Source organism: Nicotiana tabacum, chromosome 8, assembly GCF_000715075.1.
Source record: "Nicotiana tabacum cultivar K326 chromosome 8, ASM71507v2, whole genome shotgun sequence".
NCBI classification, from domain to species: Eukaryota; Viridiplantae; Streptophyta; class Magnoliopsida; order Solanales; family Solanaceae; genus Nicotiana; species Nicotiana tabacum.
The window spans coordinates 32,405,112-32,477,200 of record NC_134087.1 but is presented as its reverse complement, the minus strand read 5'-3'; the positions used below and the strand labels follow the sequence as shown (position 1 = coordinate 32,477,200).

General features: G+C 36.9%; 3 protein-coding genes and 2 long non-coding RNA genes across 6 annotated transcripts; 4 read left to right on the top strand and 1 right to left on the bottom strand.

Annotated features, from left to right (window-relative positions):
* Positions 1–5,653: 5,653 nt before the first annotated feature.
* Positions 5,654–7,363, top strand: LOC142163554 (uncharacterized). The gene is made up of 3 exons (XR_012694501.1): positions 5,654–5,705; positions 6,038–6,104; positions 7,129–7,363. It is a non-coding gene; the product is annotated as an uncharacterized LOC142163554 (long non-coding RNA).
* A 5,503-nt stretch (positions 7,364–12,866) lies between these two features.
* Positions 12,867–14,743, top strand: LOC142163553 (uncharacterized). Its single transcript, XR_012694500.1, has 3 exons — positions 12,867–13,060; positions 13,393–13,459; positions 14,484–14,743. It is a non-coding gene; the product is annotated as an uncharacterized LOC142163553 (long non-coding RNA).
* A 28,257-nt stretch (positions 14,744–43,000) lies between these two features.
* On the bottom strand, positions 43,001–43,450 carry LOC142163032 (uncharacterized). The gene has a single exon (XM_075220282.1). The coding sequence runs from the start codon at positions 43,448–43,450 to the stop codon at positions 43,001–43,003; it is 450 nt and encodes a 149-aa protein (XP_075076383.1).
* Positions 43,451–45,119: 1,669 nt separating this feature from the next.
* On the top strand, positions 45,120–52,243 carry LOC107801322 (cullin-1). The gene is made up of 20 exons (XM_016624631.2): positions 45,120–45,343; positions 46,021–46,182; positions 46,307–46,406; positions 46,804–46,989; positions 47,125–47,172; positions 47,262–47,465; positions 47,557–47,634; positions 47,998–48,087; positions 48,193–48,273; positions 48,387–48,446; positions 48,894–48,923; positions 49,003–49,089; positions 49,182–49,331; positions 49,424–49,479; positions 49,578–49,698; positions 49,782–49,943; positions 50,052–50,195; positions 50,278–50,496; positions 50,596–50,763; positions 51,802–52,243. Exons 2-20 carry the CDS (start codon positions 46,046–46,048, stop codon positions 51,901–51,903), a joined length of 2,223 nt encoding a protein of 740 aa, XP_016480117.1. The 5' UTR covers positions 45,120–45,343; positions 46,021–46,045; the 3' UTR covers positions 51,904–52,243.
* Positions 52,244–55,568: 3,325 nt separating this feature from the next.
* LOC107801321 (BTB/POZ domain-containing protein At1g03010-like) lies at positions 55,569–59,799 on the top strand. 2 transcript variants are annotated; one of them, XM_016624630.2, is made up of 5 exons: positions 55,569–56,048; positions 56,145–56,275; positions 57,249–57,315; positions 57,740–58,936; positions 59,143–59,799. In XM_016624630.2, the coding sequence occupies exons 4-5, from the start codon at positions 57,803–57,805 to the stop codon at positions 59,680–59,682; spliced, it is 1,674 nt and encodes a 557-aa protein (XP_016480116.1). In that variant the 5' UTR covers positions 55,569–56,048; positions 56,145–56,275; positions 57,249–57,315; positions 57,740–57,802; the 3' UTR covers positions 59,683–59,799. The 2 variants fall into 2 exon arrangements, with proteins under 2 accessions (XP_016480116.1, XP_075075270.1); XM_075219169.1 differs by lacking the exon at positions 56,145–56,275.
* Positions 59,800–72,089: the final 12,290 nt, after the last annotated feature.

The following is a 72,089-nucleotide window of genomic DNA, read 5'->3' as shown; positions in this document are numbered from 1 at the left end:
TAAAAATAGTGACGGATGATTTCGCTGTACAATTTTTCGATTTTTTTTTCCGTGACATGTGTTATTAGTCATTTGTGGGTCTGTCCATTTTGCATCTAGTCATTATCAAACAAAAATACAAAAATATGTGTCAGTAAAAGAAAATTCAAAAAATATATATATATATATATATATATATATATATGTGTGTGTGTGCATCGTTCGTTCTAGGCTTTTAGTTAACTTACTTGAATATTTGGTGATAATTGTGTTAAAATGTTCCACTGTTGTTTAGTTTTAATTTCATTATTTTATTGTCTATTATTTTATTTTTTTTGTTTTAAAAGAAAAATGAAACTAGAAAAACAAAAAGGGAAGAAAATCGGTTGGGCCCAAAATAAATGGAACAAAAACAGGCCCAAACCAGCACTCAAACCCAGTCCAGACCAGGCCTGCCCAGGCACCTCCTGAAACGACGTCGTTTCAGGCAAATCAATCTGAGCCGTCCGTCCCAGCCGATCTAACGGTTCAGGACCTCTTTCAGCGACCCATGTTCAAACCCGACCCAAATAACCAGCCTGACCCAACCCCTCACTTAAACCAAACGACCCCGTTTAACTACCAAACGACCCCGTCTCATGTCTCATCCTCAGATCCAAGCCGTTGAGATCATCTGATCTAACGGCTCAGATCCAATCAGACTCCCCATATATAAACTCAACCCTTCACCCCACGCCCCCTATCCGAACCCCACCCCTCACTCGTCTCCTTCCCCAAGCTGAAACCCCAAACCCTAGCAAGCCGCCCTAGCTTCCCCTCCACCAAAACCCGGCGGCACGAACGCCGGTGACCACCCCCTTCACACCCCTAAAGCATCCAACCACCCTGAACACGAATCCACTAACCACGAACCTCGAATCACCTCCTATCGTCTAAAATCTGGATTTGAAGATTCGAGACAAAACTCGATTTATGCCAAACCACCCCATCTTCATACCAGACACTCCCCTGACCTTCCTCGTGACCAAACCAAGCTTGGTTTGGTCCTAATCTACCCACAACTCCTAAAAATCCAGATCTGAAAATCCAGAACTTGAAACACATGCACCTGGGGAATCCGGCCGGTCTTGACAAGGGTTTGAGGTCTAATAGACCTTAATCAAGGTGTTCTCACGTGAGAACACCCTGATTAAAGTTTGTTCGGCCTCAAGAGTTCGAAGTTGAGTCTGATTTGGGTCCGTTTTGATTTCAAACTTTTTCGGTAAGTTTTCCTTTTTTTTGTTTTAGTTCTAATTAAGTTGTCAGCATATTTCTTTGTGTTTGTTTGTTATTTTGTTATTTTTCATTCGGATTTCTTCCATATCTGTTAAAGGCCTTTTTATTTGGTCAATTGTCTTCTGTTTGTGTTCTGAATATACCCTGTGATATACGTGTTCATCAATTAGATTAGTCGTCAAACGAGTTTAATTCATATAAGTTCCCAGTGTTTGAACAAATTTGTCTGAAGTCATTCGGGACTCTATACGTGTTGTTTATATGAACGATTGATTGTTATGTGTTACGATTAATATAGTCGAGTCGATATATGTCGTCAATTAGTTTCAATCGTTAATGGTAACAACTTGATTCGTATTGCTTATTTCTGCTGTGATCGTATTTGAGTCCCATTAGGAACTGAATTGTATTGCCTATTGATTTTGTTCAAATCGAATTAAAAAACATCTAGGGGAAAGGTTATAATGGCAGATTCAGACTTTGATTTTAAAACACGATGCCATTTGGTTTAGACCGTGGGCAGCATGTGTATGGTTAGCTTTAAGGAATTAAAATAATTGGACAGCATGTGCTGTCAGATTATATTCCTACGCCCATACTTTGGTTAAATAAACAAGTGATCAGTACATTTTAACAACAAAAGAGAGAGGGGCTGTCAGGGATTTGTTGGGAGTTTTGTTTATTTAAAAGAAGTGAGTGGAAAAACAACGAAGGGGGGCAATTTTGAGTTGTAAAACAGACTGTAAAGTGTTAAGGTTAGGCTATAAAAGAGGCAGACCTTCCATTAGAAAGGGAGTTCATTTTTTTTTTGGAGTCTTGAGAGATTCTGTGAGCAAGAAAACTAAAAAAGGAAAAACAGAAATAAATTTCAGAACATTGTGAATGAGTATTGTCTAGAAGAAACTGTGGAAGAGTCCAGTTTGATCAGGTTGTCTTTGTGGTTTTGCTTTTCTGTCGTTTGCCAAGCTTTCTTATGGTCATTGGATTTCTATTGCTGTTACATTCAACATTCTGGGCTGTTATTTCCTACTCTGTTTTTCTGGGATTGTTTATTTGTTGCTCGACTCCTTGCTGAGCTTCATCATTGTTGGCTGGTTGTTGTTGCTGTGTTGTTGCTGTGAATCTGCTGTTGTTGTTGTTTGTTGTGTACTACTCAGCTGATCCTTTTCCTTCTTCTTTTGTTCCTCTATACCAGGTACACAACTAATACTGCCCATGTAATTTGAAAGTCGAGCATGAATACAAAAGGGAAGATTTGAAGACATCTATGTCCACATGTAGTTGCTATATAGATGATTATGTAGTGTGTAATGGTTTACAATCTTGTTTGGGTATTGGAGTTGGTCCTTTCATATAGTGAATACAAAAATGTAGTAGGATTTAATATCACATGTTGGTTAGGTTAACAGACAAAAGGATTGGTAGTATACTGGACTATGTCTTGGAAATTAGTTGTGTTTTGTAATTAGCATTCTCTTTTAATGCATGTCAAAGAATAAAACTATCCGCCTTAGTTAATTTTCATTCTCTTTTGATAAACTGCCTCGTTATAATTATCAAGCCACAACCTTATAACAATTAGCACAAGTTCGTGCCCCTCAACCTTATGAAGGTCGAGCCCAGGTCAAAACAGACCAAACAGACCCGCCTCGGATAAACAGTGGCCTAGGTCTGGCCCATTCCGCATGAGCTGGATTTGGGCCCATAATGTTCGATCAGCTGTCCGTATGCATGGTCATGTTTCCTTATTCTGTAAAAGCATTTCGGATCCTGCTGTAAATAATCTGCAAGCATGTAAATAATTAAGAGGTTTTCTTTTATTTTAGAGACGAACTTAATAGGAAATATAGTCATTATAGGTTTATCCTTTAAAATAAAAATGAGACGAGCCTCGACAAACAAAAATATAGAAGCTGCGGGGCCATCTAAATGTATATATTAAATACTTAGATTCCGGGACGGGCCGTTTAGCAAATTTCACGGCCCTTCCCAAAATAATAACACGATAGTCTCTTTAGGTGCGTGTTTAATAATCTACTTTCTTAAAACTTGGGGTGTGCATTTCATGCGACCCAGATCCAAATCCCAAAACATCAAATAAAATATGTTCCAGATTGTGGGTGCATTTCATGTGACGCAGTCCAAAGACATGTTTTAAGCGATGTTCACATCCTTTTGAAATAATAACAATTAAGCGGTAAAAAGTTAAAATTGGCACATTGGTTCATAATGGTATTTAAAATCAGATAAAATAAGCCGAATATGACAGTTGAGCGACCGTGCTAGAACCACGGAACTCGGGAATGCCTAACACCTTCTCCCGGGTTAACTGAATTCCTTATCCGGATTTCTGGTGCGCAGACTGTAATACGGAGTCATTCTTTTCCTCGATTCAGGATTAAAATTGGTGACTTGGGACACCCTAAATTTCCCAAGTGGCGACTCTGAAATTAATAAACCAATCCCATTTTGATTGTCCTTTAATTGGAAAAACTCCCTTGCACCCTCTCTGGTGCGGAAAAAGGAGGTGTGACAGTAAGATGTATCAGGATGGTCTTTTCATTTCAGGTAACCTGTCCTAGACAGACCCAACCCCTCTGTTGAGTCTCCGAAGTCAAATGCACATGATGCAGACAAAAGTTCCTACTAGGGATCCGACATGAAGCTGAGTTATTCTAAGTGTAAAACCTGGGGTATTGTAACGACCCGACCGGTCGTTTCGAGCTCTGGCGCGTCATTCAGCAGTTTTAGGCCATGAGAGGCTTCATCTCAGGTATATTGACTTGTGTGTATGGTCAGAATTAAAATTCAGGAAGTTTGGAGTCAAATCTAAATGGAAATTCTCATTTTGAAAGCTTAAAATTGAAGAAATGAACTAGGATTGGAATTTTAAGTAAACGACCTCGGAATTGGGATCAGAAGGTTCCATCAGGTTCGTATGATGATTTCGGACTTGGGCGTATGCCCGGATAGGGTTTTGGATAACCCGGGAGTGTTTTGGCGCCTATTGTGGAAGATAGCATTTTAGAAGACATTGCATCAGTTTGGTTTAAAATGCATTTCAGTGTTATTGATGTCCGTTTGGGATTTCGAGACTGGGAGTAGCTCCGTATGGTGATTCTGGATTTGGGAGCGCGATCGGAAGTGAATTCGGAGGTCCGTACGTCATTTTGGAGCCGTTCGGCTAAAGAGGGAAAATTGAAGGTTTTTGAGAAAATTTGGCCGGAAGTGGAAATTTTGATATCGGATTCGAAATGTGAATTTTATGGTTTGGATAGCTTCATTAGGTTATTTGAGACTTAGGAGTGTGTCCGGAATATTTTTGTGTTGAAATATATGAATTATGTGAAAAATTTGAAGAATTTTGATATTTAATAATGTTAAAGTTGACTTTGGTCAACATTTTTGGTAAGCGGACCCGGACCCGTAATTTTTCGGTCTTGAAAGGTCCATATAAAAATATGGGAATTGAACGTGTTTCCGGAATCGAATTCCGAGGTCCCAGGCCCGAGAAATGAATTTTTTCGTGAAATTGTTTTCTGAAAATGTTTAAGGAAAATGAAAATGAAATTTGATCAGAAAGTAATGGCATCGGGCTCGTATTTTGGTTCCGACGCCCGGTACAGGTCATATATGTTGGTTAAGTGCTTCCTGTAAAGTTTGGTTACAAACGGACGTTGTTTGACGGGTTTCGGCCTTAAATTGGAAAATTTGAATGTTTATGAAATTTGAAAGAATTCTTGGATTTAAGGCTCAAATCATTGATTTTGATGTTATTTTGGCGATTTGATCGCTCGAGTAAGTTTGTGTGATGTTTTAGAGTCAGTGTTCATATTTGGTTTGGAGCCCCGAGGGCTCGGGAGTGTTTCGGAGGTGTCTCGGAGTGATTTCGGACTTAGGAAAAATTGCAGAAAATTGCAGAAATTCTGTTGCGAGTAGTCCAGTTTGGAAGCTCATATCTTGTAATCTATAAGATATCAGAAAAAGTGCAAAACATAAAAGTTGTAGCCCATACATTCTTGTTTTCGGAAAGTTAAACTATTCGTGATTTGGATATCATCTCAGAAAGTTACGATGGATCGAAAAGGGCTGCTGGAGCAATTTCGGCAGAATTTACGATGCACTTTAGAAGCTCATATCTTGGGATATATAAATAGTTATGTGGTTTACAACCTATCAAATTAAATATCTTTGAGTCTAGTTTCTAAATCTTCAAACCGTTTGTCATTTGGATATTAATACAAGACATTATGGGTGTTTAAACAGAAGGTGTCCGACAAGGAACAATTTTAATAGGATGTACAACTTGTATAGCACAAGTGCAAGGTACAACTCGACGAAGCACAGGCAGATTCTTTTATACACGGATTTAGCTCACTTTTCTTCATTTCTTCAAAGTATGGAAGATTTTTGGGGAGCTTCAAGAGGGGATTTTCATCATCAATGTGAAGGTAAGTTATCCCCACCTATTTTAAGTTAAGTACATCAATTATGAATGGATTTAAGCATGAAAATTGTAGAAAAATTGAGGATTTAGGCCTAGGGATTTGAAAATAAGATTTGGTGATTTGAGGGGTCAAATGAACTCCGATTTTGGTAAATTTTATACGTAAAGACTCATGGCGAGACGAGGAATCCGGTAATGTAACTTTCGTAAATTTTCGAGAAGTGGGCCCGGGGCTCGGGTTTTGCTAATTTCGGGATTTTTGATATTTTTCGAGTCTTTTCAATTGGGTTATATTCCCTTAGCCTATTGTGACATATTCATTGTGGTTTTGACTAGATTCGATGCGCGAAGAGGTCGATTCAAGAGGAAAGGGCATTGCGGACTAGTCTACGGCCGGTTAGAGGTGAGTAATAGATGTAAATGCTGTTCTGAGGGTTTGAAACCCTGGACTTTCACATCGTAACGCTATATTGAGGCGTGACACGCACTCCATGGCGAGTGCGGGGTCGGATACTATTGGGGATTGTGACTTGGTCCAACCCGTGTGATGTTTATACTATACTGGTGATTGATACACATACTTCATTGATATTACGGGGCTTGATGCCATGTTTGGGGCCTTGTGCCGATTTGTAAAATCCTTCGAGGATTGATATTACTGCTTAGCATGATTTGCATATCATTTAATTTCAGTCCAAGGTTTTAAATGTTGTTTTGCAAACTCAGCCATAATTCTAAGTGTTGAAAACTTAAATGATATTTTTAAATGTATTCCGGGCTGGGAACTTCTGTTTTGTAAATGCCCAAGGGGCTTATTATATTATTTTCTGGACTGATTATAAAGTGACTTGAAACAGTGGTAACAATGACACTGTGTGATATACTTGAAATAGTGGTAACAATGACACTGTGTGATATACTTGAAACAGTGGTAACAATGACACTGTATGATATATTTTAAACAGTGGTAACAATGACACTGTGTGATATACTTGAAATAGTGGTAACAATGACACTGGATGATATACTTGAACAGTGGCAACAATGGCACTGTATGATATAAATTGGTCAGGTAACAATGGCTGACCAGTCAGGTAACAATGACTGACCAAGATATTGCGCTTGGGCTGTAGGAGCCCCTCCGGAGTCTGTACACACCCCCAGTGAGCGCCGTCGACGATAAATAAATATGGATGGCTCGGGCTGCAAGCCGCAGTGGGTACTGGAATGTACCATCATATGCATTGCATTGCATTCATGGATTTCTATTTATACTGTTGTTTAGCTGCTCAGTTCCATATGTTGCTGTATATTTGGATTTTAGCTTACTTTGTGTATTTACTGGATTTTCTTATCTTCGGACTGTAGTTACTTTTATTACTCACTGGGTCGGAGTACTCACTTTACTCCATGCACCTTGTGTGCAGATCCAAGGCAGTCTCAGGCTCAGTAGATCCAGTTGATCAGCAGATCCAGCTTCTGGGAGTATCGAGGTAGCTGCACGGCGTTCGCAGCCATTGATCTTCTCCCTCCTATCCTATCTCTTTATTTCCGCATTATCAGACTTTGGATATACCATGTATTATGATGATATTCTGTATTCTAGAGGCTCAAATTCGTGACACCGGGTCCTAGTGAGATTATATTGTGTATTTTGTTAAATTCTTCAGTACTTTAATCTTGCTTAATTGATATTTCTTTCCGCTATTTTTGATAAATTGGGTTAAGTGTTGAACAATGGTCGGGCTTGCCTAGTATTGTGCTGGGCGCCATCACGACTGGGATTTGGGTCGTGACAAGTTGGTATCAGAGCCTAGGTTACTTGGTCTCGCGAGTCATGAGCCGGTTTAGTAGAGTCTCGCGGATCGGTACGGAGACGTCTATACTTATCCTCGAGAGGTTGCCTAACCTTTAGGAAAACTTCACATTCTTGAATTCTTATCGTGCGTCCTTGATTTAGCTTGAAAAGAAACTTTTGAAATTCCTTCCGTGTGATCGTATGCACCAACGGGCGCTCAATATCAGATGTGTCTCGATGGCTTTGGTTCCCCGATCGAGGGGCGAGGTGTAATCTCTATGAGTTTGAAGTTAGACCAGTCTGGAGGACTTGAGGCCAAATCTTTGCCAATGGCTTGAGCACCGAGGTGCTGATTCTGTGAGCAAGTGTTTTGAACTCATATGTTCATTATTGTCCTTGTTAGCCGGAATGGCGGTTGGATATCCACGTGATGAGTATGTTAATGTTGCGAGGTGTATTTGTACGACTTGGTAGTGGCGAAGAAGCCTACTGGATAGTAGATGAACTGTTAAGTGATTCGTTTCTTATTGTGATCTGTTGAGTAGCCTGAGTTATGGGCGCGTGAAGAATATTTTTTCGTGTCTCCTAGTTAGATAAGTTTGGGAGCTGAGATCGCTTCCGTAAATGTATTATGACAAAATCGTTGAGTCAAGGAGACCACCTTGAAGGTCGAAAATATTAAAGAAAGAATATGTTCCTACTTGGTTGAATAGCCCAATAATAGAGGGTTGAAGGGTATTTTCTATGTGTTATGATTCAAATAGGTGCAACGCATGTCCATGTATCAATTTAGATTTATGTAATTGATATGCATTGTGATGCTTTGTCAAGTTGTGGATGTGTTGTTAGGATGGTTTTGGTGATTCTCTGGCAGGTGGATAGGACCAATTACAAAGGAGGCTCTGCCGAAATTTTTGAAAAATTTAGGACTTAAAAAAAAATTGGTCGCCTAGAGAGTGGGCTTAACTGTTGTGTGAGTAAATGCAAGAATTGCAGAAGAGTTAAAATTCCAGATGATTCGTGTTTCCACGAGCTTATGATGGAGTGAGTTTAATCTCACCATGATATTACGACAGCAATAGAGTATATGTGTTGTGATCTATGGCTTCGAGCCAAGTTGGGGAGCTTGCTGTTGATTAGCTGATTGCACGGTTTATTACCTGCGTGAATTCTGGTTATTGGCGTATTGGTGGGTTATTGCAGCTATGGAAAAGGACCATGAGTGGTAATTTGAGTAAATGAATTGTTGGATGCATGCTATGGTTAGCCTTATTGGCTCATATTTAGACTTGAGGGAAGATTCATGATTTATGCCTCGTATAGGTGCAGGCTTCGAGGAAAATGATTCCGTTGGGTGCTTTATCGAGATGGTATTCATATGTTATAAAATTCAGTATAGTTGGTTGCATTCGGGGCCAAGTCAGAGTTGGGTGGCTCTCAATAGCGGTCCTAGTGAATTCAAGAGGCAAAGTGTGGTACCTGATGGTTCTGAGTCTATAAGTATAGTTAAGAGTCAAGCTTTTGAAGCAGCTTATGAAGAAAGACACAGAATGTTCTATGATGTTTTGACTTGCGGTGTAGCATTGAGAGACATGAAATGGTCATGGTTTTTGAGACAGCATGGTCTCATGATTTAAGGTCACTCGGGGTGAGTGCGTTGGAATAAGTTAGGTGTTGAAGGGAGATATTATTATTTCTAAGGAAATCAAGGATAAACTGGAAGGAAGTAGATTTATTAGCCATAGTTGAGTTGGCATATTGGTGTCAGTGATCGGTTCGTTCAGCGTGATCGAGTTATGCATGTGATTTGTGGCGGTGCGTGTGAGGCTTGTCGGCCGTAGTGATTGATGTTATTCTGAATCATTCTTCTGTTAGGGCCTGTTATGAGTAGGAGGATCCCGGAAAGGGTTATGGCGGCTTGGACCACTACTTAGAGATTGGCATATTCGACGGTTATGAGAATTCGCTTGTATGTTGCTATAGTTCTCCTGAAGTGAGTTAAATGGAAGGTCTTATGTGATGAAGTATTAGCCTATCGGCGGTTCAAGAGTTGTGATGGAAATCGCGTCTATCGTATATTGGCACATGAGGTGCAGTGAGTGGTATGGAATTTGAAGTAAGGACCAAGGTTGCAGTTTGGTCAATGACTGTAATGTCACGATCTCGGATGAGCAGTATATAAGTTTCAGTGTTTCGAGTAAGATGGGTATTGACGTCAGTATCACCTGAGGTCGGTGTTCTGTGAGAAAGGCTTTGCATCCTGATTAGGGATTCTTGATCGCTTTTCAGCGTTAGTGCAGCCGGTGGTTTGGATGTGCAGACCCGTTAATTATTTCGGAAGATGGTGGGAGCTTGTCCCACAGGAATATTGTATAAGTGTGACATGTAGTCACTTGATTAATTAGAAATTTAAACCAAGTATGAGGATTTTGGTAATATCATCCATTTGAGAATTTATGCCTAGAGGGCACTCTGTTTATTGGGTTATGGACCTGTGAAAGATTATTGGCCTAGCTTGGCACGATCAGAGTTGACTTGAGGTCGGTGGATAGATTTAAATGTGGAAGTGAGCCTTACGTCAGGCCAGTTGTGTTTATTTCTGCAATGCGCTCTTTATGAAAGGATAGTCACAGTCTTATTTCGTGGTCAGCTAATTTATGTAAAGATATATTGTGCCGTATGAGTTGTGAGATGGCTTGGTAAATTCCTTTTGTGTTGAGGTTCCGCTCAGCGGTGATATAATATGAGCAGGATGGCTCTTGAGACTTAGATCATGTATCGCACCTCAGTTGTGCTTGAGTTTGTAGCCTATAGAGCTATATGTTTCCTTGGGAATGGTATTATGCACCTTAGTGTGTTTATGACCGATATCCGGTGTTTTGATGTGATGAGCTTTTCAGCTCAACATATATCTCCTTATGTGAGTTCTATATGTGGATCGGGTGGCACACCGCCATGGGTATGTTGTTTGGATCGGGTTGCACGCCGCAACAATGCGATGTTCAGTTCAGTGCCCATATTTGCTTTTGTGTGTTCTGTTTCCCTATTTTCTGAGGAAGTCTATGTTAGTGTGCGAGTTGAGTAGTTCCTTCTAGAGTTCGCCTTCCTTTTGTATCGCGTTCGAATTGATAGCATACTGGCACATTGTGGCGTCTTGTGGGATTTTTGATTATGTCTGAGGTAGCTTATTGCCTGATCAGTTCGTACTGGGTGAGACGAGGTTACTAGATTTGGGGTCAGTGCAAACTGATTATATGAAGTATATTATAGAGCAAAGATCATTCTTTGGTTTGGGACAAGGTAATGGAACTTGTCAGGAGTGTAGATCCAATGAATTGTTGATTCAGCAGTTGGTTGTGAATTTCGGCACATCTCTTCAGTCGTATCGGTGTTGAAAAAAAAACTAGAGCAAGACCTGTGTAGATCATGAGATGCAATGGGAGCATCAGATTCGTGGAATTCCGACTATTATGTTTAAAGAATGTTATTGTGGTTCTATGAGTAAAGTGATGTAAAGTGTGAATTCAGCAAAGTTATGCAGTCATGTTTGGCTACAGCGTGTGGAGATTGATATGGTGGTCGTATGATGGAAACAGGCTTAGGAGGGAAATTCAGGATGTTGGAATTGGGCTTAATGGCTTATTTGCTTGAATAAATAAGTATATCTACAGAATTATCGAGCTAATGTGCTCAACGGAGTAGTGGTAGCATGGGAAGGTGCATGATATGTTAAACAAGTTATTACAGACTACTTCAGTGTAGTTCTCAGCACGTTCGAGGACGAACGTATGTTTAAGTGGGGGAGATTGTAACGACCAGACCGGTCATTTTGAGCTCTGGCGCGTCATTCAGTAGTTTGAGGCCATGAGTGGCTTCATCTCAAGTATATTGACTTGTGTGTATGGTCAGAATTAAAATTCAGGAAGTTTGGAGTCAAATCTAAATGGAAATTCTCATTTTGAAAGCTTAAAATTGAAGAAATGAACTAGGATTGGAATTTTGAGTAAACGACCTTGGAATTGGGATCCGAAGGTTCCAGCAGGTTCGTATTATGATTTCGGACTTGGGCGTATGCCCGGATCAGGTTTTGGATAACCCGGGAGCGTTTTGGCGCCTATTGTGGAAGATAGCATTTTAGAAGAAATTGCATCAGTTTGGTTTAAAATGCATTTCAGTGTTATTGATGTCCATTTGGGATTCCGAGACTGGGAGTAGCTCCGTATGGTGATTCTGGATTTGGGAGCGCGATCGGAAGTGAATTCGGAGGTCCGTACGTCATTTTGGAGTCGTTCGGCTAAAGAGGGAAAATTGAAAGTTTTTGAGAAAATTTGGCCGGAAGTGGAAATTTTGATATCGGATTCGAAATGCGAATTTTATGGTTTGGATAGCTTCGTTAGGTTATTTGGGACTTAGGAGTGTGTCCGAAATATTTTTGTGTTGAAATATATGAATTATGTGAAATATTTGAAGAATTTTGATATTTAATATTGTTAAAGTTGACTTTGGTCAACTTTTTTGGTAAACGGACCCGGACCCGTAATTTTTCGGTCTTGAAAGGTCCATATAAAAATATGGGAGTTGAACGTGTTTCCGGAATCGAATTCCGAGGTCCCAGGCCCGAGAAATGAATTTTTTCGTGAAATTATTTTCTGAAAATGTTTAAGGAAAATGAAAATGAAATTTGATCAGAAAGTAATGGTATCGGGCTCGTATTTTGGTTCCGATGCCCGGTACAGGTCATATATGTTGGTTAAGAGCTTCCTGTAAAGTTTGGTTACAAACGGACGTTGTTTGACGGGTTTCGGCCTTAAATTGGAAAATTTGAAAGTTTATGAAATTTGAAAGAATTCTTGGATTTAAGGCTCAAATCATTGATTTTGATGTTATTTTGGCGATTTGATCGCTCGAGCAAGTTTGTGTGATGTTTTAGAGTCAGTGTTCATATTTGGTTTGGAGCCCCGAGGGCTCGGGAGTGTTTCGGAGGTGTCTCGGAGTGATTTCAGACTTAGGAAAAATTGCAGAAAATTGCAGAAATTCTGCTGCGAGTAGTCCAGTTTGGAAGCTCATATCTTGTAATCTATAAGAAATCAGAAAAAGTGCAAAACACAAAAGTTGTAGCCCATACATTCTTGTTTTCGGAAAGTTAAACCATTCGCGATTTGGATATCATCTCAGAAAGTTACGATGGATCGAAAAGGGCTGCTGGAGCAATTTCGGCAGAATTTACGATGCACTTTAGAAGCTCATATCTCGGGATATATAAAGAGTTATGTGGTGTACAACCTATCAAATTAAATATCTTTGAGTCTAGTTTTTAAATCTTCAAACCGTTTGTCATTTGGATATTTATACAAGACGTTATGGGTGTTTAAACAGAAGGTGTCCGACAAGGAACAATTTTAATAGGATGTACAACTTGTATAGCACAAGTGCAAGGTACAACTCGACGAAGCACAGGCAGATTCTTTTATACACGGATTTAGCTCACTTTTCTTCATTTCTTCAAAGTATGGACGATTTTTGGGGAGCTTCAAGAGGGGATTTTCATCATCAATGCGAAGGTAAGTTATCCCCACCTATTTTGAGTTAAGTACATCAATTATGTATGGATTTGAGCATGAAAATTGTAGAAAAATTAAGGATTTAGGCATAGGGATTTGAAAATAAGATTTGGTGATTTGAGGGGTCAAATGAACTCCGATTTTGGTAAATTTTATATGTACGAACTCGTGGCGAGACGAGAAATCCGGTGATGTGACTTTCGTAATTTTTCGAGAAGTGGGCCCGGGGCTTGGGTTTTGCTAATTTCGGGATTTTCGATATTTTTCGAGTCTTTTTGATTGGGTTATATTCCCTTAGCCTATTGTGACGTATTCGTTGTGGTTTTGACTAGATTCGACGCGCGAAGAGGTCGATTCAAGAGGAAAGGGCATTGTGGACTAGTCTACGGCCGGTTAGAGGTGAGTAATAGATGTAAATGTTGTTCTGAGGGTTTGAAACCCCGGACTTTCACATCGTAACGCTATATTGAGGCGTGACACGCACTCCATGGCGAGTGCGGGGTCGGATACTATTGGGGATTGTGACTTGGTCCATCCCGTGTGATGTTTATACTATACTGGTGATTGATACACATACTTCATTGATATTACGGGGCTTGATGCTATGTTTGGGGCCTTGTGCCGATTTGTAAAATCCTTCGAGGATTGATATTACTGCTTAGCATGATTTGCATATCATTTAATTTCAGTCTAAGGTTTTAAATGTTGTTTTGCAAACTCAGCCATAATTCTAAGTGTTGAAAACTTAAATGATATTTTTAAATGTATTCCGGGCTGGGAACTTCTGTTTTGTAAATGCCCAAGGGGCTTATTATATTATTTTCTGGACTGATTATAAAGTGACTTGAAACAGTGGTAACAATGACACTGTGTGATATACTTGAAATAGTGGTAACAATGACACTGTGTGATATACTTGAAATAGTGGTAACAATGACACTGTGTGATATACTTGAAACAGTGGTAACAATGACACTGTGTGATATACTTGAAATAGTGGTAACAATGACACTGGATGATATACTTGAACAGTGGCAACAATGGCACTGTATGATATAAATTGGTCAGGTAACAATGGCTGACCGGTCAGGTAACAATGACTGACCAAGATATTGCGCTTAGGTTGTAGGAGCCCCTCCGGAGTCTGTACAGACCCCCAGTGAGCGCCGTCGACGATAAATAAATATGGATGGCTCGGGCTGCACGCCGCAGTGGGTACTGGAATGTACCATCATATGCATTGCATTGCATTCATGGATTTCTATTTATATTGTTGTTTAGCTGCTCAGTTTCATATGTTGCTGTATATTTGGATTTTAGCTTACTTTGTGTATTTACTGGATTTTCTTATCTTCGGACTGTAGTTACTTTTATTACTCACTGGGTCGGAGTACTCACTTTACTCCCTGCACCTTGTGTGCAGATCCAAGGCAGTCTCAGGCTCAGTAGATCCAGTTGATCAGCAGATCCAGCTTCTGGGAGTATCGAGGTAGCTACACGGCGTTCGCAGCCATTGATCTTCTCCCTCCTATCCTATATCTTTATTTCCGCATTATCAGACTTTGGATATACCATGTATTAGGATGATATTCTGTATTCTAGAGGCTCAAATTCGTGACACCGGGTCCTAGTGAGATTATATTGTGTATTTTGTTAAATTCTTCAGTACTTTAATCTTGCTTAATTGATATTTCTTTCCGCTATTTTTGATAAATTGGGTTAAGTGTTGAATAATGGTCGGGCTTGCCTAGTAGTGTGCTGGGCGCCATCACGATCGGGATTTGGGTCGTGACAGGTATACTGTTCTAGACCTGGCTTACCCAAGCGGACAGCTTGAGCTGAAGTGGGGGCAACGTACCGGGAGCACAAAAATCTACCCGTCCTAGTTACGTGGCCCAACTTCGTTCTATTTGGTATGACTTCTAACAGAAAGGTGGGCCACGCGCACGTGTGTACCATAAATTCAGAAGACTTAGAAAGAAGAAGGGTTTAGTAACATTTTATATATACAATTCATATAATACCAAAATGGTAAAAAGCAACATTTAGCACATTAGGCACAAACATGTAAAAATCAGATAATAAATAAAGCCAAATATAACAATTATTCTAAGCTCGAATTCTTGAACCCTGAACCAGAGATTCTGGGTTCGTTCCCCAGCAGAGTCGCCAGAGCTGTCACACCTCCTTTTTACACCCGGAAGGTATATAAGGGAGTTTTTCCAATTAAAGTGACATTATTCGAAATGGGATTATTTAATTATTTCAGAGTCGCCACCTAGGATAATTTATGGTGTCCCAAGTCACCGGTTAAAATCCCGAATCGAGGAAGTTGACTCTTATTTAATGGTCTACGAACACAGAAATCCGGGTAAGAAATTCTGTTAACCCGAGAGAAGGTGTTAGGCATTCCCGAGTTCCGTGGTTCTAGCACGGTCGCTTAGTGATTTATACTCGGCTAAAATTTCCTAATTACTTATTTTAAAACCTATGTGCATTTACCTTTTACCGCTTTTAATCACTTGATTTGTTTGTAATTAAAGAATTGAGTTACGCGTATGTATACTCTTTTCTTTTAGCGCGTCAAAAAATCATGTCACGCAAACGTGTCCACAATTAATAATACTTGGCTTATTTATATTAAGAAAGGTTTAGTTGAAGTTGCGCGAACGCATCCCTCGAGTTACTTTTTGGAATTAAAATCGCAATTGTGTTACAGGAACGTATACATAATCACAATACTAGTCTAAATTGAGCCTAAAGCAAACTACGATGTTCTTGAATTATTAGTATTCCTAAATTAGATAACCACATGGACAAATCAACCAACGATATTCATGACTAATCAACCATCTATTGCGTTAATCTTCTTTTTCTTATTTTGAATTACAAGCAGCAGTAGTAGTGGTATCAATTAGGTAAGTAATTAAGTATGACTATTTTCCTTTTCTTTTTCTTGAGATCATACAAATATACATCCCCACATATGAATTACTACAATATAATGAACAAGTACGGATCAACATAGTGCAGATGCTTTTGTACCAAAGTCTCAATGTGAAATTAATTAACAAAGGCTACTAAAACAAAATATATGAGATGAATTGTTGGAATTAAATTAAAATCTTATTCTAACACTTTTTTTTATTTAGTGATCTTTCAAAATGGTCTTAACGTGAAAATGGATCATACAGACCCATAATTGGTACTAAAAGCGAAAAGCAAAAGCAAAAAGCAAAAAAAAAAAAACAAAAGGCGAAAAATACTACTAATATTTTAGCCGCTTTTAATATTTCCGGAAAAAATTCAAAGTTATTTAAAACACATCGTAAACCACGCTACATAAAATGCACTCGTGGTTCACGACACATTTTATATAACATTGTTGGAAATTAGAACCGGGCCACATGAAATGTACTCCCGAATTTTAGTAGCCATGATAATTATATAATTAGCGTGCCTAAAGCAAACTACGCACCTTTAAGTTTGCGAGAGCCATGGGTTTTTAGATTTTATTGGGCATAGCACACCTCGATTATTCTAACTAAGTTTCGAAATCATCTCGAAAGAACCGTAAACTATCACGTAATTGTTTATTACGGCACACCTCCTATTGTTTATTACGGCACACCTTCAGCTTACATATTGACATATGTTTTTCTGCGCCCCATTTCCTCACCTTAAATTCCATTATTAATGACCTGAAATTAGTAGCTACCTAGCAAAGCAACAAGAAATCAAGTATAACACACTCTAAGCTAATATGTAAGGGTCCGCTTGATGGGTTTCCATCGAGTTTCTTTCCAACAGTCCAAAGTAGCTATGACAACAAGAAAAAGTATTTTTATGCCAAAACAAGCTAATGACAACTCTTTGCAATGAATCTACAGTACATTAATAATGTCAAAACCATGAGGTTTACACAAAATGAAACTAAACCAATCCGATCACGTTGAAGTTATCAAACTCCAGTTTTCATTTTTTTCAATTTCAAGCCAAACATCATGATAAAGGTTCAGGAGTAGGTACCTGGAGATCAATGAAATAAGAAAAGGAAGAATCAGCAGCGATAGTAGCAGGCAATCAACAACAATTCTTTTTGACCAGTTTCCAGCCCAGAAAAGTGAAATAACAACCCAGAAAAACAGTTTCAATCCAAACAAATGAACCAGAAGACCTTAACCCAACTTGATCTTAAATCATTTCCACTGTCAGCTAACCAGAAATAAGTTCAAGTGTAGGAGAAAATTCAGAAATCCACTATAATACTCAATGAAACAGTAACTCTATTGCAGAGTTCAACTCGGATTCAACAAGAAAAAATAATTCAAACCATTTCAACCCACAATACATCAAAGATGGTTTCAGCCAATTTGAGATTGAAAACCAGAAAACGGAAATCAATCAAACAGTCATTTTCAATTTCCATTCTCTTTAGAGTTATTTCTTTGTATTTCCGAGCACCTTTTTTTTTACTCAGTCCCTATCCCTCTGTATATATCCACTCAGTGTCTATATCTCTCTCCTTTTTGTACTCTATCCGTGTGTGTCCATTTAAAGACTAGGACCAACTCCCTTTTTATTCAAATCTTTTCTCTTTCCAGCTTGTATATTCCCTTACCATGTATATCCCTTAACCTTTTAATCACACACCCCTGTTCTTTTTTATTTCCAGCTCTTAAAAGGGTCCTTAAACAAGTGTAATTTCCACTATCAATACCCTTTTCTATTTTTTAATTCATTCCACTAACCTAGTGCTTTTAATTAATTCATTAATGCAATTTCTACCCTACCACTACTTCTAAAGTTAGGTAAGCAATCTCCTTTTATTGAATAATTCCCAGACTAACCCTTTAGGTTTATAATTATTCAATTAGGATCTCTGAAAGTTATAAACATTTACAGAACTGCTAGGCAACAAAACCAAAGGGCATCAGTTTCTGAAACCTAAATAGGTTTAGCATTGAAACAGAGTCAAAAATAACCCTTCGTATGAACAATCTGAACTGATATTAGCAAGAAACGAACATTGAAGAGCCTATTTGAGATTCGACCTTTGACACATTTAACATAATCATCTTAACAAGGAATCAAAACATCACGGGGATACTAATATGCTGCCTATTAGAATAATATAAACCTAAATTGAAAATTGACAACCTATTGATTCAAAGGCAAATTCATGAACTTAAACAACTATTCACAGAATCTGTAGAACAAACCTACAATCAGAAATCAAAACAAACAGGACCAAATAAATTTAAAAGGAAAATTGAAATTAACAGAAATAAATATGGATAAATAAACTAACCTAAAGCAAAGAAATTGGGTTCGAAGCTAGTCGTAACTTCACTCAGAAAAATTGACCAATCAAAAACACATGTAGAAGAGAAGGAGACGAGGCAGAGGTGAAATAAATTTAAAGAAGAACAGAAAACAATAAAGGGAACTCACCGGCTAAACTTGAAATTACCCTTAATACCCCGATTCACCCGAAACTGATGTTACTCATTTGTTCTTTGTCAAGAACAAATGAGTAACATCGGTTTTGTAGTGAATCGACCTTCTAATCATAGAAAACTAGAGGCTTGACTCGATGCATGTCATCAGGTTCAATGGAAATTGATTTTGAATTTTTAGGGTTAAAACTTGGATTTAAGATTCGACGAGTCTTGGTTAGATTCGACGGAAACTAATGATGGATTTGGTAAGAGGGGCTCGGGGTGGTTCTATGGTGTAAAGATGAGGGTGAACGGAGCCGGTGCCGCCACCCTGAGGCGGTGAGGGTACGGTGGCGGCGTCTCTAGGGATTGGTTAGAGACGAAAGGGGTTGAGGGGTTCTGAAGGGGGCGGGTTTGGTTGGTCACATATATACTGGGGGTGGAATTGGATCTAGACCGTTCGATCAAACAAGATCAACGGCCTGGATCATCTGACTAAATGGAACGACACCGTTTTAGACTCCTTTGAGACCGAATCGGTCTCTGAAAAACGGGTCGGGGTCAGATACGGGCGATGGGGTGTGTTCTAGACCGTTGGATGAACAATTCTTTAACGGCTCGGATTGAGGCGAGTCCAAACGACGTCGTTTGGTTCAGTATAGGGCCGGACCGGTTGGGACGGGTTTTGGGTTGATTTGGGGCGGGTTTGGGTGTATTTGATTTGGGCTTTGGTGGTTAAATTGGGTTTGGCCCAATTTGATTTTCTTCTCTTTTATTAATTCTCTTTCTTCCTAAATTATTTTCAAAATTAAGAACCAAAAATCCTAACTCAAATTATAAAACCAAAATTGACTTAAAATACTAATCCACTTTAAATAATATTTATCACAAGTAATTACATACTAAAAATAAAATAATCACACAGTTTGACATTAAACACTTTAAAAATGCAAAATACTTTATTTTTTTATTCTTTTATATTTGTAAAAATAATTAATTAACTACTCAACTCTAAAATTATAAAATTAAATCCTAAATGCGAATGCAATCTATTTTTTCATTTATTTAAACATATAAACATGCACGAACCCATGCAAGTAATGACAGAAAATACCACGAAAATTCACAAAAGTGCAAACAATAAAACAAATAATTTTTGTTTTGATTTTGTGGGAGTAATTCATGTGAGGCAAAAATCACGTGCTCACAAACATAATATAAACCAGCTTTAGAAATTGTTAAATCCTAATGAGAGTAACGTGTGGGTTGAGAACCCCGTCTTATCTTAGTGTGCCCGAGAGGCCAAGTCTATATTGACTGAGAGGGGTCGAGAAACCCATTGTGAGGGTATTTGATATGCTATGGATCGGACTGCACACCGCAGTAGTATATTATATGGATCGGACTGCATGCCGTAGTAGTATATTATATGGATCGGACTGCACGCCGCAGTAGTATATTATATGGATCGGAAGGAGCCCTCTGGAGTCTGCACACCCCCAGTGAGCGCAATCGACTATTCTTGGATCGGGCTGCACGCCGCAACAGTATATATATATATATATATAGATCGGGCTACGCGCCGCAGCAGTATACTTTAGGGATCGGGCTGCACGCCGCAGCAGTACAAATATGAATTTGGTTATTGTGAGGAGTAAATGAAATGAATACTGGCTTAAAGGACTTTTAACTGACTTCTTCATTCAGTTGCTGTTTTTGATATTCTCACTGTTATAATATAGAACTGCGTAATGTTTTAAGAGTTTTCTTTCTGTCAGTCATTATTTATTGCTTTTACTCACTGAGTTGGAGTACTCACTTTACTCCTTGCATCATATGTGCAGATACAGGTATCCCGGAGGCATAGTTTGAGCTTTCTACTGTTGTTCAGCTTATTCCGGAGTCATCGAGGTAGCGGCATGGCGTCCGCAGAACCCGATTTCTCCCCTTATCCTCTTTATTTTCCGCATTCTAGATAACTCCAGGTATAGGTTGCTACACCGACTTGTATTAGAGGCTCTTGGCTCGTGACACCAGATCGTTGGGATTTATATTGACATTTTATGGATTTTCCGTACTGTCTATCTATTACTACAGAGTTATAATCATGTTGATTCAGCATTAAAACCTATTAATTGGTAATGAATTCTACATAAGGGATTGTGAGTGACGAATTGGTCGGGCTTGCCTAGCATCGTGTTGGGCGCCATCACGACCGGGGATTGGGGTCGTGAAAAATGTAAAGATGAAATGTGAAACACCCCCGGGACCGAACATACTCATACCGTGCCTGTTAGCCCTGGAACTGATCATCATGAAATAGCCTAGATCAGGCGCGGGAGAATATCTCATAATTACAAACGAGGAAGGAAGGAATTAATCCCGGATTATATGGTATTTACCATCATTACACCATCAGTTACAAATCAATTATTAATAAATGCAATAAATGATTGTAACGGTCAGAACAAGGCAATCAATTACGAGATTGACTCAACAGGCACGACATTGACTCAACAGGCACGGGATTGACTCAACAGGCACGGGATTGACTCATTAATTATGGAATTAACTCATCAGTTATGGAACTGACTCATCAGTTACGGAATTCCAGCAATTACACAGCTGTTACAAGTCTTCCAAAAGTAATGGATGGATTGAGTAAATGCTCATAATGGACCCATAATTCAAGAAGACTAGTTACTTAGATTTAGTCCAATAAATAGACATACTTTTACCACCATTAGGGGAATCTAATTTTCTTCTCTACAATTCTATACATTGTAATTTATATCATATTGCTCTCAAGTTAGCCATAATTCGGCCCTTCAAGCTCTGTTCGGCTCATTATCCTATCAAGGATCATTCAATAAGAATTCTTTCTTCTCTGCTTTATTTTTATTATATTATTTGTCATTGAATTTATTTTTCACTTCTCTATCACGTTGTATTAACGAAATTTTATATCTTTCGGATTGAATCGGTTGTTTGTGGCCCGCCATATAAAATTATTGCTTTGACCTTGAAAACTATTTTTTGGGTTAAATAAATTCTCTTTTAACGATTTAAGAAAAATGAAGTTTAATCCTTTGAGAAATTCATTTAACAATTCGACAGGATTTAGGCAATTCATCTGCCAAAAAGATTACAATTATTCCAAGTATAGTATGCTTTTGGGTCCTATACTATCCGGACTTAAACGTAATAGTAGCTATGCACGAACTCTCGTCACCTCGTGCGTACGTAACCCCCACAAATAGGTGCTCTAAAAAAAGTCCTATTTTTCATTATTCTCCCTTGCACAATCTAAATCAATCCACATTCCATTACTATAACAATATTATTCAAAGTATTTTGCTTGCAAATACGATTATACCAATATTATACCAAATATATTTCATAAAAAATAAATGTAAAATATTAGCATACCAGTTTATACCAAGAACAATTAAACAAATAGAATATATCACGTATTTTAAGACAAAATATAGAAAACTTATACCTAAACACAATCAAATAAATAGAATATACCATGTATTTTGAGGGAAAGTGCAATTTTTAAAAATACCTAAACACAATTAAATAAATAAATATACCATATATTTTTAGGTATAAAAATGATATGTACTTTATCTGCAACTTAATTAACATTTACTTAGGCTAGCTATAATACTTGGATCGAATTTGAGTGTAAAAATAGAAGATATGGGTGTTATATATAGACGGATATATATATATATACTTAATACATACTGCACAATTTATTCAGAGGCTGATTTGGAAAAGAATATGGGGGAAATTAAACATGATTTATGGGCGGGAGGGAGATGATGTGTTAGCAATGAATATGATTAGAAGATAATGGCAAGAAATTTCAAGGAGATAAAATTGAAGTCCTAATTCTTTGGAGATATTTTTGGGATGAAATTGCGACATTCTCGGACAATAAAGGATGCCAGTTTCTCTTAGGCTTCTACTAATGTAAATAATACACTGCCTCATTTGATATATACTTAATGGTGCTAGGATTCTGTATATATTATTTTAAAATGTGATACTTATGAAAGTTCCTCTATCCATATTGCGCTAGTTAAATGAGACTAGCCATTTAGGACTAGAATACTCTACCATGTTAAAGCAAAAGCAAAAGGTAAGGAAAAAAGTTACGATTAAAGGTTGTAGTAGAAAATGGTAAGTATTCATTCATTTTTAATTATATATTTCGAGTTTAAATACTAAAAGCGGAATCACTTTTATAGATAAAACTTTACCTCCTAAAATGGTACTTCTCACCAAAAATCTGGATTAGTCGAGCCTAAAAAAAATTTATAGAATACGGAATGGAAAACCAAAGGAAAAACAAAGTTATAATTAAGTGATAATCTAAGCTTGGAATGAGTAAAGATTGAATAGATTGGGGTCCATGTCCCTCGATTTTTTCTCCTCTAGGTTACGAATTAGGCGAGATGTGATTGAAATTTGCAACACAATTTAAAAGTATTATGGCTTGATTTTGATAGAAAGAACTTTTCACCTCAATAGGACCTTATCTCCCCCTTTATTTTTGAGTTTTTACATGCTTATCCTATTTTAAATATTATTTTTAAAAAAACAGAATCATTCCTTGTTTATTTCATAAAGAGCACTTTTTTTCATTATTAGCATATTATAAAAATTAAGTTCAACATTTAATAAGTTAACTGACTGCACTAATCACGGAAAGTACTTTTTTTCTAATCTCCATTATCTCTTTCCAATATTCATCTTCTTCACTCCATTTTAGAAAATCTGATGCATATGTGAATGTCTCCTAAACTCAAGATGTATTGATTTATACGTCTTTTATACTTTGTATATCAAGTATTACTTTAATTCAAAATATTCTTTTGGGATTCGTCAAGGCTCGCCCTTGAGCTGAGTACTATCAAAATGCCTTGAGGCTCATGTGTGGCCTTTGTTATGTGAGGCTTACATCTCAAGTGTTGATGCGCCCTAAACACGCAAAGCTCACACTTGAGGATCACCTAATAGTTAATACTAGAGGTGTTTAACGGGCGGGCTGGGATGGGCTGAACAAAAAAAATCAAACCTTTCGTTAATGGACCGGGTGGTAGCGAGTTGGGGATAGCGGGTTGGGAATTTGAGGGTTTTTGTGGGCCCTGCCCGGGTTCGGGCTTAACGGGCTTGGGCGGGCTGTGCTAAATTTTTTTTTAATTAAATTTTGTTAGCAACGGTACACAAATTAAAAAAAAAATAACCCGTTAACGGGCTGAACCAGGTTGCAGCACGTTAATAGGTTAGCGGGTTCCGGTGCACCAGTATCCAAAATATGTTCGTCTAAAACCCGCTCCCCGTTCAACCCGTCTCAGCCCGCCCTATATGCTACAGTGTCAGGCTGAACAAGGTTGACCTGGGCCGAACCGAACTGAAAACGGGTCAGCCCGGCCCAATTAACAGGTTTAGTTCATACTCAAATCATATATCGAATTTTCTAATTAGCACTATGGATCCTCAATAATTCTTTAAATAATGAATAATTAAAGTTTTATTCATATATAGGAATATGAAGATTGAGAGTAACTCAAAAAATAAGTCATAGTATTGAATATTTATTAATTGAGAACATCATGGCAGCGAATATCATTTGAACGTTTCTTCTAAATATAGATTGCCAAAACTTGTATTTTCACTTGCTATTGAACTTAGAGTCTTAGTTCAATATTTCTCAAAATTATTATACTTTATTATTTTCTATTTGAAAGCAATTTTTATTTACTCATGAAGTAGAGACACAAGCCCCCCTCCCCCTTCCCTTTTTTTCTTTCTTGGTAATGAAACCATGACTGCACTTTGGATAAATGATTTGGTGGATAATCACCAAGGGTTAGTGATGAGTTGAATAAGATTTCTCTATTCTAAATTAGAGGTTTTGAGTTCTAATTATAAGAATCGATAGGAAGCGCTTCCCCTTTAATGACTCTTACACGAAATGGAATTGTATTAGTGAGGCCTCAATACGAGTAGTTGAGATTAGGCAGGAACCAAAAAAAATTGGCAAGGGTACGTAGCAGCAGAACTTCCATCTTGCGTCTTGACTTCATTGTTGCTCATAACTAATGAACTTAGGCTCGGTTACTGAACAAGTTGTACGTAATAAAGATTTGTTACAGCATATGCTCGAGTCGAATATTGTTGCAGTATCAGGACCAAGCATGACCAGCTTTAACGCTCCAAAGTTTACTACACCATCAAAAGTTAACTAAAAACAACTTTTTGAAAATAAATTTAAGAAAAAATTAAATCAACTTGGTTTAAAAAGACTATTCGCAAGAATTCAAAAAAAAAAATCATGGACAAATTCCACCAAACGACGCACGTGCTACACACACACATATACGCGCGTGCACACACAGAGCTATCTACTATCTAACATAAAATGAATTGGATTTTAGGATTATAGAATTGAACTTCTCAAACAATTGTCAAGTTGACATACCATTGATCTGTTTCTTTTTAAAAGATGAACAATATGCACCAATGTTTTTTCACTTCAAAGACTTGTGAAAAACGTGATTTCAGATCTTCACCTCTTCCTTCAGGCAAAGCAATGTTATGATATAGAACATTATTTACAACCAAGGGTTGTGATGGGATGAATATATTCTCACCATTCATCTCGGGTTCCCGCCTATAAATTGGAATTAAGAAAGTCCAAGAAAGAAGTAATCATGCAGCTGCTGAATATGGATTGGGAAACCAAAGAGAGAGATAGAGAAGAATGAAATCTAATATGAGTAAGATTGAAGTGTAATATATTATTTTTTGTATAATAGAAGTTCCACATGTGTTGGATAAGTGGCTCTATAGAAACTGGGTAAATCCATAGTGGTCAAGCCCAGAAATTATAGGTCCGGTTTAGGCCCAAATCATAAGAGATATTTTTGTTGACATCTTTACACAAGTAGCCGCCTAGTTTTAATGCTTACTTTTTTTAATCAGTATACATAGATTATACTATACACATATCATACGTAGAGTATTTATATATATATATATATATATATATATATTCTCCGGTTATACTTAATTTAAGTAAGTAGACTGCTATTTAGGTTAATTATTCTTTTTGTTTTGAATAGGAGGGAAAGGAATTGAAAGGATGATTGTACAGTTACTCTCTATGTTTTGTAAAGGAATTAACTTTAATTTCTTTCCATTTTTCTTTCTACACAAGCCTAACGGGATAATAAGTAAACTTTTCTCTCAATATTTGAACTTCTTAAAATTCCAGGCCCTAAACAGAAAACAAAAGGCGAAGTTGAAAACCTGTCCTTGGCTTTGTAAATTGTAATACAGTCACACTTCTCTGTAACAATATTTCTATATAACTACACTTTATTATAAAAATCAAGTTTTTCCGGAATCAATTTTAATGTTATGTTATAATATATATTATCTATAACAGCACTTCGCTGTAACATCTAAAAATATTTAGAACAATCGGGAATATTATAGAGAGGTTTGACTGTACATGCATGTAATTGTGAACTCATGTTAGTTGTTACCATTAAAATCCACGTTTTTCACTTTCAATTTCATAGTAGTAGTTATGAGCTGCTAGCAGTGGCGGAGCCACATTAAAGTAAGCACTTTTTCGCCGGAAAATTACACTATTTTGCTAGATAACTTTTTTAATTTTATGTATATTTACTATACATTGACTCTCCTTCACTTTTTGATATATCTAATTATTTATATTATGACACTCCTTGATGAAAATTCTGAATCCGCCACTGACTGCTAGTAATGGCAGTAAAATAACACGGGCCTCAATTGTGTGAAAACTAGTTTTTGCATACTAAATGTAATATGATGGAAAATTTAAAACTCATACCACTTAGGGGTCGTTTGGTATGAGGTATAAGGGCGGTATAAAAATTTAATACCACCTTAATACTTTGTTTGGTTAGCAAACCAGGTATAAGTTATTCCGGTGTTAATTTTAATATCGGGATAACTTATACCTTATAGAGGGTGGGGTAATTAGCACCGGTAGAACTTATACATTTTTCTTAGAAATTATGCAATTGTCATTCTTAATACAACATATCAAACAGTGAATAAACAACAATACCAGCATAACTAATCCCAACATAACTTATCCCAACATAACTTATACCGACATAATTTATACCGGGATAAGTCGTATTCCAACCAAACGACCCCTTAATGTTTGTATCAAAACAATAATTGCGATATGCTTATAAAAAGAATTTTGATGAATTCATTCTACGAGGTACCATGGTGGGATAAATAAGATCCATCTATTCTTATCCAAAGTTTTCGAGTTCGAGTCTTGAGATTCCCCCTTTAATAAATCTTGCGTGAAGAATTCGAATTAATCGGATCCCAATACAACTACGAAGTGATAAACCCAAAAACGAAAAAGAAAAAAATATATATTACGCACCTAAATCAAACAAAACAAACAGGGATTATCGAATTCTCCACTTGTTGAACCAAAAAGAAGATCATAAACACGTTACTTTACGATATGGACAAATATTTTCAACATAAATATTCACGCAAAAAACCATTAAATAGAAAATAAATTCCTCAATACACTTGAGGTTTTCCTTATTGTCATGACAACGAAAAAAGGGACACATCATTCCTAAGAAAAAATCAATAAACGACAGTCTCATACACTAAGCTCTCACTTTATATGCAGGATCCGAAGAAAAGCTAGATCATGTTGGATCTCAACAGTGTAATTGGTGCAAAAGCAACGGCAGCGGATGCCCTGGCAGTGGCCGCCATGAAAGCCCTTTGTCGAAAATTAATTGAATAAGCAACGGAGGAAGTACTACTCGTGCATCAACTTGAACTACTACTTTCTTAGCAGTTGATATAATTACCTTTTTGACAACATGCTTTCATAGCGCTTCAATTCATATTTTAAATATTATTTTTGTTGATTGTCAAAAGTCCCACATCGGTGGGTGACAATTTGGGTTTGAGAAATTTTCCCTATAAAAGGAAGCTTAATGTTTAGGATTTAAATACACCTCTCATTTGCCTTCTTATCTTCTTAAGGCATTTGTATCTTCTCTCTTTAGTATTATTTCACTTATATTTTTGGAGTGGAATAAAATATTGGTTGTGTCCGAGGAAGTAGGCAAAATTGGTCGAACCTCGTAAATTCTGGTGTTCCTTTTATTGTTGCTTTATTGTCTTATTTATTATTTAGTAGCTGCCATAATTTTTGGTATAGTAGTTGTGACTCAGTCACACTATATACATTTGACTTCCGCAACAATTTGTATCAGAGCCAAGATATTGTCTAAGTATGCTCTGTGGTTGCAACATAGTCTGATCTTCCACATCAGAAAAAGATTTATCTTGGTAACTGAGTCAAGGTTCTGTCTGAGTATGCTCTGTGGTTGCAGCTTAGTCTGATCTTCCACACCAGAAAGGAAATAATCTTGAATTGTGTTGTCAGCTATTAAATAATATTTCTGTCAAAGATGAGAGACAATAAACAAGAAGAATCTACATCAAGTGTCAACAAGACGTCATCATTGGCATCTTCGCTTATGACAAGAATTGTGTCAAATGCGAAATTTGCGGTAGAAATTTTTGACGGGTCAGGACATTTTGGGATATGACAAGGCGAGGTTCTAGATGTCCTTTTTCAACAAGGGCTAGATCTTGCCATTGAAGAAAAAAGACCAGATGTTATTGGAGAAGAAGATTGGAGAATTATCAACTGTGTTGCTTGCGGTACCATTCGATCCTACCTTGCTAATGAGCAGAAATATCCATACACAAAGGAAACTTCTGCAAGTAAATTATGGAAAGCACTGGAGGATAAATTTTTGAAGAAAAACAGTCAAAATAAATTGTACATGAAGAAAAGACTGTTTCGCTTCACCTATGTTCCCGGTACCACAATAAACGAACATATCACCAGTTTCAATAAGTTGGTCACAGATTTGCAAAATATGGATGTAACTTTTGATGATGGTGACTTGGCCTTGATGTTATTGGGGTCACTTCCTGATGAGTATGAGCACCTTGAAACTACTTTACTTCATGGGAATGATGAAATTTCTCTCAGAGAAGTTTGTTCGGCTTTGTACAGCTATGAACAAAGAAAGGGAGAAAAACAAAAGGTCGGAAAAGACGAAGCACTAGTTGTGAGGGGTCGTCCTCAAAATCAAATGAGGACAAAGAAGGGAAGATCCAAGTCAAGATCTAGACCCAGCAAAGATGAATGTGCCTTTTGTCTAGAAAAGGGACACTAGAAGAAAGACTGTCCGAAGTTGAAGAATAAGGCCAAACATAACAATGGAAAGGCCATTATGGATTAAAATGTAGCTGATTGTGATGATTCAGACTTCTCATTAGTTACAACAGAGTCATCAACATCATCAGACATATGGTTGATGGACTCGGCTTGTAGCTATCATATGTGTCCCAACAGGGACTAGTTCGTGGATTTTCAAGAAGGAGAATATGGAGTCATCCACACAGCGGATAACAGCCCTCTTACCTCATATGACATTGGTTCAATACGATTAAGGAACCATGATGGAATGATCAGAACATTAACAAATGTTCGATATGTACCGGATTTGAAGAAGAATCTCATCTCTGTGGGAGCCCTAGAATCAAAAGGGTTCAAAATCATTGCAGAAAATGGAGTGATGAGAGTATGCTCCGGTGCACTAGTGGTAATGAAGGCTAATCGGAAGAACAATAATATGTACCGCTATCGTGGCAGTACAGTTATTGGGACAACGATAGTAACATCTAGTGACGAAAAAGAGGCATAAACAACTAGGCTATGACACATGCGCTTGGGACATGTTGGAGGTAAATTCTTGAAAACTTTATCAGATCAAGGATTGTTAAAATGAGTAAAGGCTTGCAACTTAGAGTTTTGCGAGCATTGTGTCAAAGGGAAACAGACAAGGGTTAAATTTGGCACAGTGATCCATAATACTAAAGGTATTTTGGATTATGTACACTCTGATGTTTGGGGTCCTTCCAAAACACCTTCATTAGGTAGGAAGCACTATTTTGTAACCTTTGTTGATGATTTTTCCCGAAGAGTGTGAGTGTATACAGTGAAGAGCAAAGATGAAGTGTTGGGAATTTTTCTCAAATGGAAAATGATGGTGGAGAATCAAACAGGCAGGAGGATCAAGTGTATTCGCACAGACAATGGAGGTGAATACAAAAATGAACATTTTAATAAGGTTTGTGAAAATGATGGCATCGTCTGACACTTCACTGTCAGACATACACCACAACAGAATGGAGTGGCAGAACGTATGAACCGGACCTTGCTGGAGAAGGTACGGTGTATATTGTCCAATGCTGGCTTGGGAAAAGAATTTTGGGCTGAGGTAGTTACATATGCATGCCACCTCATTAATCGCTTACCATCTGCTGTTATTGATGGCAAGACACCATTTGAAAAATGGTATGGAAAGTCTGCTGTAGATTATGACTCTTTGCACGTATTTGGCTCAACTGCATATTATCATGTGACAGAGTCAAAATTGGATCTAAGGGCAAAGAAGGTTATTTTCATGGGGATTACTTCTGGAGTCAAAAGATATCGCTTATGGTGTCCTATGACAAAGAAAGTAATATTCAGCAGGGATGTTACCTTTGATGAATTTGCTATGGTAAATAAGGCAACAGAAGATACCAAACAAAATGAGGGTGCTTCTAAGCAGGTGGAGTTTGAGGGAAAATTTATTTTTCCTGCACAAGAAGCAGAGGAGGAAACAAATGAAGATTATCCTCTAGAAGAAGAGCCAGTAGAGAGGGAGATTCCAAATTAGGAACCTCAACAACAACTTGAATCAATTGCAACTAGTAGGCCAAAAGGGACAATAACAAAACCTGTTCGTCTTATAGAGACAGTTGCTTGTGCCGCCTCAATTGTAGCTGATGATGTTCCTACCACTTATAAAGACGCATTCCAAAGTTCAGAAGAAGATAAGTGGAGGATTGCCATGAATGATGAAATACAGTCCCTTCATCAGAATCATACATGGAGATTGGCCAATCTTCCGAAGGGAAAGAAAGCAATTGGGTGCAAATGGGTATTTGCAAAAAAAGAAGGATTTCCTAACCAAGAAGATGTTCGCTACAAAACAAGATTGGTGGCCAAAGGATATGTTCAAAAGGAGGGAATTGATTACAATGAAGTGTTTTCTCCAGTTGTAAAACATTCCTCCATTAGAATTATGTTGGCTTTGGTAGCACAATTGGATTTGGAACTAGTTCAGATGGATGTAAAAACTGCGTTTTTACATGGAAACTTGGAGGAGAAAATCTACATGACTCAGCCAGAAGGATTCAAAGTTGCTGGAAAAGAAAATATGGTATGCAAACTTGAAAAATCATTGTACGGATTGAAACAATCTTCTAGACAATGGTACAAGCGATTTGACAAGTTTATGTTGCGGCAAGGGTACAAGAGAAGCAAATACGATCATTGTGTGTATTTGCGCAAACTTGAAGATGGTTCCTTTGTATATCTTCTCCTATATGTTGATGATATGTTGATAGCTTCCAAGAATTCGGAAGAAATTGATAAGTTGAAGATTCAACTGAAGAAGGAGTTCGAGATGAAGGATTTGGGTGAGGCAAAGAAAATTCTTGGCATGGAGATAATAAGAGATAGACGTTCAAAGAAACTCTGTTTATCTCATAAAGAATATTTGAAGAGAGTACTACAGCGCTTTGGCATAGATGAGAAGACTAAGCCAGTTAGTACTCCACTTGCTCCCCATTTTAAGCTAAGTACTACTCAATCGCCAAAAGATGAAGCTCAAAGAGAGTATATGTCAAAGGTACCATACGCAAATGTTTTTGGTAGCTTGATATATGCAATGATCTGTACAAGACCTGACATTTCACAAGCTGTTGGAGTTATTAGCAGATATATGCATAATCCAGGAAAGGAGCATTGGCAAGCTGTGAAGTGGATTCTACGGTATATTCATAATACTGTAGATGTTGGGTTAGTTTTTGAGCAAAAAGGCAATCAGTCCGTATTTAGATATTGTGACTCAGATTTTGCAGGTGATCTGGACAAACAAAGATCAACTACTGGTTATGTGTTTACTTTTGCAAAGGCACCAGTTAGTTGGAAGTCTACTTTGCAGTCAACAGTTGCTTTGTCTACAACAGAGGCAGAGTACATGGCTATTACAGAGGCTGTGAAGGAGGCAATTTGGCTTCAGGGGTTGCTAAAAGAGTTTGGCATTGGACAAAAAGCATCACAATTTTTTGTGATAGTCAAAGTGCTATTCAATTAGCGAATAACCAAGTTTATCATGCAAGGAGAAAGCACATTGATGTTCGATATCATTTCGTACGAGAAATCATAGAAGAAAGTGGAGTCACGGTGAAGAAAATTCATACTACGGAGAATCCTGCTGATATGCTTACAAAGATGGTGACTGCGGTCAAGTTTCAACATTGTTGAACACTGAAGATTAAAGATGAAGACACAACCAAAATTTGTTATTGAGAGAAAGTTGAAGATGTGGAATTTGCCAAGGTGGAGATTTATTGATTGTCAAAAGTCTCACATCGGTGGGTGACAATTTGGGTTTGGGAATTTTTCACTATAAAAGGAGGCCTAATGTTTAGGACTTAAATACACCTCTCATTTGCCTTCTTATCTTCTTAAGGCATTTGTATCTTCTCTCTTTAGTATTATTTCACTTGTATTTTTGGAGTGAAATAAAATATTGGTTGTGTTCGAGGAAGTATGCAAAATTGGCTGAACCTCGTAAATTCTGGTGTTCCTTTTATTGTTACTTTATTGTCTTATTTATTATTTGGTGGATGCCATAATTTTTGGTATAGTAGTTGTGACTCATTCACACTATATACATTTGGCTTCCGCATCAATTTTTAAGTTAAATAGAATTTGATTTCCCCCCATGTTTTTATCCACATAATTTGGTTACATTGCATTACTACGGTGAATTAGTAATAATATCAAAAATATAAAATAAACAAATGAATTTAAAGAGTCGACTCAGTTCGACAACAAAAAATGATTCTGTCAACGTAATCAATAACATGCTTATTGATCAATGCTCCGAAAAAGTAAGAACATTTATCGGCATCGGTGAAGCTTAATAATCAAACACAATTTGAAGATTTATTCCACAGTTTAAATTTGGCCAGCTTGCCTCCTTACAAATTATAATATTTGAAAGAGAACTGCCCAATTATGCTTTTGCGAAATTTAAAGCCTTATTAAGGTTTATGTAATGGAACACGATTAATTTGTGTGATTTTAATACTCATATTATAAGTACTAAAATTACAAGAGGTGATTTAAAAAATATGCACGTATTTACACCAAAAATACCATTATTATCATTACATGATGAAAAGAGGCCAGTTCCATTTAAAAGAACAAAATTTCCGGTAAGATTGTGCTTTGCTATGACCATAAATAAAGCACAAGATCAAACTCTAGATTTTGTTAGAATTTATTTGCGGAACATGTATTTTCACATGGTCAATCTTTACGTTGTTTTATCAAGAGCAAAGAATTTAAATTATGTAAAATTATTAATCCGGTCACCAACATCAAGTTGCTCATTCTACCTGTAACATAGTTTACGAGAATTATGACAAGATTATTCAGAAAGCAATGATGTGATACATTTAACTTAATTTAAGGTGATTCCACAAGTCATTTGTTATTTTTTCTGTCTGATGTCCTTTTTGTGGTTGTAGATGTGCATCATTTTCTTTCATTATTTTATTTTTACAATGTAGTTTCTTATTTTAATAGTTAATTAACTATCATATGTTACACTTTTTTTTATATTAGTTCATGGCAGAATGAACTAGGAACAATATCCAACCCCGACTAAGTTGTTCCTTCGATGTTTCTTTCTTAATATTTTTTATACACTCCCACTTCTCTTCTTTCAGCGATATGATATTTCCTTTATTATTGTTTCTTTATTCTTTTTTGTATCATTTGATCTCATTTAACTTTGAGATTCAAGTTTTAACTGAGAATTGCAGGCTTTAAAGCGAGTAGTTGGTCTTGCGTTCAAAGAACTAGGAATCTTTGGATGCATATACATATAGAAGGTATTGGTGCAACATTTCCTTGGACATGTAGTACGCACTTGACTTTCTTTTATATTGAATTTTCTTAGCTTTAGTCTTAGTAAGATATTCATATCTCATGAGCATTCTTTATGGTACTACTTTATACCCGTAATAAACTTGGTAAACAATACCAAATGTAATATTTATTTTTATGATATATTTGATAGTTATTTTTTATGATACTTGTATTTATGTTGCTTCTCCTCCCTATACATGTTTATGTAGATTTTATGTCCCCCTCTTATAATTCTTCACTGATGTACATTTTATGTCCCCCTCTTATAATTCTTCGCTGTGTACATTGTATGTCCCCGTCTTATAATTCTTCACTGATGTATATTGTTATGTCTCCATCTTCGTAACGCTCCAATGCTAGCCCTTTCCACATAATTGGTATATATGTAACGTAGCGACTCACTCTTTATGAATTTTGGCATGACGCTGTGCAATTTATATTGGAAGATCTACTGTAGCATATTGATGGTAGACTATAATTACATATTAGTCGCTTATCACACTCTAATTTACAGTATTTTACTGTTTTGGGGCTTTAATCGCTAGTATTTTGCAGTGAAAATGGCATGGGGTAGCCACTATTTAAGGTGATATTTATTTTTTATCCAGCAATTCTAATGTTGAGCAAAAATAGCCACTACTCTATTAAAATTAATATGAAAAGATATTTTTACCCTTTCTTCCCTTGCTTTTCTTCCCAAACCATCGCTTCTCTCTCTTCATCAAATACATTGGAAATACTGGGTACCGTCGTGGAGCTCCTGCTTCATATAGAGCATAAATGAGTGAAGAATCCAAATAGCGGCTGGTAGGAGAGATGAATGTAATGTAATAGCAAAAATCTTCCTAGAAAGTGTTTTTTTGATAAGTATTGTCCTAGAAAAATTTAATAAGCACTATGATAAGATTCTTTCCTGATAAGAACGCCAATTGCAAATCTTGTCTATATCTCCCATATAAAATTGCTAATCTTGATAATTATTTTCATGAGCTAGGTCGAAACCATGACTCTATAGCATTTTCCAAAAAGGTTCATACCAAATCTAGAATCCAGATGCAACCCAGAGCTATTGAAAATATTGCTTTTGTGCTACATGGAGATTGACTTTAAGATATGACGTTGTGAAAATAAGAAAAAGAGTGATGAGTAAACAGGAAATGCAATTCCTTCCCAGAAGTTAAAGACATGTAGTCCTGAAGTCCTAAAGTTAAATCCAAAAGTTAAGGACATGGTCCTGAACTTAGAGTTTCAAGTTCAAAAGTTAAGAAAATGTAGTCTTGAAGTCCTAAAGTTAAATTCAATAGTTAAGGACACAAGTTCAAAAGCTAAGGACAGACAGTCCTTAACTTACAGTTATAAGTTCTAAAGTTAAGGACATGCAGTCCTTAACGTACAATTACAAGTTTAAAAGTTAAGGACAGGCAGTCCTTAACTTACAGTTACAAGTTCAAAAGTTAAGGACAATAGGTCCTTAAATTTGATTTCCAAGTTCAAAAGTTAAGGACATACAGTCCTTAACTTATAGTTACACGTTCCTTAACTTACCGTTACAAGTTCAAAAGTTAAGGACGCTTAGTCTTGAAGTTTTAGTTCCAAGTTCAAAAGTTAAGGACATGTAGCCTTGAAGTCCTGAACTTAGAGTTCCAAGTTCAAAAGTTAAGGACATGTAGTCCTGAACTTAGAGTTACAAGTTCAAAAGTTAAGGACATGTACTCCTGAAGTCCTGAACTTAGAGTTCCAAGTTCAAAAGTTAAGGACATGTAGTCCTGAACTTAGAGTTACAAGTTCAAAAGTTAAGGACATGTAGTCCTGAAGTCCTGAACTTAGAGTTCCAAGTTCAAAAGTTAAGGACTGTAGTCCTGAAGTTAAGGACATGAGCAGAAGGGTATTTTCGCCCGGGCAGTTAAAGTTTATTAAAGCAGTGGCTAAAGACTAAAGACATTTTAAACGGTGGCTTAAAAGTAAATACATGTGTTATTAGTGACCAACTGTGCACTTCCCCCTATTTTGCACTTATTGTGTGTGTTTATTCCTTGTAGGAGCGATTCTAACTTATGTAGATGTTGCGAAACTAATTCGAGCTTTTTAGAGCTTTGAAATCTGAGTAAAAGCCCAATGGATTAAGTCGGGGTCGTGTTCGGGGGTCGAGGATCCATTATGGACGTCAAAATTTAAGGAAGAAGCAACTGCTGAAGAAATGCACTAGTGCGAGGCACTGTGCGACGCATTAGTGCAAATTTTTGTCAGAAATTTCCAAAGTTCAGAGACTGAGTTTTTTTTGGTCTGACAGGAAAAAGCATTAGTGCGATGCACAGTGCGACGCATGGAAAGCATTAAGTTTCAAGTTTTCCTATTTCGTCTAGGAAAAGGATATTTCGTCTAGGTTCGACCCTACTTGGTATAAATACATGGAAAAAAATTATTTTTTGGACTTTTGACACATTTTAGACTTAGAGACACACGAGGAACATTCGGGAACAAAGGTATCTCAGATTTCTTCATCTTTTCTTTGTATTTTCAATTATCCAACCCTTATGAATTTGTTTGATACTATCATGAGTGGCTAAAACCCATAGTTTCGGGATTGTGATTTAGCCATGAATATTGTTGTTTAACATTGACTTAACCTTGATTGCAATTCACCAATATATAGTTGTTTATTCAATTCTGTGATTAATTGCTTAATTGTCTGGCTAACAGTTAGGTTTTATTGACTATCTATGCTATGCTTGGGAAATTCATGTTTAGATTAGAGAAGGATTAAAGAGGGCACGATATTAACTCTAATGGGAAGGGGGGAGGGGAGGGCGAATTTGTGGTTAGGATAGAAATATACCTAGTCAACGTGCTTAATTAAATATCGTAATCTTAATACATTCTTAATAGAGTGATTTCATAAGAATATAGATGTTAATCTATTTTGAATAGGCGAGTAGTAGTTCGGGAGAAGGCTATGAGAGCAATTATTGGATTAATTAGCAACTATGAGTGAATTGTATGAAAGGGAGAGTTAACTATAACACAATATGATTGGTGAATCGATCACAACCCTGAAATATTGTCTCTACTGAATACATAACAACCATTTTGTTGTTTGATAATTTAGTTACTACTTAGAATTATAGTTTAGTATAATTAAACTCTTGAACTCGAATTGGCTCGACTGAATAACAATTTTGGTGAATTTATTGGGTAGTTGATACAAGTCTCTGTGGGTTCGACACTAGACTTGAAGTAAAGAGAATATGCAACGCGGCATGACTGATGATACAACTCATGAAGCTAAAACCAGTATAAACTCTGATTTTCCTATTTGGACCCCAAATCAAAGTAGTTTTTTTCACTACTAAATCTGCTTAGCAAATACTAAGAAAGACTAGAAGTCTTACTTTTACTGCCTCCAAGATTAGCAAAAAAAAAACCTTACAAGATCTCTTTTTTTATGCTCAGGTTAATGGACAACAAATTTCCTACCGATGAAGCATTGCATAGATTTAAAGTTCATGGACCTTCAAAGTGCATTTGTTGCAAAACAGGAAATATGGAAATTGTGTGGATCATTTGTTCAAAGAAGGAGAGTTGGTTGACACGATTTGGAAAAACTTCTCCAACAGCTGTGGTATTACTATCAAACAAGGAGAAATAAGAGATACTCTTATTACATGGTGGCTGAGCAAGACAAAGAGTAGAATTCATACAATTTTTATTTACTGTCTACCTCTATTCATTTGTTGGGAAATCTGGAAAGCCAAATGTAGTCACAAGTATTATGACATTAAAAGCTTTTCAGGTAACATCATCAACAGGATTATTTATCAAATTTAAATATTGTTGACCTCCCAATTTCCTCTAGTAAAACTACAACATCAATGGGGCAACACTCTTCTATATATTGAAACACTCAAACCCAGGATCAACATCAAAAGTCTTAGGTGTAGTAAGCCTAGCCCTGCTAGATTCAAATTGAACACTGATGAGTGCAGCAAAGGAAATCCAAGAAATGCAGGAGGAGGTGGTGTTATAAGAGATACTCAGAATACTATGGAGAATGCTCTAATAATGTAGCTGAATCCAAAGCTATTCTTTATAGAATCCAATGGTGCATTACAAATGGATGTAGGAATGTGGATATTTTAATCTGATTCTATGATCATTATCAACATGATCAATAATCAAAACAATGTCAATAGACATATTCTGCATATCACAGGCCACATCAACAACTTGAATAAACAAGACAACTTCAAGTTCCAACATTGCTGCAGAAAAGTAATCATGCAGATTATTTAGCTAATTTTGGTGAGAGACAAAAGCAAAATACATTATTCACACATGATTTGACCCTACCTAATGGGTGCTAAAAACTGATTGAAGAATGACATGGAAGAGATCCCAAATTTCAGAATACGAGCTCAAAGGAAGGCCTTTACTTTTAATAATGGTTAATTGTTCTTGGAATTTTTCGTTTGGGCATATGTACACTGCTCTCCTTGTAACTAAGGATCTTAGAAGTTTCCTAAACTTGATACCTAATCCGATATATAGGAACCTTTTGGTACAAGGATGAATTATTCATCCTTCTTATTTCGCAGGGTGGCTACAAAATATTTAGTACATCGGCTCTGTAATGTTGTTACAATCAATAAATAGATTAGGTTATGCCTAATTACCACCAATAGTGATTTTATTAAAAAAAAAACTCTGCTTTCTTATATCTTTGGATATGTCCCAGGTAAATGAAAAAAGAAAAACAAAACTGTAATTTTCTGCTTGTGTATTTGATGAATGAGAAAAAACTTGTCTTTATCAAGTGTACAATCCCAAACTTATATACAGAAGAAAAGCTTTAGGGTAACCTCCTGCATTGGCAAGTGGCCAAGTTGTACATTAAAGGAATACAAAGATGGAACAAATAATTAAATAAAAAAAGTATGGGAAAACTACCTAAAATATAGTGTAGCATATGTTGTACACTAAATTGTGTATTCTGAACAAGCAGTGGCACAAGTGGGCCGGTTGAGCAGGCCTAATTGTGTAGACCACAATTAGGCCCAAAAATATTAAACCCGTCCAATGCCAATTAGGCCCAATGCCCCAAACTCCTCAAATCCGTCCAAAATACCAAACACACTCAAAACAAAACTTTCTGCCTCAAACCCTCAAACCCTTCGAGAACTTTCGATTCCAACACTCCCTTCAAGCTGGAGGGGGTAGACGACACACCCAGCTTGCCCAAATGATCACGATGAAGAGGTTCGACGAGTGGTTTGGTGAAGAGATCTGTTAACTGGGCAGAAGATCTAACAAAGGTTAACGAAATCAGCCCAGCTAGGTATTGGTCGCGTACAAAATGACAATCGATTTCAACGTGCTTCGTCCGTTCGTGAAACACAGGGTTTTTTGCTATGTGAATTGCTGCTTGGCTATCGGAGTAAAGAGGGACTGGAAGAGAGATAGGAATTGACAAATCCTCAAAAAGACGGACCAACCAAGTGAGCTCTGCAACTACTCGCCGCATAGATCTGTATTCTGCTTCGGCGAAACTGAGTGAGATGGAAGTTTGCTTCTTTGACTTCCAAGAGATCGGATAGGTACCAAGAGAAATATAAAAACCACTGACCGACTTCCTCGAATCCGGTCAAGTGGACCAATCGGAGTCACAAAAAGCTAGGAGCTTGAAGGAGGAGAAAGCAGACATAAAAAGCCCTAGCCCAGGATCTTTGAGCAGATACCGAAGAACACGGAGTGCTGCATCTAGGTGGGGTTGTCGAGGGTCCTGCATGTACTGACTGAGGTGCTGGACAGTGAAGGATAAGTCTGGACGGGTGTGAGTGAGGTAGTTAAGTTTACCAAGGAGATGACGATACAAGGTGGGATCTTTCACTGGTTCCCCTATGTGAGTAGACAAACGAGTAGACGAATCGAGTGGAGAAGAAACAGGGGACAAGTGCAGAGAGTCAAATTCTCGGAGAAGGTCTAAAGTGAATTTGCGCTGAGAAAGGAGAAGTCCATCTGTTTCTCGGACAATTTCCATGCCTAGAAAGAAATGTAAGTCCCCGAGATCTTTAATTTTGAACTCTTGATTGAGAAAGTCTTTCAAAGCATGTAGTTCTTTGGTGTCATTACCTGTCAAGAGTATATCATCCACGTAGACAACTACTATAGAAACGGAAGAATCTGACCTTTTAAAGAACAAAGAATAGTCGTTGAATGAGTGAGTGAATCCCTTAAAGTTCAAAGCAGTTGTAAGTTTAGCATACCACTGACGAGATGCCTGTCGTAGCCCATAAATTGATTTCTTTAGCTTGCATGCATGAGTAGGTGAAGTAGGTATAACTCCAGGTGGGAATTTCATGTACACTTCTTCATTTAGATCTCCATGTAGGAAAGCGTTATTCACATCTAGTTGATATAGACCCCATCCTTTCTTTACGGCAGTGGCTAGTATGCATCTAATTGTGGTCATTTTCACCACCGGTGAAAAGGTTTCATTGAAGTCTATTCCTTCTTTTTGTATGTCTCCTCTAATGACCAATCTTGCCTTTAGTCTTTCCACACTCCCATCTGAATGGTGTTTAACCTTATAGACCCATTTGCATGGTAAAGCTTTCCTCCCTGGTGGTAATTCAACCACTTCCCAAGTCATATTAAGTTCAAGTGCCTCAATCTCTTTATTCATTGCTTCTTGCCACCTTGGGTGATGTGTTACCTGTAAATAGTCAGTAGGTTCTTATATATTGGACAATGTGTTTAGCATATGTTGTTTGGTAGAAGATAGTCCAGTGAAAGATATATATGTAGGTTTAACTGGTGCGAGAAAGCAGGAGTTGCTAACATCTGTGAGTTGGAGTGCATTACAGATAAAATCTTTGAGATAAGATGGAGTTGTGTGTGGTCTGGTAGACTTCCTAATAAGAACATCCATCGTAGAATCAGAATCCAAAGCAGGAAAAACTGGTGTAGATGTATGTGGTTGATTAGATGTAACTGGAGAATTTGGAGAGAAACTAGAAACAGAGATAGAGGGAATAGGTGAACTAGGATGGCTTGAATAAATGGGGGAAGAACATGAGTCACTTGATGCAGTAGCCTCTTTGGAGGATTTAGTATGGGGTCTGATAGGAAAAGATAGAGGTTCAGGAATCTGATGATTTGCAGAAAATGGAGCAGTGGGTAAAGAAATCTCAGAAAAAGAATTAGACTTAACAGAAGCAAAAGGAAAGAATTCTTCATGAAATATAACATCTCTAGAAATGAAAGACTTCAAATTCTTGAGGTTCAACACCTTGTAACCCTTCTTTCCACGAGGATAACCTAAGAACACACAAGGTATAGCTCTAGGTTCAAACTTAGTTCTTTGATTTGAGACAGTAGAAGCAAAACACAAACACCCAAAGCATCTAAGGTTAGAGTAATTTGGCTTGCTTGCAAAAAGGACTTCATGAGGAGTCTTAAGCTTTAAGACACTTGAAGGAAATCTGTTGATTAAATAGGTTGCTGTAAGTAGGCAGTCACCCCAGTATGATGTAGGCAGGTGTGATTGGTATAACAAGGCTCTAGATGTCTCTAAAAGATGTCTGTGCTTTCTCTCCACCACTCCATTTTGTTGTGGTGTGGATACACAAGTGGTTTGATGAATAATACCTAGTGACTCAAAAAATTCTGATTGAATTTTACCACTTCCCAATTCAAAAGCATTATCCGACCTTATGATTTTCACCTTGCTGTTAAACTGTCTTTCTACCATAGCTATAAAACCTCGTAGAATAGTGAATGCATTGGATTTGTTGGTTAGTAGGTAGGTCCATGTGCCTCTACTGAAATCATCAACAATTGTAAGGAAGTATTTAAAACCATCATATGTAGCACTATTGTATGGTCCCCAGGTATCCACATGAATTAATTCAAACACTTTCTTAGTGGAAATAGAACTAGAGGAAATGGAAGTTTGGACTGTTTTGCCATAGGACAAATAAGACATGGACTAGAGAATTTGGAACACTTGGATATAGAAACTGATGAAACATTTTTCATATTGCTAAGGGGCATATGGCCTAATCTGTAGTGCCATAACTTGTCTTTTACAGTTGAATCAGAAAAGCTAAAACATGAATGCAAACTAAGATTGGAAATAGAATTCCTTCTTGGAATAAAAATACTTCTAAATTTGAGTGGACTCTTAGACACTGGTGTTGTATGTCTGGATCTAAAAATGTAGAGGCCCCCTTCCTCTTTACCAATCTCCAGTGGGCTTTTCACTGAAGGGCCCTGTAGAAGAAAACATGAAAAAGGTGTGAATAAAACATATTGCTTGAGTTGTCTGCACAACTTGTGCACAGACAACAGATTATATTTGAAGGATGGAACGTAAAGAACATTTCGAAGAATTAGATTAGGCAAAAGAGAAATAGTTCCTGAATGAGTGACATGAACTCTGTAAGAGTTTGGGAGTTTTACCATGAGAGGTTTAGCCAAAGTTTTTAATTCTGTAAAAAAATTTTTGTTGAAAGACATATGTTCTGTTGCTCCACTATCCAATATCCAAGACTCATCATTGATTTGAATTAAACAGGCTAATTTTTCACATAAATTTGTCATACCAGCATGTCTCACATTTGCTGCAACATCAGGGGTTTCTGCACTGGAATGTCCCACTCTCACTTGCTGAAGAAGCTGCAACAGCTCAGCCACATTTTCTTTGGTGAGATTCTGAACTCCTGATGCACTTCCCTGTTCATTTTCTTCATTTGAGAAGGAAGCTTTGTTTGCCTGGGCACTTCCTTGAAATCTTTTCTCCCTTGTGAACTTGAAATCAGCTGGAAACCCATGAATTCTATAACATTTCTGGATGCTATGTCCAGGTTTTTTGCAATAGGAACAAATTCCCAAATACTTCTTAGATTCAAAACTTGTTTTCTGCATCCTGTTTTCATTAAATCTTCTGAAACTTCCTTGTTGGTTGGTAGCAATGAATGAGGCAGATTCCCCTGAGTATGCAGGGGTAACATGTATCTCCCTTTTCTTCTCGTCTTGAATCACAAGAGAGTATGCCTGTCCAATGGAGGGTAAAGGTGATGACAATAGAATGTTACTCCTTACCCCAATAAATATATCATTTAGTCCCATTAGGAACTACAAAAGTCTTTCATCTTGGTGTGCTTTCAAGCTTTTGACTTTTGTACCACACTCACACTCACATACACAAACAGAAAATGTATTGAGTGCATCTAGTTCATCCCATAGGCTTTTGATTTTGGTGAAGTAAGTTGATACACTTGAATTACCTTGCACTACTGAACTTAATTCCTTTTATAATTGGAATAACTTTGCTCCATTTGCATGTCCAAATCTGTCTTCCAGGTCACTCCACAAATCTTTTGCACTCTGTGAATAGAGCACACTTTCAGCTATCTCTTTGGACAAAGAGTTGAGAAGCCATGAAAGTACCATGTCATTACATCTACCCCATGTCTGCTGGACTGCAGAATTAGTCTTAGGGATGATAAGAGTACCATCGATGAATCCCAGCTTGTTCTTTGCAGACAAGGCAATGATAACTGCCCTTCTCCAACCTCCATATCCTTTGCCATCAAAAACTGAGGATACAAGGTTCATCCCTGGGTAGTCAGAAGGATGAAGGTAATAAAGGTGAGTGGAGTCAATTACTCCTGAAGCAAAGGTCACTGCAGGTGCAGGAACATTAGTGGTGACAGCAGAAGCAGAAGCTAGAGTGTCGGATGATTCTGGTGAAGTACCCATATAAGATAGTGACAAGATGAAGATGAAAGAAGAAAAAAAAGGAGCTGGTTTAGTGACTGAGAAAGCAGATTCTTATATCTTTGGATATGTCCCAGGTAAATGAAAAAAGAAAAACAAAACTGTAATTTTCTGCTTGTGTATTTGATGAATGAGAAAAAACTTGTCTTTATCAAGTGTACAATCCCAAACTTATATACAGAAGAAAAGCTTTAGGGTAACCTCCTGCATTGGCAAGTGGCCAAGTTGTACATTAAAGGAATACAAAGATGGAACAAATAATTAAATAAAAAAAGTATGAGAAAACTACCTAAAATATAGTGTAGCATGTGCTGTACACTAAATTGTGTATTCTGAACAAGCAGTGGCACAAGTGGGCCGGTTGAGCAGGCCTAATTGTGTAGACCACAATTAGGCCCAAAAATATTAAACCCGTCCAATGCCAATTAGGCCCAATGCCCCCAAACTCCTCAAATCCGTCCAAAATACCAAACACACTCAAATCAAAACTTTCTGCCTCAAACCCTCAAACCCTTCGAGAACTTTCGATTCCAACAGTAAATTAGTTGTCAAATATGTGTGTTCCATGTATTTATTCCCCCCCCCCCCCAGTAATTTATCATTTATTTCTCCTGCATTACTTGAATAACTATTTATGTACTATATCAGATATATGTATTGCATCTCTTTCAATATCACGTCATGTCACTTTATTTAAGCTCATTTTATTCGGTAATATATGAAGTAAAAAAAGTCTTAGTAAATCCGGTTAGGCTTAAAATATTAATCCAACAGTTATTATATTTATTAACATATTATATTCAGATTTAGTCTTATATTTTAACACGCGAGTTTAACTTCGATTTTTACTTGACTGAAAATTACCAGATTCAATATTCTTCCATTTAATTTTGGTGTTATTCACTATTATTGAGATTCAGAAGGTGCTTTTGGATGACTGTGGTTATTATACGCAGCAGAATCTGGTACATTGCACGAAGATTAAGGTTATTATGCACAGACTGTGGTTTAATTTCAGGAAGATTAAGGGTTTTTTTTGCAATTTTTTTTGGAAAGCTATATATTTTTAAGTTCCTTTTAGAACCAAAAAAGTTTATTTAGAAGGCATAAATAGGGTCAGCTAACTGATAAGCCGTTTTTTTTTCTTCTCACGAGCAGACCACAAATTGTTCTATTATTTTATTCAATAAAAAAATACGTAGGAATTGTTCTCAACATATTAGAAAAGAATAAATGATCACTATTTTAAAAGTTATCCAATTGGTTATATTTTTATTAGTTTAGCGGACCCAACTTATTGGAGATTGAGGTGTAATAATTGTTGCTATACTCCTTCGCATAATTACACATATTTTAATAACTTAAGAAAATTAATTTTCTTGTTAAAGATGAATTTAAAGATCAATTTTGAAATAAGTCTCTCATTCTAGATAAATATTAAATTATTCATAGTATTTTATTATATAGTATTAGAAATTAATAATGTTACAGTTACAATATTATTCGTTATTGATGGTTTTTCCTTTCTTTTTAAATATTTATACTTTTAATTTCAATTAATTTTGAAAGTTCAAAATATCACGGAGTCATACTGGTTGTAACCACAAAAATAATTTGACCAAACAAAAGGAAAAAAAGAGTAAAAAACTACACAAATAATAAAATCATATATAGGGTCGAATAAATATACCAACAAATGTACACAAATTATAAGTAGCCAATTTCTGCCTCAAATTCCCTCTCTCTCCCTCTATTTTTTTCCCCTCAAAACTCTTTTTCTTTTATTCCAAGCTTGGTTTTGCTCTCTTCTGCCCTAGCTTTGCTCCTCTGCAGCGATCTCCTCGTGTGTGTTATCTTTCTCTGACGATTCAAATTGTATGTTTCTATTTTTCTCTCGATTGTTTTTCCCTCCCATCGCCCTCTATGTATTTTCCTTTCAGTCTATCTCTAATTTTGACACAAACCCTAACCCTAACTCTTTTGTCCTATGATTTCACATAGAACACTAAGTTTATTACGCGTAATTTAATTTTTTTTTCTGCTTTCGATATATAATCATTGTCCTTAGTGATTTTTACATGTCAATATTACGCGTTCGTTATTTGCTTCCATAGTCGCTTGACTTTCTGATGGTATATACTAATTTGTTGTTTAAGCAGAAAAGAATTAATATATCTGAAAATCTATGACTATCTTTGTAAATATTTGATTTCATCGAATGCTGCATATGATTGGTGAAGGGGATATGCGAGCCTATGCTGTTTTTTTTTTTGTTTGTGGGGGTGGGTGGGTTTGTGATAAAATAAATGTAATACTTGTTGTAATGTCCAGACTAAAGCTAGTCAAGTTATGATGTAACCGTTCACAACTATTTTGTGCTTATTCGTTTTTATTTTGTTTTTCCGGTTAAATGTTAAATAGTTATATTTTTAATAGATTATTGCTTTGCGTGGGATTGGCTTTTACAAATTAGTTATATACTGTTGTGTTAATGTGGCTTTTTCTTTCTTGATAAACTAATGTGGGGGCTTTTCCAACTGCTCAATATGCAGATTGTTGTTACAAGAGTTACCGGAGATGACGATGAACCAGATGAAGACTATTGAGTTGGAGGAAGGATGGGAGTTCATGCAGAAGGGAATCACAAAATTAAAAATAATTTTAGAAGGGAGTCCAGATTCATTTAGTTCTGAAGAGTACATGATGCTCTACACGTATCCATAACTTTCTCTGTGCTTAGAGTTACATTTCCTTTTCTAAATCATGTTTTTTCTGCTTTAAACTTTTCATCCTTTTGGCTGGTATTTCTTTTTGAATTATCCTTAATTTGAAGAATAGCACTATCTATAACATGTGTACACAGAAGCCGCCTCATGATTACTCTCAGCAGCTATATGAGAAATACAAGGAAGCTTTTGAAGAATACATCAATACTACAGTAAGAACCTTTGGCTGTAAGACTTATCTCTACCAAGTTGTGTTGCATAGTTCATTAGGGTTGAGGTATAGTTGATGCTGTAAGTGTGCTGGACCATGTTCATTAACTTTATAATGCTCTGTGTGTGTTAAATGTTGCCATGTCAATTTTATCACAAAATTCAGAATTTCTTAAATATATGAATAAGATGTATGTATGGACTATATTATTGTGGTTTTTTATTTAGTGTAACTTATACTTCATATACCAATACAAACTCACAGGTTGAGGTAAGTTGATTACTAAACAGTGAAATGGTGCAAATCCATCTAAAATACTTCTTGATTTAGCATTGAGTATTCTCACTGCTCTGCTTTTCCTATTCAAGTTTCTCATCTGTTTTTATATTCTTTTTTAGGTTCTGTCTTCTTTGAGAGAGAAGCATGATGAGTTTATGCTGAGGGAGCTTGTAAAAAGATGGGCAAATCATAAACTTATGGTCAGGTGGCTTTCACGGTTCTTCCATTATCTTGATCGGTATTTTATTGCTCGAAGGTCACTCCCAGCACTTAATGAAGTTGGTCTGACGTGCTTCCGTGATTTGGTTAGTCTTTATGAATTTTATTTGATATACTGATATTTGGTTCACTTATCTTCTTTATGTTTCAATTTTTCTGGGATAAATACTCTTTGTATCGTTGTTGTACATGATATTTAGTTTTGTGATTGTTGATAATAGGTTTATCAGGAGCTGAAAAGTAAAGCAAGAGATGCAGTTATAGCACTGGCAAGTCTCTTGCCTTCTTCATTTTACACAATTTTGTATCATACTTTATGCCAGGAATAAGGGTCTCATTGACAGTCCTTTTTTATCAGATTGATCAAGAACGTGAGGGTGAGCAGATTGATAGAGCTTTATTGAAGAATGTGCTTGGTATATTTGTCGAAATTGGAATGGGGGAGATGGAGTACTACGAAAATGACTTTGAAGATGCCATGCTTAAAGATACTGCTGCATATTATTCTCGAAAAGCATCAAACTGGATTGTGGAAGATTCTTGTCCAGATTATATGTTGAAGGTAAAAATCCTATCTGCAATTCCATTTGCTGCATAAGTTGGTTGTGTCAATATCCCGGAATGAACTCTAATACCTGTTATTCCAAAAACAGGCAGAGGAGTGCTTAAAAAAAGAGAAGGATAGAGTGTCTCATTATTTACACTCTAGCAGCGAGGCAAAACTTCTGGAGGTCAGTATTGGAATTTAATGAGGCACTTGAAAATTGAAATATAAGGATTTTCGTGGCATCTTAACTACCGGAGAAAGCCATTTAGAACTTCAAAATAAACAGTTTCAGATTTATGTTAAATTGCAGTAGCTATTTACTTACTCCTTGACATTGTTATTTACAGTACTTGAATAAGGTTCAGAAGCCGTATAAGGTTCTCATTTATAAATGCATGCTGTCCTCGCAATGATAAACTTTTATATGCTGATTTCCCTTTTACCTGATATTTAGCAGGCTAAGTTTGTTCAGTTTTGAAACGAGTTATGTTAAATGTGCCTCTAGTTGTATCTATTCTCCAAAGTTGAGACTTAACTTGTGCTGCAGAAAGTGCAAAATGAGTTATTGGTTGTATATACCAATCAATTGCTTGAGAAAGAGCATTCTGGATGCCGAGCTTTGCTTAGAGACGATAAGGTATTAATTCCTTCCACATTAGGTGTCTGATAGTCGGTATGTATTTGACATCTTATTTGATTATTTTGTTTTATTCCTTATTCCTACAATCTCTATTCATGTCAGGTAGAAGATTTATCTCGAATGTATAGGTTATTCCACAGAATCCCTAAAGGGCTGGAACCAGTTGCAAATATGTTTAAGCAGGTATTGGTCTTCTATGTCTGTTGAGCAATCTCCGGTTTTCGTTGAGTTCTTTTTTTTGTTTTTTCTTTTCATTTTGGGTGTCTAAACACTTCGTGATGGTACATATTTTGCAGCATGTCACTGCTGAAGGCATGGTCTTAGTGCAACAGGCCGAAGATTCAGCAAGTAACAAGGTCAGTTGGCTAAATTCATGTTGTGCTTCACTTGACAATATGGTTTTGACACATTTTTTCTTATTTTAATTACTTTCATGCTTCTAGAACTATTAGAGAAAAAGTTTCATCTTAGGTGTGCAGGGAGTCCTATAAGTAGGAAAAAACAAGGGAAGGTGAAGAGGACTATGCTTAAGCAACCCAATCTCTGAAAATAATCAAGTAATCTAGAAAACAAGGAATTTGAGTGGATTAAAAAGTATTAGCAGAAATAAAAACATATATGTGAAGTTGCATCCACATGTTGTTCTTATGATCACCCAACACACGGCGCACGATAGCACCCACCCTGTTATTTACCTTATCAAAAAAAATGTTGTTCTTATGATTTGCGAGCTATTGTTTTTCCTTTGGTATTAACTCATTATCAGTGGAATTTGAAATACTGATGTTTATGTAATTCTACAGGCTGAAAGTTCCAGTGGTTCACAGGAACAGGTAAATCCACTTCTCTGAAATTTTACGTAATTTCAATTTTTACGATGGTTCAACTGTGTTTACCCCTCTCTTTCCTCAGGTCTTTGTTAGGAAGGTTATTGAGCTGCATGACAAGTATATGGCATATGTGACCAACTGTTTTGCAAATAACTCTCTCTTTCACAAGGTATATCCAACTGCTGTTGTTGTGGAGTTATGCTTTTTACCTTGAATAATTTGGGATATGATTTCTGATGTCTAAATTTTGAACTTCTATAGGCTCTGAAAGAGGCATTTGAGGTCTTCTGTAATAAAGTTGTTGCTGGCTGTTCTAGTGCAGAGCTCCTTGCTTCTTACTGTGATAATATCCTTAAGAAGGGTGGGAGTGAAAAACTCAGTGATGATGCTATTGAGGAAACATTGGATAAGGTAGCACTAACCAACATCCTACTTCACTTTCTGATGGTCTGTCAATATTTCAGCTATTATTATAGGATCATAACCGTTTATGTTTTATGTAGGTGGTCAAGCTTCTAGCATATATCAGTGACAAAGACCTGTTTGCTGAGTTCTACAGGTTGGAAGCTACATCTAACCTTTTTTTTTTTGGCTGAGTAACTAGTTTCTTGTTACATCTTTAGCCATTTGTTATATGCTGTCTTCATAATTTTATAGGAAGAAGCTTTCTCGTCGATTGCTTTTTGATAAAAGTGCCAATGACGACCATGAACGGCTTATCTTAACAAAGTTAAAGCAGCAGTGTGGTGGGCAGTTTACGTCGAAGATGGAGGGAATGGTGAGGAGAGTGTATTACTTCTAATTTTATCCTCCCCCTGAGAAATATCGTGTTGAAACTTATGGTTTGAAATAACAAAACAGGTGACAGACTTGACGTTAGCGAAGGAAAATCAGAACCACTTTCAGGAATATCTCAGCAACAACTCGGCAGCTAATCCTGGAATAGATTTGACTGTCACAGTTCTTACAACTGGCTTTTGGCCTAGTTATAAATCTTCTGATCTGAGTCTCCCCGTGGAAATGGTGAGATCTGCTTCTCTTGAGATCTATAATAATTCAATTGCTGCTGCTGATTTGATTTTTCCTGTTTTGTTGTTACCCATGATTTACACTTTGCTGTTGGTATCTCAGGTGAAGTGTGTCGAAGTCTTCAAGGAATTTTATCAGACAAAAACGAAACACAGGAAATTGACTTGGATTTATTCATTGGGTACATGTAACATCAATGGCAAGTTTGAACCAAAAACTATTGAACTGATTGTGGGAACTTACCAGGTGATCAGTTTGTGAAATTGCTCCGCTGCAGCACCCCTGTCAGATACCAAATATTGTTATTGATTAATGTTCTTATTTTCAGGCTGCTGCTCTATTACTGTTTAATGCTTCGGATAGATTGAGTTACTCAGATATCAAAAGTCAGTTAAATTTGGCAGACGATGACTTAGTCAGATTGCTTCAATCCCTGTCATGTGCCAAGTATAAAATTCTGACCAAAGAGCCTACCAGTAGAACTGTTTCGCCAACAGATCATTTTGAATTCAACTCCAAGTTTACTGACAGAATGAGGAGGATTAGGGTATACATACTGTTTACAGCTACTTATATTTTGCTATGATGCTTCCCCTATATGTGCACCTGGGACACTTTTTCTCAATGACTTATTTCTACCATCCAGATCCCTTTGCCTCCTGTAGATGAAAGGAAAAAAGTGGTCGAGGATGTTGACAAGGACAGACGTTATGCAATTGATGCTTGTATAGTGCGCATAATGAAGAGCCGGAAGGTGCTTCCCCATTCGCAGCTCGTGTCCGAGTGTGTTGAGCAATTGAGCCGCATGTTTAAGGTATATGCCACTTCTTCATCTTTTGGATTTCCTCAGGTTAGGTATTCCATTTAGGAAAGCAACATAATTTGGCCTGCCTAAATGGTGACCATGACCTTCAATTTGAAAATGGATGACTGTTGCTCCACATTGGACATTCCATTTTTTCTTGCTTGCTATCCAATTGCATGTTGCTTAAAATTTGTTTTCGTTTTGTTTTAACAAGTTATCGATGTCCTAGGGATCGGTTTGCTAGTAGAATATCTCCAACTGTTATCACTTGTTGTCTGCTCCTTCAAAAAAAAAAATTCGGGAAAGAAGGATAAGTGTGATTTACCCTCTTAGTTTTGCATTTATGGTGCATGGTTGACTTTTGAAGGTTGAATTATACTGAGCCTGTTGCTCGACTAGCCATCTAATATAAGCTGCGAGAATGAAATCTTTCAGTTTCTTTATTAGATTTTTTTTTCTGTACCTTTTTTCCCCCTGTTATTGTCCGTTTCTTACCTACTAATATGACAGAGGGGGGCAACAGGAGGATGTTGACTTCTCTGTGACCTGCTATCCTTTTTTTTAAAAAAAACTCTCTTCATCAAAATGTTAAATGAAAAGAGGGTTATTTCAGTCCAACATGGAGTGACCTTTTTGAGGGAAAGCAAGCATATAATCCCTCCCCTCCTCCCACCCCACACCCCCAAGTTGCCTGGGAAGGATGTCTGCGAAGGAAATACTGAAAATATCATTTTGTCCGTGACCTCTAGTTTGTTATATATGTGTATATTTTCTTTAGTGCCAAGCATGTTCACCGCCTCAAAACTATGAGGTATATAGTAGGATATGTGGAGTGCTGATAATTCTGTACTTTGAGGTGTAAAATTTGTAACCGAAGATTGCCAATATCTTATCATATTCTCTTTGCAAGTGTCTTCTCCGCCTCCCAAATAGTTTTATCCTGAAATATAGTTATGGGCTCTATTTGGAGAGAGATGTTTGTTTGTGTATTCTAATTGTTGAATTTTTCTATTTTACCTATCCTAAAATTATAAAACTTGTGTGTAGCCTGATTTCAAAGCAATCAAAAAGCGGATTGAAGATCTTATCACTCGGGACTACTTGGAAAGAGACAAAGAGAACCCAAACTTGTTCAAGTACTTGGCCTGAGGCAACAAGCTGATACCTGGGTGATATTGAATGCTCTTGGCACTATTGAAGTGTGAGTACAGCTGGGTTTTGATTATTAGCTAAGGACAATAGCAGAGAATTTTTTTGACCTTGCCTGAGTAGGCAACTTGTGCAGTTGTTAGAATATCACCACCTTTTTTCAGAAGTTGGCGGCACTTGAATTCCTTGCAGTATATATTTCAGCCGTGCACTATTATTTCCTCATGTTCCTGATTGTCATGTCATTTAAATGCCGCATCTTTTTGTAAATTCTATGCTTTGGTGTTTCTAGACGTGCAATACTTTCCCTGGATTTATAAATGGTTCAATGTGGACATAATATCTTAACCTGTTCATGGCCTCGCCAGTTTCCTTTTTGAAGAATAAATTTCAAATAACAAGAACTATTCACTTCATTGTAAGGTGTTTTCATAAGTTTTCCCATATCTTATTGCCTGACTTAGAATTAATGTTGAGAAAATTTTATCATTTGTTCAACTTGCCTGGTTGGTACAAAGTTTAAGAAAGACTTTTGGTACCTGCCACCTATCGTTAGAAATTGTGGTCTTGGATATTGTCAATGACATTTCTATGGCTACAAGAGCATGTCATTAATGGTAAAACCAGTTGTTTACTGATGTAGAGTTTCCAAGTATTAGAAGTTGCTAGTCCTTCTTGGAGCAAACTAAAAGGAATGAGCGGAGTTTTTCCCCTACCCTCTGCCTTCCAATTATTAAAAGTTGTTAATCCTTCTTGTGCGTAAGTATGAGCCGGATATTTGATTGTACCATTCGAGAAACGTATAGCAACTCTCATAACTCCATCGATCAATTCTTATTTTTCTTTTCTCTTGATTGATATTTTCCGATCGAAAATGTGCCAAGTTTTTATTTGCCTCAGTCTTTTTAAGAATATCACATGCCCAAAAGAGACGAAAATAAAAAGAAACGAAAATAAAGAGCATTATTGAGTTGTTTCTTTTGAATTTGTTAAAATTTTATGTTTGTGGAGTTTTCTTCTTTTGTGTACACATCATTGCAGCAACAAGCCTTTTTGGTGGGTCCAATCTTCTGGACCTTTTTATTGAAAAAATATCGTTTTATATCCCTATTGGCTGCTCTTGCTCTTCTTCATAAGGTCCAAAACTTACTAACCCCTCAATGAAAGAACAAAAAAAGAACATAATTTGTAAGATCTTTCACTATAATATGCAAGTTTTACTTATTTTTAAGTGCAAGAATGGAAATATTTCATGCGAACAAGCTAAAACAAGGAGAGCATCAGTTGTGCGGAAAATATACGTGGAGTTTGAAGTAGTGTTGCTCGAGGTGCAAATGGAATTAGCTTTTTATAAGACTTCGAATATCAACAACTGACTCAATAAAATCCCACAATGGGATTTGGGGATGGTAGTGTGTACGCAGACCTTACCCCTACCCCAATGAAATAAAGAGTTTGTATCCGAAAGACCCTCAAGTGTATTACTAAAATTCTTTGATTACCATGACACCCTTTTGCGGGAAAAATACACTCTGTAGATAGGTAAAAAAATAAATTATATGTATATATACTATGTATTGACTCCCCTTAATTTTCTGGTATATTTACTTTTATAACGAAAATTCTGCGTTCGCCATTGATTGTGGATCAGTCAAACAAAGAAGTTATGGGAGTAGTTATTATAGGTTAATGTTAAGATGTGTTGGTGGCGCCTGAGACCTTAAGGGAAAAACATTTGAGATGTGTCAATAGGAAAAGATAAGTTCAGATAAATTATTCATAAAAAAAGCGACTGTTTCGTTAAGATTAATCTTTTTGTTTCCTGTTGGGAGAAAGCCTGCAATGTGGTCCTGAACAAACTGTGAGTACCTTTTAATTGTCAAAGTAACAGCGTCAGAAAAAGAAAAATACCCACTATGCAATTTCTCAAATCTATACTGCAGATCCCATTATGATCCCAACCACAACAGCCATTGCCAGCTACAAATAACAATTTGGCATTTAATTTGGGTCATTTCAATCATTGCCCCCATAACACTTCTATGTTGGAGCAATACTGAGTCGGACCACTCCATGTTTCATCCCCATGCTTTGATGCGGTAGATAACACGGAGGGGGATTCAAAATTTAAACTTTATGAGTTCAACCTTCAAAGTTCATAGCATTAACTATTAAATTCATTGTCTAGACCTACTATTTATTGCAATTTTATCATTATTACACATAAATTTAAGTTCCGTATTGAAAGTACAGGGTTCAGATGAACCAGGTGACAAAACTCTAGATATACCCCTGAGATAATACACTATCAATATAGTTTAATTTGCGATAAATTATTAAGTGACACATGTTATAGAGATTTCGGCAAAGGGCCAAATATACCCCTGTACTATGAGAAAATGTTTAAATATACACTTCGTTATACTTTTGGTCCAAATATACCCCTGCCGTAAATCATAATACTATTGGTTCAAATATACCCCTCTTCAGTTAAGTTTGTCCAAAGTGGATATCCAATCCTACGTGACACTGACATTTGATGAGGCGGATGCCACATGGCATGCCACCTAACGCCTTTAATCCATATATAAAAGATTAAAATTTGGAAAACAATATTTTTCATGGCAACAGTAATGGTGGCAATAGCGGTGGAGGGGAAGAAAATTTTAGTGGTGAAAAAAATATATAAGGGAGGGGTAAAATGGGTTAGGGGTGCTGAGATGGCAAGCCATATGGCATCACCTCATCAAATGTCAGTGCCACGTAGGATTGGATGTCCACTTTAGACAAACTTAACGGAAGAGGAGCGTATTTGAACTAATAGTATAACGACATGGGTATATTTGGACTCAAAGTATAACTAGAGGTATATTTAAACCTTTTCTGGTAGTATAGGGGTATATTTGGCATTTTAACCAATAATTACCTTATTAGTGACATAACTAAATAAAAAAAATTACGTTGTGTGGCTCAAAGATGAAAATTAAAGCTTCTCATGATTTGATGAATGGCGATTATGTCATCAGCAAAGGACACAATGTTTGCATTCATTAAAATTACGCGTGCACGCTAGCAATGTCCCAGTTAGTCACCTGAAACATCATCTTCTAAGGGGTTTTCAGTAAATAAGACTGTTAAATTTAGCTTAAACTTGTACAGTATCACATGATAAAAGAAAAGGGTTGCGATAGACTAGCAGAGAGTAAAAAATTGTCAATCCTCATAAGCGACCCCTAACTTATTTGAGAGTTATTGTTGTTGTAAACTAATGGTTTCACATTTAAACAACTTTACTGCCCCATTACTAAACAGTCTTGAGTTTTGTCACAAATGAAGTCCAACATCTTTGATAAAAAACCAAAACATGCTGAAAAAAGTCACTCACACCACTTTTCCACCGTAAAGTAGCACTAAGAGGAACAATGTATCCTTTGACTTAACTAATTAAATGTACTTTAGACATTCATTTAGATTAACGTTAAGTTTTTATACTATCATGAACTTTAGCAACCTGAAAAATAAGCATGGCTGGCTAATAATCAGAGGCGGATCTACTTTTACCATTGAGGGATTACCGGACCTCGTAAACTTCGACAGAAATCTTATATATGTATGTGTGTATACCTTAAAATGATTATATAAATAGCTTGGTACCCTGAATACTAAAAAGCCGGCAGCGATAAAAAAATAATAGTGCTACGGTTGCATAAAAATTGTTGATCCGCCTCTTCTTGCTATCATGATTAAAATACACCTTTAGTGTATAATTTTAATGGTAATGGCTTTGTATGTGTTGATGAGACTTTCTCATTACTCAAGAGGGCCTGCTCTCTGCCCTTTTCTTCCATATTTGACACAAAAAGCACTCACCCAGAGAAGGGGAGAGAGAGATAAAATGCCAGCAAATAAAGTTGAGCTTAGTTTAGGACTTTGATGTGCTCTTACAATGAAAAGCTGTTGATCAAAACATATTAGTATTAGTTTTAAGGACTGATTGACACAGAGAATTTAATATAGTGGAATTTGCAGGCTGAAGCTGAAGTTTGAGGCTTTGTTTGTTTTGCTGAGAAGATGGGAGTAGTTACAGTTGCTGAACTGAAGACAAACATATCTGTGAAGAAGTCTAGAGGTCATCTTACTGAATGGTACTAATTTCTTTTCTTTCTCCTAATGACTTAATTAGTTCTCACCATATTTGGATATTTCTCATTAGTGCTGCACTAATTAGAACCAGTTAACAGGTTATGCAACAGTGCTGCATAGTGTAAATTAATAAATTTTCCAGAACCTTGGCGTAGCTGGTAAAGTTGCTCCCATGTGACTAGGAGGTTACTTGTTCGAGGCATGGAAACAACGTCTTGCAGAAATGCAGGTAAGACTGTGTACAATAGACCCTTGTGGTCCGGCCCTTCCCCGTACCCCTCGCACAACGGGAACTTAGTGCACCGGGCTGCCCTTAAAGGTGCAATAAACCACTTTCCAGATTTTAGCACCCAGATAGATGACCACAACTTATGGGTTATGACCGACCATATTTTGATCAGTAATATGACAGGACCTGACTTTTACAAAAATTGGAACAATTTTCCAGCTTTGGTATATGATTGTGATGACTCACATATGTATATCTATGCTATGTGTCGAAAATGTGTGGTTGAACCTGTAGACCAAAATCTGCATCTTCCTCTGAGTCAACGATCAAGCTGATCGTTTTCTTGTTTCAACATATGGTGTGGACAGCTATAGTTATGTCAATAATTTTCAGCTTAGCTTGTCTACCTTATGAGGGCCCCAAGCAAGTACATATGAGTCATATAATTAGCTGTTAGACTATGGTAAACCTTGCCATCACATACAACTAGGGATAGATTTCAAAGAATGAACCAGAAGATGATATACCACTCGCTAAATTGGATCTGAATGCAGAATACTAATGGTATTGTAGCTTAGTTTAAATTTTCAGCTTGTTTACCTTATGGCTATGTTGTTTGAAGCTTCAATTTAGTATCTAGATAACTTTCAGATCGAATCCAAATATTCCAGTCTTTTATTTTTGACATGTAACTTGTACATCTAGTGAACAAGTTGATTATCATTTTCGTTTCTTATTAAGACGATATTGTGCTATCGGAAACAACCTCTCTATCTGTATAAGGTAGGGGTAAGTTTTGCGTACATACCACCCTCCAGACCCCACTTATGGTATTACATTGGGTATTTTTTTTTGTTGTTGTTGTGAAATTTTTTGTTGTTATTAAGACGATATTGTGCTATATCATGATTTCTCTTAGGTACAACTTTTCTCTTCAACAGCTTTTTAATATTGACCAAATTTACTGTGGCAGGCCAATATCTGATGTTTCTAGTGATCTTACAATAAAAGTAGGAGCTGCCAGTTTTGCTCTTCACAAGGTATGAATAATGTAGCACCAAAATTTGCTTTGCTCCTGTATTCTTGATATACTGATTCCCTTCATAAGTTATTTAACTACTCAAGTCTAGCAATAGCAACAGTCATGCCAACTAATGGTTGGTCCACAGATAGATTGGAAAGGACAATCATAAGTTTAGTTGTATAAGTTGTCGATCCACATAATTGCCGTCCTGTCTAGATGAAATAAAAGGGGAACCTTGGGGTAACTGACAAAGTTGCTGCCATGTGACCAGGAGGTCACGGGTTCGAGTTGTGGAAACAGTCTCTTGCAGAAATGCAGGGTAAGGCTGCGTACAATAGACCCTTGTGGTCCGCCCCTTCTTCAATAGGAAAATACCATACAAAAAAGAAGGAAAAATAAACCACTTGGACGTGTTTATAATGCATAGACTCTTTTTGCAGTTCCCTTTAGTATCTCGAAGTGGAAGGATAAGAAAGCTGCTGCTTGAGGCAAAAGATTCAAAGATGTCAAGACTGAATCTTCCTGATCTTCCAGGTGGATCTGAAGCATTCGAACTCGCTGCGAAGTTCTGTTATGGAGTGAACGTTGAGATTACCATATCAAATGTTGCAATGCTAAGATGTGCATCCAGTTTCCTGGAAATGACAGAATACATCTCCGATAAAAACCTGGAAATACGAACCGAAGTGTTCTTGAAGGACACAGTATTCCCAAACATATCCAACTCAGTGTCTGTTCTTCACAGCTGTGAGAAACTACTACCAATATCAGAAGAAATCAAACTCATAAGTAGGTTAATCAATGCTATTGCTAATAATGCTTGTAAAGAGCAACTTACATCTGGTTTTTTGAAATTGGAGCATAATTTCCCATCCAAACCTATTAAAAGCCTTGATATAGAGACAGCATCGGACTGGTGGGGCAAATCACTAATTATGCTGAACCTGGAATTGTTTCAGAGGGTTTTGTCTGCATTTAAAATAAAGGGTCTTAAACAAGATATTATAAGTAGAATCTTGATTAACTATGCCCGAAATTCTCTTCAGGGGTTCATTGTTAAGGATCCTAGTTTGGTTAAAGGAAGTTTCTTGGATTTGGATCTACAAAAGAAACAAAGGGTCACCGTGGAAACAATAGTTAGCTTGCTACCAACACCGTCGAGGAAAAGTACAGTCCCAATAGCCTTCCTTTCGAGTTTGTTAAAATCTGCAATAGTAGCATCAGCATCTACTTCTTGTAGATCTGATCTAGAAAGGCGCATTGGTCTACAACTGCATCAAGCAATTCTTGAGGATATTCTCATACCTGGAAATGGGAATGGAAACAACCATAGCCCTCTATATGACGCTGATTCAATCATAAGGATATTTTCCATTTTCTTAAATTTGGATGAGGATGATGTAGAAGATAACCAACTAAGAGATGAATGCGGAATGGTTTTTGACTTTGACAGCCCTGGATCTCCCAAACAAAGCTCAATTCTTAAGGTTTCAAAATTATTGGACAATTATCTAACAGAAGTCGCACTAGATTCAAATTTAACACCATTAAAGTTTACAGCACTGGCGGAGTTACTTCCAGACCATGGCCGTCTAGTTGATGATGGACTGTATCGAGCTGTAGATATTTTCCTCAAGGTAAGCTTTAATATGACTTTACTGTTATACTGGTGAAAAAAGTGTTTTGCTTACTGTTATAATGGATAAAGTTCAGTGATGATATGTGAAATAACTTGTCGTTCCTTTATAAGAATGAAATGACACATGTCCACAGTTCTGCAGGCTTAGTGAACATTTTCACGTGTTAGTGCGTTTGAATGCGATACATGAAATTTTTATCGCAGGTTCATCCGAACATTAAGGACTCAGAACGGTATAAACTCTGCAAAACTATTGATTGCCAGAAACTATCACAAGAAGGCTGCAGTCATGCTGCACAAAACGAGCGGCTGCCTGTACAAATGGCAGTTCAAGTGCTGTATTTTGAACAAATCAGGCTGAGAAATGCAATGAATGGGGGACAAAACCAGTTATTCTTTGGGTCAATGAACAGTCAGTTTCCTCATCGTTCAGGCAGTGGAATAGGAAGCGGATGCATTTCTCCGAGAGATAATTATGCGTCAGTGAGGAGAGAAAATAGAGAATTGAAGCTTGAGGTAACAAGAATGAGAATGAGGCTTACAGATTTAGAAAAAGATCATGTGTTTATGAAGCAGGAGCTAGTAAAACCACATCCTGCCAATAAGTTATTCAAGTCATTTACCAAGAAATTGAGTAAGCTCAATGCAATATTCCACATGAAAGATTCAAAGACAGTAGTGGGAAAAGCAAATTCAGAAAGTCGGTTTCCTTTTCAGAGGAGAAGACATCATTCAGTTTCTTGATGCTGTATTGAACTTGTGAATAAGAGTGTATAGCCCTTTTCTTTCTTCTTCTTTTGGAATTGTGATGTTTTTGTGATCTTAGACTAAATATTTCCTAGTTTAATATCTGTGTTGACTGAAGCTGCTTCCTTGTCTTTTGAGTGTAACTTTGAAAGTAAATACTCTAGCTTGTAAATCATACTTTATAGGTATACCTACCGTGTGAAAGTCCTCAGAGCCTTCCTGCACTCGACACTTTCTGATTACGCCCAACTCTACTCCTAAAAAAGATAAGCGGTCGCTGCAAATATAATCCGGTCTAAAAGTCCAAAATCAAATCCCACAGAGAACTAAGATTTTGCTGTAACTATTAAGTATCACTAAAAATACAAGCTCGAAAAATTTCTAATTTATAAGTATTATGATTATGTTTTCTTACTAATTAACTAGCAAATTAAAATATAAAACAACTAAAGATACTAAGATTTTGGGGACAAGATTAAGGAGGTCTAGAGTTATGATTTTCTCAATTGTCGGAATCCTTCCCGCTATGTCTTCTATAATTTCGCCTAAGTTTTTTCTACCAATCGTGAGTATTTCGGGTGTCGTAATTCTCTCTCGTGCAATTGCCACAATTTACTAGACATATTCTCTCGCACTACGCTAGCTGAAACTAATTCACCGCTCACTCCGATCACACCAAGGTTTCGTTATCTCTAATCCCGCCTTTAAACCCTCTGAATTGATCTCTCACAGACGTTAGGAGTGATGTTGTTCAAGAACTACCTAAATATATACCCTCTCTCAAGCAATACACACTAAATAGGCACAGTCAATTGATGGTCATTCAATCAACAACAGTAAACACGTAGTTGAACAAATAGCGAAATCTAACGGTTCAGTTATATAAAAACATAATGAGAATTTATTTTACAAAAGGTTCCATCAAAACCCTAGATAACAACTTAACTATTCGTAATAATATGCAAAACTACAATACTAGAATTTATAACCAATAATGAAAATAGGAAGAAGGAAGTGAAAAACTCGTGGAAGAACTTTCCGCCTTGCTCCTAACGTGTTCTTGCCTCCTTGGGTCGAATCCCTTCTCTAATGATGTCTTCCCTATATAACCCCAAAAAAACTAACTTTAAGGGGTATTTATAGGGTAGGGGGCGAATTCTACATGTCCAAAACTAATGAGGAATTAGAATTTGCTCGGATGGCATCGTCGGCGCGAGGCACTGTCTGTGGCACCATTGTTTCTACGCAAGGCACTGATTGGGGCACCAATGACAGTGCCCTGGACAATGCCTTGCACTATCTATGGCCATGACTTTTCATTGCCTTGTACTTCTTATTTTATTGCTCCATTTTGTAGCTCTGAGGTACCATTTCGTGCAACTTTTTTCCAATTCATGTCCAAGCATTCCTACACGTAAATTAAGCTCTATGAAGCGCAATTTTCACACAAATTAGCATCTAAACAACAAGCAAGTAAGGTAAATTATGTCAAAATATATGAAATAATCGCACGACATCACTTCCTATTGTGATTAAACTTCTAAAAGAAATACAATGGTGTACCTTGGAGATAACATCATAAATCTTCTTTTACCCGATCCATCTACAACAAAAAGTGATGATATACAACAACAATAAGCATAGTGTAATCATACTAGTAGGATCTAGGGAGGGTAATGTGTACGCAGACCTTATCCCTACCTTCAGAATGTAGAGAGGTTGTTTCCGATAGACACTCAGCTCAAAAAAAATGAAAAAAGAAGAAGCAATAGCAACAAACAGTAACATGAGCAAAATAACAAGATAGTCGAAACGGAAAGACCCAACAAATAGTGATAAAAATCTGAAAATACGAAAATACGGAAATACAAGACTAATACTGGTAAGGACAAGGAAGACGTACGACTATCTACTAATCTTTTATCGTAATTTTCGACCTCCACACCTCTTATCAAGGGTCGTGTCTTCGGTGAGGTGAAGCAGCGTCAAGTCCTGCCTAATCACCTCTCCCCAATATTTCTTTGGCATACCTCTACTGCTCCGTAGACCTCCCAAGGCCAACCACTCACACCTTCTTATTGAGGCATATGTGATTCTCCTCTTCACATGCCCGAACCATCTAATTGCTTCCCGCATCTTGTCCTCCACTGGGGCCACACCCATCTTGTTCCTAATATCTTCAGTCCTAATCTTAACTATCTTGGTATGTCCGCACATCCATCTCAACATCATTATTTCTGCAACCTTTATCTTCTGGACATATAAGTTCTTGACTGGCCAACACTACTCTACTTCATACAACTTAGTCAGTCTCGCCAAGGCACTGTAAACAGATGATATATGGTTTAGAAATATTACCATATTTCCTTAACATCCCTTTGGCAAACTTAAACTCAATTATGCATTTGAATGCAATTGAATGAGGTAAGAGAATATTTTACTTTTATATGGTCATATTCCTTTTGCAAGAAGTGTTGCTGGCTAGTGTCACTTAAGGAGCAACTCTACCGTTGCACCAAGGAAAATAAGTGAAATGCAAAAAAAATATTTTATATTATTTTGTCTTCCTGAAAATACTATAATTCATTAAAGAAATATACGCAAAAGTTTTTTTATTTTACTCCTTGAAGAATATTGCTTATATGATGCCGCAAATGGGAAAAAGAGACGATCGGGCTATTGAATGTGAGGACAGTTTTAGCTATGATATTTGAGAAATTTTATTTTATGTTTCACATGCCACATCATATATCATCATATCATCATACTATATTATAAGTGTGAAAACCAAAGTTGAGGATTAAATTACTAAAATATCCCTCAAAAATTAGTTGACCCTTTTGTCCTTGAAGAAAAAAAAATGACTTTTCATTAAATGATTACTTTTAGATTGAAACGGATGAATAATCTGAGATAATTATTCCATCTCTACCCATGTTATTGTAGGTGTAAATTTGCTTAGTTATTTCCCATAGTTATTTCCCATAGTTATTTCTTTTTCTTTTATCTTCCAAGTGATGTTTAAAGAAAGACTTGAAAAGTTGGGGGTGAAAGTTTTTAAAGTGGTGAATGTGCAACAATGCATGTCGTTGTTTCAAAGTCCAAGGAAATAGTGTTAAATGAGCACTTGCCATCTATGGTAATTAAGAATTGTGAGGGGCTGCCGTGGAGTTACTCGCATGTTGGAATAGAGTTAGCATTACATCACAAGAATTCACCTTTCAAGGAATTTTTCATAAAGCACCATCTTTTAAGTTTAATTAGTCATTTATAGATATCCTTTGCTATATTTATAGATACCTTTTATGTTTTTATACAATATATTTTATGTATTTAAGCTGTTGTATTCATTAATACAACCAAAAAAATAGGCGTAAAAACTGGAATTCCAGCAAAGTTTGACATGTATTTAGCTGTATTCAAGCGGCATTAACGTTAAATACAGAAGGTTAAACTGGTTAAAAACGGAAGAAAATCAAATCACATGATATTCTCCTAATTTAACTCCACGAATTAAGGAAATCAAATCACATGATATTCTCCTAATTTAACTCCACGAACTAAGGAAATCAAATCACATGATATTCTCCTAATTTAACTCAACGAACTAAAACGATCCCTCATTAATCTGTATTTGAAAGATACATAATAAAGATTATAGCTGAATAAAGAGAAATACATATGAATAATACAGTTGAGTAGAATTGTATACAGTTGAATACAACAAAATACAACTTAATTCATCTGAATAAAACACTTGAATACAATAAAATACAACTGAATACAGCTGAATAAAACTCTTGAATGCAACAAAATACAATTAACTTCTGCTGAATAAAATAGTTAAATACAACTGATTAAAACTGAATACAAGAGAATACACATAACTTTTTAATACATCTAAAATATATAAATTAATGCTACTGAATACATGTGAATACAGCTGAAAAATACATTCGAATACAACTGAATACAAATAGGCGATTTGGGCGATCTAGAGAGAGAAACAACCTGATGGCTTCGCCGGTCGGCGGCCAGCCATTAATTCCGGCTGGTAAGCCCCTTAACACATCTGCCCAACCTCCTACAACAACTACAAACAATTCCCAGCCCTCAAATCCCACAAACGAAGCCATGAATTACGCAAAAGCTGTGAACCCTACTTCAACGACCACTGCCAAGCAGAATCGAGCCGCTACAGTTGAACCAATTGCTCTTCGTCTATCAAAATCAACGAATTAAACTTACCCTAGGCGATTGTAATGGAGTGATAATGGAGGAGAACTAGAGAATTTGGGTGGGAGGAGAGGTATGAATCGTGGGTTGAGGGAGAAAGAGTAAAGTGTATGCAAAAAGAGAGAGAACGTGGTTAGTTAATTTTACTGTGATTATGTGAGAGAAAAGACTAAAAAGGAGAGAAAAAAATATTATTTAGCATATATGGTGCCTTAAATGTAGGATGTAACTATAATTAGATATTTGGCTATAAAGTATAAAAGGTATCTATAGGATGTAATATTTTAAAATGGTATTTATTTAAAATAAATAGGGTACTAAGATTTTCCATAGGGTGTAAAAATTCCTTCTTGAAACCAACTTATGATCTTGTTTGTGCTCATAATTTGAAAGCTCATTTATACTTGCTTGAAGGGTTAGTCTTCTTCTTCATTTTGTGTTTTTTTTATTACTTTAATTATACTATTTGCTGCATTTTTTTTTTTTACAAACTTTGTCCCTTTTTCACATAATTAACAATTCAAGAATTTAAATTAAAAGCCCGTCCAACAATCATGGTAGATGGAGAAAATAAATTGCATTGATAATTACAAAGAGATTATATTTATCAAATGAAGAAAACATATTTACTCATTTTAAGATACTCAGAACTAATCTATTAGTACATTATATACGTAATTTTATAAGTTTTATTTAGTATAATAAATTTTAATTTAAGTGAGAGTAATTTTAGATACTGCAATACTTATTGGTTAAGATCTCTAATTAATAATTGTAAGACATCTTTAGGTGACGAACATTATTTATCGTTACAAAACTTGATCTCATCTTTAATCCAATCTAAACAAAATGCGTGCCACGATTATTACATCCTTCATAATTCGTTCTATAATTTAGTGCTATCACATTATTTTATATTAGGATATTTTCCTATATCAGATTCAAACCACGAAATATTAATCTTTTCATAAGTTTTAGAGAACAAGATTGTTAATAAGCGTTAGATTAATCATTTGCTATTTAGGCTTAATTTGGCGTTATAATCCTTTGTATACGGTAGAAATCGGGGCTACCCGATTTCGTGGGCTCGAGGGTCACTTCAAGAGCGAGATCGAAATAGATTAGGAGCGAGCCCGGTGTATATGGTCAAAATCATATGCCTCCGATTTTGTAGGCTCGAGAAGTCGCATCGAGGACAAAACTTCGATATCGACCAAGCTCGGGCTCGAAGGTAGAATAAGAGGCTCGAAGACCTAAGTGCTAGAGGAACATCGAAGCCAAGTACGATCGACTCTGAAAGAGTGCCGTTATGAATTTGTTACAGAAAAACAAGACTCCCGCCACATCCCCAAGATCATGGCGTAATTTCCAGAATAGATTTGTACGAATTAGTACAAATCTATACTAGACGGTTATACATCTATCCCCAATAAGATTCCTTATTGTAAATAGAAATGTACCCTATTTTAGGGTTCCCCTATTATATAAAGGAGACCCCAATCATTTGTAAAGATCATCTAATTATTGGCAAAGAATACACTTTCTTACTTTTTCACTCATTGTTCATTAACATTGTCCTTTACATTTATTGTTCTTATTTTATTACCCTTAGTTCATTTCGAGGTCACTAAGCTCGAGGTCATCACTGCTGAGTAGCATTAGTTTGATTCACTTATTTCTTTCATCTCTACTTCATATTTCTTGATTATTAATTGGTATTGAACTAATTCACATATCTTTAAAACCACAAATCAAATTTAATTGTTACTCGTATTTTCGAGGTAAACAATTTGGCGCCCACCGTGAGGCTAAAGATAATTGTGATTATTTCAGTGTTGATTCTCATAACACACGCTATTTTTACACTTGTTTTTGTCAAGAATTTTTGTTCTCAGGTAAAAACATGTCAAACTTGCAAAACGCACATGTACACGACAACGATGGTCTTGGATTTCATGGGGAAAACAACAATGTAGGGGTCGGTGTACCACCGATAAAACCTGAGGAAGTGCCAAATGTGGAACCAGTTGATGTTAGTTCACACATTACTTTGAATGCGGATCTAGGCGCAGACCTCGGAGGAAGTGTACGCAGGGAAGCCCGATCTGGGGGCCAAGGAACACAGGGTATAGGAGACAGGGGAATCAGCCTCCAAGTAATATACGAGATGCTACAAGCTCAATAGATTGCCATTGCTTAACTTCAAAGTCAGGATAAAATTCCAAGTGTGGTCGAACCAGGGAACACTCGACAAACTGAGCTGGTGCCGGAGGGACTAAACGATAATGTCTCGGGGAATGACCCCACGATTATGATGATGCTCGAGGAACTCACCAAGAGAATCAAGTTCGGGGAGAAGAAGAATGAGGATGACAAAAAAGTGGAAACTTATAACTCCCGTGTTAATCAAATACCGGGGGCACCCCGATCTCAGAAGGACTAGATTCTAAAAAGTTCGTGCAAAGATCCTTCCCCCTAGTGCAGCTCTGAAGCCAATCCCCAAGAAGTTCCGTATGCCCGAGATTCCCAAGTATAATGGGACGGCCAATCCAAATGAACACGTTACCTCGTATACGTGCGCCATCAAAGGAAACGACTTGGAAGATGACTAAATTGAATCCGTACTACTGAAGAAGTTCGGGGAGACTCTATCCAAGGGTGTCTTGATATGGTATCATAACTTACCCCCTAATTCTATTGACTTGTTTTCTATGCTTGCAGATTCTTTTGTAAAAGTACATGCCGGAGCCATTAAAATTGCAACGAGGAAGTCAGACCTTTTCAAGGTAAGGCAGAAAGATAACGAGATGCTTAGGAAATTCGTATCTCGGTTCCAAGTAGAGAGAATGGATTTGCCTCTGGTCACCGATGACTGGACTGTTCAAGCTTTCACTCAAGGTCTCAACACTCGGAGTTCTATAGCTTCACATCCGTTGAAGCAAAGTTTACTCGAATACCCGGCTGTCACTTGGGCCGACATACATAATCGGTACTAGTCAAAGATTAGAGTCGAGGATGATCAACTGGGGACTACTTCAGGGTTCGTTTATCCTAGCAGGCCTGTCACACCTCCTTTTTACCTACACCCCATAAAGGGTATAAATACAAGGGAGTTTTTCCAATTAAAGGACAATCGAAACGGGATTTATCAACAAAAAAAAATTAGAATCGCCACTTGGAAGATTTATGGTGTCCCAAGTCACTGGTTGAATCCTGAATCGAGGAAAATATGACTTTGTAATGCAGTCCGCGAACCAGAAATCCGAGTAAGGAATTCTGTTAACCCGGGAGAAGGTGTTAGGCATTCCCGAGTTCCGTGATTCTAGCACGGTCGCTTTGATCATACTTGGCTTATTAAAATTATTCAATTACTGATTTTAGATCCTATGAGCATTTGTCTATTAACCGCTTTTGAATCACTTGATTATTCGTAAAGGATTGAGTTACGCGTACATATACTCTTTTCCTTTGGCGCGTCAAAAATCATGTCACGCGAACGTGTCCATAATTAATAACGCCTTGTTTATTTATTTAAGAAAAATTGGTTGAGGTTGCGCGGACGCATCCCTCGTGTTGTTTTTAAGATCGTAATCATGTCACGCGAACGTGTCCAAAACCACGATAATCTATTAAACGTGCCTAAAGCAAACTACGATAATTGATTATTTGTTGTATCTAAATCATAAGAAATTAGAAGAGGTCCATGGAAAATTCGCTATATGGCACGCCTCAAACTTAATTGCTTAAAATTCTTATTTTTAAAATTATGAGGGCCATAGACTATTGGTGTCATTAACATCGTTCACCTCAATTGTTTTAAAGGCTAACTTATTTAACACTCGATGAAATTAAAGTTCCCCATGGTTGTTTAATTAACAATCAAAGGCCGCAAATGGGTTTCCTATGTGAAGTCTAGAGCCAGGAAGGCTAGCGAAAGGCCTGGGCATGACTGGGCCGCAACTACGACCCAAATCATATTCGAAAAAGCTGTTAAGCTTGGGCCCAGGACTGAGCCCAATTTCGAAACCCCAACAGGTCTGAGTGGAGAACTCAGCATCGAGTCCTTGCAGGCCAAAACCCAGCGATATTCAACAACATGTTTGATCTAGTTTTTCTTAGCAAGCAATGACAAATGGATTTCTCATCAACGGACAACATATTCGATTTAGTTTTAAACTTGTACCAATATGAGTATTGCATTTTGACCTTATCCTACTATAGAAAACTTTTACATATCTAAACAAATCAAAAATTCATTCTCAACCCAATGCATGCACCTAATTACCTTGAGTACCCAGAGACTTATGCCAATCAGACCAGTATTCATAAAGTTTTATTCCACAAAGCAGGTAGTCACCCCCTTTAATCGAATGCATTCTGATTTCAGACAAAACTAGATGATAAACTAAAACTCAACAAAGTTTAACCACATGCTGGAACATATGCCAAACAAACAGTGAATAGCTTAAATCACAGTCCCCATATACAAGATCCAAATGTCCTGAACTACTTACATACAATCAAACCATCAGACCATGTGCTTCATCACAAACGAAAGGCAACATGAATTTTCTAAAGAATAACATACTACTGTTATATTAAAATGGACAGATCAGACTAAATGCCATTACAATATACCACTAAACTCCAGAAATTGCAAGTAAATAGCTAATATTGATGATTAAAAGGAAAACATTATTCATTCATGAGGATCTTCAGGTAATTATAGCTCTCATACTTGCATTTCATCTCCTATAGAATCAGGGAATACCTGGAATTAAATGAAATAAGAAAAAGGGAGAATCAGCCGTAGACAACAGGGATCAGCAGCAGGTTCCAATAACAGAAACAAACCAACAAAGCATGTTCGAAACCCAGAAATGAAGTACTGCAGCCCAGAAACCAGACTCAAACACCCAATTAAATCAGCTGACCTCAGAACCAACCCTAATGACTAAGTTTCAAACCATTTCTAAGCTCGAACAATCAGGGAAATCGATTCAGGAAGAAGAGGATTTCAGATTATAAAGCTCAAACCCAATGAAACAGTATTTTCTGCAGAAGTTTCAGCTGTTTTTGTTTTCTAGAATTTTTTTTCTCTTTCAAGTCTCTTGGGTCTGTATTTTAGCTCCTGAATCCCTGCCTTGAAAGGGAAGATAGAGATGCCTTTATAGGCAAGGCATTAGGGCAAGCCTCAAGAGTTTATTTTTTGCCCTTTGATCCCTTTTTAATTTTTATTTTAGCTTAACACCCCTAGTTCAAATTCAGATTTTGCCAAGTAGTTCCCCCCAGCTTCTTAGAAGCTTCCCACACAGTTACAAGTAGATTCTCTACTTACAATTCCTAAACTAACCCTTAGGATCCCTGTTTTTACCCTGAAATCTATGGGTCAAGTTGACCCAATGACTTAACTAAATAAACGGGTTGCCTTTCTTTTTGCAAATGGGTCAGAAACCCAAAGCCTAAACAAAATAAACCAAAGCATTCTATAATCTCATGGAAGGCAGAGGAAAGCAACACTTAAACGATTTCAAACAAATTAAAAAAAATCTAGACTAAATGAATGACTTATAAATGGGCTAGAATTAACTAGATTATCAAATTAACACCAAATTTAACTAGATTAGTTATCGACTGAAACAGAAATCAGAAGTTAAAACATGTAGAATGCACAAACAACAAAATTATTGAAAATTCTAAAAGAAAACAAAACAAAGAAGAACCTAAAATCAAAAGCTAAACAAATTCAACAAATTTAACAGAAAAGACCTGAACCTACAGAAATAATAGACGAGAGAAGAACAGATGTGAAATAATGCAAAAAAAACCAAACAAAACAAAAAGGAAATGCGAAAACTCACCAAATAGACTCGGAATCGATATTGATATTCCAACTTAGCCCAAGATAATGTTAATCGCTTGTTCCTTTTCAAGAACCAGCGACCATTATTATTTTGTGGTAAGTTGGCCTTGAAAAACTCAGAAAACTCGAGATATAACCTTGCATGCAACCAATTTCGAGAATAGGCCTTTTAAGGTTCAGACTTCAGATTTAAGATTCAAGGGATTCGGGATAGATTCGAGGGAAAAGAGTTAGAGATTTGGGGAGAGGGAACCATGGGGATTTTGGGGTGTTAATTTGGGGTGATTTGGATGAGTCAGGTTTTCGGTCATTTCTTTCGACTCAAGATTCGAGAAGCTGGGTTAGGATTCGAGAATGGGGATTTGTAGATTCGGGAAGAGGAGAAGGAGGGGAGTGTTTGGTGTAGGTTTGGTGGCAATTGGACGCCGGCGCCGCCACCGGACGATAGTGGATTTAGGGGCGGCTCAGCTAGGGTTAGGTCTGGGCATTCTGATAGACGGGAGTGTTTGGGACGATGAAATGAGGGGGAGGGGGTAGGGCGTTAGGATATATATATACTAAATGACCCAGGCTTCTCGTTCGTTCGATCAAGAGACCTCGACGGTCCTGATCTGATGCCCATGAAACGACGTCGTTTCACTTAGTTGGGGGGATGTACCGGGTATAGGCGGGTTTGGGCTGGGTATTGGGGCGATTCATTTGGCTGGGGACAAATAAATGGGTTTTAGCCCAGATTTTCCTTTCATTATTTCCTTTTTTCCAATTCATTTTTCGTTTTTAACAAAAATCTTTTTCTTTTCCAAAATTGAAATTAAAACTTAAATTGAATCCTAAACCAAATTATCCTACCACATTAAATTAATTAACCCTAATAATTGTTACTACCAATAATTAAAAATCAAAATAAAAGAAAAAAACTACCAAAATTCGACATTAAAATTAGGTGCAAAATAAACTATTTTTGTGATTTTCCCCATTTTTTATAAAATAATTAATTTGTCTATTAATCCTAAAATGTAAAATTAAATCCTAAATGCAAATGCAACATATTTTTTGTATTTTCTCATCAATTAAAATGCACAAACAAAATGCAAACAATTAATAGAAAATGCCACAAAATCCGACAAAATTGCAAACACTGACGGAAATTATTTTGTTTTGAATTTGTTGGAGTAATACATATAGGGCAAAAATCACGTGCTCACAAAGCCCATGGGTAGGATCAAAAAGGACGTCGATCGAGAGCCGAGGTCGAATAGAGACCGATATCAACCGTATAATGCAGACCGTCGAAGAAGTGGGTCTGGGCAAAGCTTTGCACGAAATGAGAGGAGAAATGATCGAGATCAAAATTCACAGGGGCTTGATTCCGTGGAAGATCACGTTAAATATCCAACATCCGAATAAAGGTACGACCCCAGTCCAATCCTTTCTATTTTTTCGACTAACACTTGCAGGTTTTCGACAAGGATCAGCATGAAGCTTTGGATTGTAAGGGCGCGTTGCACTCTTTTTTCCTTAGACCGATTTTTGTCCCAAATGGGTTTTTCTGGAGAGGTTTTTATCGAGGCAACCATTATCGTGTTAACTTAGAGCAATTCAACAGTATTCGAGGTTCCCTACAATAAGCCTCGAGTACTAAAGGTCATGCCCTCGAATGTCTACTTTGTTGCAAGAAAATCACTTCAGGACATCGGGTCTCGATAGGAGAACTTTGTAATGGGCCAAACGGTCGGATGAACCGTGTCCGTATAGAATAGTCGATCCCCGATAGCGATACATGTGTGCATGTATCAATTATCCAAAGAAGCATTCTTTCTATATCAAAACACTTTGTGTATCAAAGAAACTTACTACTATACAAACATCATACTTGTAATTCCACGAGAAATGGCTCAAGGGCCAAAACGCAAATACACCTCGAATACTCGGGGACTGTTATCGGCAATCAACACATTCAAGTATTTGAACTCGAATTTATAAGACCTCAAAGAGGCAACCCTCGATGCAAAGGCCAAGGCCAAGGCCATCATACTCAGGGACTAACTTTTCGGACAAGTTCGAAAGGTTATCGGGAAACAAGTTCAAGAGACATACCCGAAGGCTACGACCATATTAAAGAATACAGCCATATTAAAGGCTACGACCATATTAAAGGCTACAGTCATATTAAAGTCCACAGTCATGTAAAAGGCTATAGCCGAAATAATGTGGCTCGGCGACGTCCGACTTCCACCATAAATTAAAAGCCTTCAACTACTTCGAAAAACCTGTTAAACTCGGCTACCCTCGGTGTCACACCTCC

Bases quoted from the DNA above. Each gene is read 5' to 3' on its own strand.
- LOC142163032 (XM_075220282.1), bottom strand. From the start codon at position 43,450: ATGGGTACTTCACCAGAATCATCCGACACTCTAGCTTCTGCTTCTGCT.
- LOC107801322 (XM_016624631.2), top strand. From the start codon at position 46,046: ATGACGATGAACCAGATGAAGACTATTGAGTTGGAGGAAGGATGGGAG. The intron at 48,924-49,002 runs GTAAATCCACTT...CTCTTTCCTCAG, and splicing joins CCAGTGGTTCACAGGAACAG to GTCTTTGTTAGGAAGGTTAT. The intron at 49,944-50,051 runs GTGAGATCTGCT...TTGGTATCTCAG, and splicing joins TGAGTCTCCCCGTGGAAATG to GTGAAGTGTGTCGAAGTCTT.
- LOC107801321 (XM_075219169.1), top strand. From the start codon at position 55,975: ATGGGAGTAGTTACAGTTGCTGAACTGAAGACAAACATATCTGTGAAG. The intron at 56,049-57,248 runs GTACTAATTTCT...TTACTGTGGCAG, and splicing joins AGAGGTCATCTTACTGAATG to GCCAATATCTGATGTTTCTA. The intron at 57,316-57,739 runs GTATGAATAATG...CTCTTTTTGCAG, and splicing joins CCAGTTTTGCTCTTCACAAG to TTCCCTTTAGTATCTCGAAG.